This window comes from Ovis aries, chromosome 12 (genome assembly GCF_016772045.2).
Source record: "Ovis aries strain OAR_USU_Benz2616 breed Rambouillet chromosome 12, ARS-UI_Ramb_v3.0, whole genome shotgun sequence".
Taxonomy (NCBI): domain Eukaryota; kingdom Metazoa; phylum Chordata; class Mammalia; order Artiodactyla; family Bovidae; genus Ovis; species Ovis aries.
Window position 1 is genome coordinate 54,007,017 of NC_056065.1, and position 60,948 is coordinate 54,067,964.

The 60,948-nt window shown below is 43.4% G+C and overlaps 1 protein-coding gene and 1 long non-coding RNA gene across 3 annotated transcripts in view; both read right to left on the minus strand.

Moving 5' to 3' along the window:
• Window positions 1-2,549, minus strand: part of LOC121820799 (uncharacterized) — a 9,721-nt gene extending 7,172 nt beyond the window's left edge. Inside the window, exon 1 of the long non-coding RNA XR_006061504.2 lies at window positions 2,443-2,549. This is a non-coding gene — a long non-coding RNA (uncharacterized LOC121820799). The remainder of the gene's footprint in view (window positions 1-2,442) is intronic.
• A 26,156-nt stretch (window positions 2,550-28,705) lies between these two features.
• Window positions 28,706-60,230, minus strand: CFAP107 (cilia and flagella associated protein 107). Of its 2 annotated transcripts, XM_027975881.3 has the most exons (4): window positions 59,896-60,230; window positions 39,535-39,648; window positions 30,660-30,837; window positions 28,706-29,121 (listed from the first exon to the last, which is right to left on the minus strand). In XM_027975881.3, the coding sequence occupies exons 1-4, from the start codon at window positions 60,007-60,009 to the stop codon at window positions 28,937-28,939; spliced, it is 591 nt and encodes a 196-aa protein (XP_027831682.1). In that variant the 5' UTR covers window positions 60,010-60,230; the 3' UTR covers window positions 28,706-28,936. The 2 variants fall into 2 exon arrangements, with proteins under 2 accessions (XP_027831682.1, XP_027831683.1); XM_027975882.3 differs by lacking the exon at window positions 39,535-39,648.
• Between the last annotated feature and the right edge of the window lie 718 nt (window positions 60,231-60,948).

A 60,948-nucleotide genomic window follows, 5' to 3' on the forward strand; every position in this document is an offset into this window, starting at 1 on the left:
CCTCTTACTTGATGCCCATACAATTCTTTTATACCACTAGTAACAAAGGTGAAGACTCTTTGAAAGGGCCTCTCACTTGGTCACTTTGCAGACGATCTCTTTCACCACATTCCTCCCATGGGTATAAGTGGCCTTTACATGAAGTAGCCTTGAACTTGATTTTATTTGATAGACATTTTAAATCCTAGGTCATCAATCCCTTTCATTAATGACCTTCAATAGGGTTATACTGGCAATAATGTTAATCATAAACATCTCTGTTTTTTGAAGACAAACTGGGTGAGCAATGGTATAGGCACTTTTTATTCTCTACTAAAATGTAAATATCACTACTCTTTCTCCCATTCTTAGGCTGGTGAACCAAGGTCTTTGCCAAGTAAAGGAATCTGCCCACTTCCGAGTAGTGAAAAATGAGCTGAAGGGATGAGAAATACCCCTCCAATTGTCAGGCATCCTAAATGTTGGAAAGGGCTGATTGTGAGACTTCACCTGACATTAGTGGAAGTGTGAAAACTTCAGAATCTAAGCTGGGGATGTTCCTATGGGATCACAGTTACCATGAGATCAAAAAGAATATTGCTTTAAAGTGGCAAGTTGAAACTAATTTTCTGAAAGAAAGAAAGAAAAAAAAAAAAAACCTCAAGGGCCAATATGGAAGCTACAAAAGTGGCCAGACTCCAGGTGAGCCATTCTTGGAATTTCAGAATCTGGGAGATACATGGAAGAACACTTCTTGCCTGAGCAGTAATCAGCTGAAGGTGTTTTGTCCAAGGAAAATCAGAGATAGACACAGGTGTAAGAGATGACATCAAATATTACTTAGGACGATGACAATAGAGACAAGGATACCCTAGCACTTCGTGTCATCAAAATTCAACAGATACAGGTGGTAGGGACTCACCGTTAAGAAGCAGTGTATTTCCAGGCTGGTAAATTCCTAAGAGGAGACATCAGGTCTGCAAAGGATATTGGCTGAACCAACCTAATAGATGTTTTGCTGAGGTCAGCCCATCTGGACCAGATATTAATAGTGGGCAGTGAGGAATTTTGATCAGATTCTTAGAGTGATCAGATATCAAGAGTGGGATTTCTTGCTGAACTGAGAGTTCTTGTTCCAACTGATTTTTACAAGGAAGCTCTCAGATAATTGTAGAAGAAGGTCCATGAGCCTGAAAAAATTGTGATCAAACAAAGAATGTTTTCCCTGCTTCACTTCCGTAACCCAGTGAACAGGTTCATCTAGAGGGGACTCAATAGACATTCTCTCTCAGTTTCACTTGTGGTCTTCTCCTAAGCTTTTCCTTGTGGACAAATATTTCAGTTGCCATTTCAGTAAACAAAGGCTGTTGCAGCCAAAAGGCCATTATCTACTGCAGCCACCCTCCCCCCTAGATAGTATGCTCTGAGGGAAATTCAAGGAGGAGAAAAGCAGATGGTGTCCTGTGGAGGTTAAGATGCATATCATATGGATGACTTCAATAAGCCCAGACTCTTGCCTCTTTCCATACATAAAAAAGCATGAAAAGGAACTTCCCCAGTGGTCCAGTGGCTAAGAATCCACCTGCCAATGCAAGGGACATAGGTTGAATCCCTGGTCTGGAAAGATCCCACATGCTGTGGAGGAACTAAACACATGACCCACAACTACTGAGCACTCAGCTAGAGCCTGGGAGCCCTGACTACTGAAGCCCACATGCCCTGGAGCCCATGTTCTGCATTGAGAGAAGTGATCAAAATAAAGCCAGTGCACTCCAACTAGAGAGAAGCACCTGCTTGCCAGAACAAGAGAAAGGCTGTGCTCGGCAAGGAAGAAAAAATAAGTAAGTACAGTATCAGTACAGACAAAATAAGTAAGAAAATAAAAGTAGAAAAATGAAAAAATAACTTTAAAATGTGTGAAAATCATTAATTTGAGATGTATTATTTCAATCATAGGCAGTAATCTTTTGATGTTTTCTGAATGTTTTTTCAGCAAATGATCTTAGGTACTCCGGCTCCCTCTTAAATTTCTGAACAGTTCTAATTGTTAGGGACCAAACGACGGTCTCTAGGACCTGAGTCATGTTTACCAGAAAGAGACAGGATATGCGCTCATCCTGCCTGGCCAATCATGTAACGCCAGCTACTCCTGTAACTGAGACAAAGAACTGCCTGTATATAAGCCGCCATACTCCTTTGTTCGTGGCTCTTGTCGGATTCCCTTGTGTGGGATGAGACTTGAGCCCTAGCGCGCTAGAGATAAACTCCCTTCTTGTTTTTGCATTACTGTGGTGGACTTGCTCTCTCGGTCGGTTCGGAGATACGGGCTCGGAGCATAACACTAATCTTCTGTAAAGTAACCAAATAAAACATATTTCTTATGTCTGAGGTTGTGCATTTTTTGTCATATGACATGCTCTTCCAAGACCTTTTCGCAACCCACAGCATCCTGTTCCCACTCACCTGAGTTCTAGGAATTAGATGGAAACTGTCAACTAAAACATTAGTGGTGGGAATACTTATGACCCAAGCCTGGGCTTCCATGGTGGCTCAGACGGTAAAGAATCCGCCTGCAATGAGGGAGAACTGAGTTTGATCCCTGGGTTAGGAAGATACCCCGGAGAAGAACATGGCAACCCACTCCAGTATTCTTGCCTAGAGAATTAAAAGGACAAAGGAACCTGGAGGGCTACAGTCCATGGGTAAAATAAGAAGCCTGGGTAAAATTGGCTCAGACGGTAAAGCGTCTGCCTGCAATATGGGAGACCCGGGTTCGATTCCTGGGTCAGGAAGATCCCCTGGAGAAGGAAATGGCAATCCACTCTAGCACTCTTGCCAGGAAAATCCCATGGATGGAGGAGCCTGATAGGCTACAGTTCATGGGGTCACAAAGAGTCGGACACGACTGAGCGATTTCACTTTCCAGAACCCAAGCACCACACCCAGAGAGCTGGAGAACTTAGGTTCTCCAGAAGAGTTAACACTTATAGCTCTGAGCCCTGATCAAAGGGGTTACAAAGTTTTTATAGGCAGTGCATGGCATCAGACTTTAGTGGGCAGTTGCTGCTGCTGCTGCTAAGTCGCTTCAGTCGTGTCCAACTCTGAGCGACCCCATAGACAGCAGCCCACCAGGCTTCCCCGTCCCTGGGATTCTCCAGGCAAGAACACTGGAGTGGGTTGCCGTTTCCTTCTCCAATGCATGAAAGCGAAAGTGAAGTCGTTCAGTCGTGTCCTACTCTTAGGGGGCAGTGCTGATTGTTAATAGGCTAAACTAGGGGTTTCCCACTGGCACCCCACTCCTGTACTCTTGCCTGGAAAATCCCATGGATGGAGGAGCCTGGTAGGCTGCAGTCCATGAGGTCGCTGAGAGTCAGACACAACTGAGTTCACTTTCATACATTGGAGAGGAAATGACAACCCACTCCAGTATTCTTGTCTATAGAATCCCAGGGACGGAGGAGCCTGGTGGGCTGCCGTCGATGGGGGTCGCACAGAGTCGGACACAACTGAAGAGACTTAGCAGCAGCAGCAGGGGTTTCCCACGTGCCAGGAACAGCCGTTAGGACACAGAAGGAATGGGGGCGGGGGGTGCCTGACCTTTACACAAACAAACATCGTTTCAGTAGCTCTGAGAAACTCTTGGGGGAGGGTGGGGCGTGGGCGGGGGGTGGGGTGCGGGGGGAGGCTATATACAAGTTTGTAACAGAGAGAGCAGGCAGTCTGAACATCAAAGATTATTGTGAGGTTAAAAAAACAAAAATCAGGTTTCAAGTTGTTGCAGAAGTAGGACCTTCCAGAACCCAAGCACCATACCGAGAGCTGGAGAACTCGGGTTTATTATGCTGGGGGGCCCAGAGGAGTTAACACTTCCAGCTCTGAGCCCTGAACAAAGGGGTTACAAAGTTTTCATAGGCAGTGCGTGACATCAGACTTTAGTGAGCAGCGCTGACTGTTAATAGGCTAAACTAGGGGTTTCCCACAAGCGGGAACAGCCGTTAGGACACAGCGGGGAATGGGAGGGCGGGGGGTAGGGAGGCGGTGGCTGACCTTCACACAAACAAGCGTTAGGCAGGATTTATAGGGGCAGGGTAATTGCAAAAGTAGGACAAAGGGGAGTGAGGTAAATTTCAGCTCCTAGCATTGTTGTAAATTTCTATTCCCCATGGGGTGGTTGGGCGGGCCAGAAACTATGTAACTTAAATGACTGCAAGGAGCAAGCTGAGTTACAGAAGCAGAATAGGCATGAGGTTATTTCTAGCTGGATGTTAAGTTTTAAATTTTCCTCTTCAAAGTTAAGGAATTTAGCATTGTATGTATGGGAAGATGGAAGCCTCTGGGCTCACCATAAGCACCTAAGCTTTCTGGGGCCGAATCCTGTTTCCTGCTTCACCTTCAGTTCAGTTCAGTTCAGTTCAGTCGCTCAGTCGTGTCCGACTCTTTGCGACCCCATGAATCGCAGCACGCCCGGCCTTCCTGTCCATCATCAATTCCCGGAGTTCCTTCACCTTAAGGGGTGGCAGATATGGCAGATGGCTGCTGCTTGCATTCCTCCAGCTCCTCAGCAATCACCCTGGGGAGTGGCTACATCTGCTGGATTTGAGGTTTGGGAGCCCTCATTCACATTTGGGCCAGAAATCATTGGTGGCTGCAACATTTCTTCTTTATTGAAATGGCAGGAGATCTTTTCATTTCACAAAACTTTCTGTACATTCTATTCAATATTATTGTAAACCTAAAAGTGCTCTAAAATATAATAATATATTTTAAAAATATACTTGGAAGACTTCTGGCTCAAAACTTTATTGGCATACATATTTTTTTAAAGAAGCAAATCTTGTTCATTTACAGTCAAAATCAGTTTTAAAATCTCATTTGTCTTTTTGTGGCTTCAAAGCAGTAAAACGTTTTTAAATTACTCACATGCATTCTTAAAAATACTACATTACCTCAATAACCTTTAGAGAAATTGTGTATATAAATCTCTGTGCAAGGATTTACACACAAATGGCATTTACAGGACAGTAAAAATTTTTAACATGTATTTATTTAATTATTTGGCTGTGCCTGGTCTTCGTTGCCCTCTTGGGATCTTGTGACCCTGTGTATGTGTGCGTGTGTGCTCAGTCATGTCCGACTCTTTGCACCCCATGAACTATAGCGTACCAGGCTCCTTTGTCCATGGAATTTTCCAGGTAAGAATACTGGAATGGGTTGCCATTTCCTTCTCCAAGGGTTCTTACCAACCCAGGAATCAAACTCACTTCTGGGTCTCCTGCGTTGGCAAGCGGATTCTTGGCCACTGTGCCACCTGAGAAGTGTGAAGATCTTTTAGTTGTGGCATACAAACACTTAGTTGCAGGACTTGGGATCTAGTTCCCTGACCAGGGATTGAGTCTGTGCCCCCTGCTTTGGCAGCATGGAGTCATACCCCCTGGACCACACGAAAAGATCTAGGAAAGCAAGACTTAATGAAAGTTCTAAAGTATAATGTCCTGATTACAAAATTGAATTCTATGCTCTGGGTCTGATCTACCAGCAGGAGGCCTAGGAGACCTGAGGCTCAGAATGTTTATCACTGAAGATGAATCCAGTCTCTATGCTCTCCCACCCCCAGACCCCCTGCACTGGCTACTGGAACAACTTGGGTGAATCCTGATTCATTGGTGATGGCATGAACTATGTGAGGCCAGTTTCAGTCCCTGCGGTTTGGTTTCCTCACTGTTGTCAGCAATAGAGGGTAAGTTCAAGGGATGAAGAGTAATGCTGTTCATTATAAGGAAGAAGATTTAAAAAAAAACAAAACCTTATTAAGTTCTTACATAATAAGGGGCTGTCGCTCAACAACTTCAGGGTCAAGCCCTCAACAAGCAATATCACTGGATCTTACTAAAAGTCCCATAAACAATGTGTGCCTCATTATATTCATTGTAGGGGGAAATCAAAGCTCTGCCTAAGGCTATAATCCCAGCCCCATATCCCCTTCTGCCCCAGAATAAGCAATCGTAGCCTCTGAATCCTTGGCAGGGAAATGTTATTTGGTTGCATTTTGTTTAGACATACCGTGAGGATTAAATTTATGTGTCAACTTCACTATAAGATGAGATGCCTGGTTCTCGGGTCAATCATTCATTCTGGGGGAATCTGCAAGGGAATTCCTGGAGGAGATTAGCATTGGAATTAGTAGAGTGAGTCAAGAGATCAGCCCTCACCACTGTGGGAGGGCATCGTCTTATCCTGTGGGCGCCTGATGGAACAAGGGCTACTGCTCCCCCTTTCTCCTTGGCCATGAATACTGGAGCTTCTGGTTCCTGAATCTTGAAACTCTAGGACATACACAAGTGGTGCCTTTGTTCTCAGGCCTTTAGCCTTGACCATCACTTCCACTGCTTTTCAAACTTAAGATAAGGTCTGAATTAAACTGTAGTTTTTTTCTAGTTCTCTAGGCAACAGACAGCAGACAGTGATACTGTTAAGCCTCTGTAAATCATATCAGCCTCTCTGCACCTGTCTATATAACAGGTGAATCTTGAACAACATGTGGTTGAACTGCTCAGATTCACTTCTACGAGGATTTTTTTAACAGTGATTGAATTTGGTCTACATCATATGTAGTTGGTTGAATCTGAGGATGATGAACTGAGGATAGGGAGAGCCAACTCTGAGTTACATGTAATACATAACATTCTTGTTATACTTTTGAACATTCTGATAACCAGAAGAGCTGTCCTTGACTTTTTCTGATAGGGAGGGACTGGGATTGTAATGGGAATTATCAGCTAATTCTTATGTGACCAACTACCCAAAATGATATAATTCTGGAATGCAGTATGGAAATAATAAATCCATGTTAAATGTTTTTGCTTTTCTAGCATTTTACTAAAAGAAATTTGGAAGTCTGCCCACCACTCAATTATATCTATAAGGAATACTATCCACCCATGGCAGGCATGAAAGGGTGAAACCGGTTTCAACCTTGTTGGCAGTGGGGAATATATCTTGCAGAAATGAGGACTTTGCCTTTGAAATGAAGCACACACAAAGGCAAGCTACTGTGACTTATGCTTTGATTGGTAGAAGCATAAAAGAAACCCACACCCAAGGTCATGGCCTGTGCCAGCAGTGAGAGCCCTCCAAGAGCTCGTCATTCCAATAGTTCACTGTATACTGAGTTTGTTCCCCTTTGTGTGTGTTGACCCCACTGAACAGTCACAGAAGTACTAAAGGAGGTAAGAGCTGCCCCGGGAGGGGGCGGGGGCTGGGTTCCTACATGGTGGTTCAGACAGTAAAGAATCAGCCTGCAATGCAGGAGACCAAGGTTTGATCCTTGGGTCAGGAAGATCCCCTGGAGAAGGAAATGGCAACCCACTCCAGTGTTCTTGCCTGGAGAATTCCATGGACAGAGGAGCTTGGCTGTCTACAGTCCATGGGGTTGCATAGAGTCAGACACGACTGACTGACTAAGCAAACACACACACACACACACACACACACACTCACATGGGAGATGCCCCCAGAAAGAATAAAGAAATTACAGGAATGGTAAGGTTTTGAATTATGGACAACACTGTGCCTTTGTTTTTTTATCAGTAACTGGAGAAAGTTGAGGCAATAACTGAACACAGAATAATATACCATGGAGGATAGCAGTTGGTTTTCTATGAGTGTCTATTTATTTCTTTTAATTAATTTTTACTGGAGTAGATTTGCTTTATAATGTCCTATTATTTTCTTGCTATACAACAAAATAAATGTCATATATCTATACATTTATCCATTCTCATTTTAGATGTCCTTCCTATTTATGTCAGCTGGAGGATCTCTTTATTCCTGATAATTTCTCATTAAAAAAAATTTTTTTAATTTTATTTTTGTTTTTTTAACACCAAAAACATTTTTATTGGAGTACAGCCAATTAAGTGTTGTGATAGTTTTGGTGAACAGCAAAGGGACTCAGCCATACATGTACATGTATCCCTTCTCCCCTGGTAGCTCAGACAGTAAAGAGTCTACCTGCAGTGCAGTAGACCCAGGTTTGATCCCTGGATTGGAAAGATCCCCTGGAGAAGGAAATGGCAACCCACTCCAGTATTCTTGCCTGGAAAATCCTATGAATGGAGGAACCTGGGAGCTACAGTCCATGGGGTTTCAAAGAGTCAGACTTGACTGAGCAACTTCACTCACTTATTCTCCCCTAAATCCCCCTCCCATCCAGTCTGGCACATAACATTGAGCAGAGTTCCATGTGCTAACCGATAGGTTCCCATTGGTTATCCACTCTAAATATAGCTCTGTGTGCATGACTTTCCTAAAGTCCCCAACCACCCCATCCCCCCAGCAACCATGAGTTCGTGTTCTAAGTCTGTGAGTCTCTTTCTGTTTTGCCAGTAAGCTCATTTGTATCATTTCTTTTTAGATTCCACATATAAGGGATGTCATATGATATTTCCTGACAATTTCTTCACAACTATCTTCCCAGGGATAACTCTAACACGTGGGTCTCCAACGTGTATCCACTCAGGTTCATATCAGATTCTAGAAGCACATGTCCATGAAAGTCCCATCCTCTCCCAGAGTCTACAAATCCCCCTCCAATCCTGCACCACCCCCACTATCATCTTTCCTTTTCCCGTTCACATTGAGCAGATATCTGGAACCCTAGGTCTGTGTTCCCTTCATGATATCCCCAAGTTCTAGATTTCCGTTGCAAGGTGCACAGAAGAAAGCTTCTGATAGAGGCAACGCCCTAGGCAGGGACAGGACAGCTGTATACAATGGGCTCCATGTGATGGCATAAATCCTCACCACAGCAAGAACAGGGGCTGGGGCTAATCCAGATGATCCTGGAATGTCCCAAGTCTCTCAGAATCTCCAACAGCTGAGCCCAAAGCTGGGCAAGTCTCGCTTCCAGGAGAACACCCCGAGGTCTGTAACTCTCCTGAGGGGCAGGATAACGCTTTCACCTTAAACAGGGCAGCACAATGGTGTTTTGCAGCAGCTTCTCCATGCCGGCCGTGGACAGGAGGTTCCCACACAGGCTGACGGACCTGAGCTGGGAGCAGCGGCTCAGGGCAGGCAGGAAGGCCTCCAACTGAGAGTCCGTGATCCCACACACATATAAGCCCAGCTCCTGGAGGGTGGCTGCGACTTTCTGCAGCACAACTTGGAGGAGCTCAGGCCAAAAGTCAGTCATGGTGACACCACTCAGATCCAGGCTGACTGATGTCTGGGCTCTGACACAGGGAAGTCAAGTGTGCCTCTGTAAGCCAGCAACTGGTTCTTGACAGGCTGTCTAAGGGGAACTTAAGGCACCTGGGGAGAAACCAAATAATTAGTTCTTGGGAACCGGGTGCCAGATTGTGTATAGGTGATAGACAAATGGTTTCTACAGGGCTAAGTTTCGTCTGATCATCTATTGAGGGTCAATATGCTGATTTGCCCAGTCTCATTCTAAGTCTGAGGGCTATCAACCTCACTGTGGTACTGAGTCACTTTACGGTAACTGAAACACACTCTCCCCTCATATATCAAGCAGAGTACAAAACACTCCACTTCCTTCTGAGGATGAATGAAGTTCATGGAATCACAAGAACATGCCATGAGGAGATCCAGAGAGAGTCTCCATCAAGTGTGGACATCATTGAATATTATAGTGTTGGGAGACGAGATTTAAAAATGGTTTCAGGTATGGCTTCATTGAGTCCAACCTTGAGCTACAGATCCTGTATCTCTGGCCAGGCAAGGCTGTAGGGAAGCATGCAGAAGGAACAACTTTCACAAGATCCCACAACATGAAATGTGATGCCAGTCTAAAAGGGCTCACATTTTTGCATCATCTGCAATCTTTCTATCACTTTTTATAATCCTTTTCTCTCAGATTGATTAACATCATCTGCAGAACTATGCTTCTCCCATATATCAATTAACTTACCAAGAGCACAAAACACCCTTCTATACACAGGGAATTTAGAACAGGTTCATTGCGGGCACTAAGCTTGGGAGCATAGAGCTTCCCTTCAGGAATGCTCTGATCTGATCTGATATAGTTTCCCCACTTCAATGTCCTTTTTACTTAACCTATTTTTATCACTTCAATATAGACACCTCCAAAGAAGAAGGAAATTACCAACTCTGGGGTGCAAACATCCCAGTCACTAATCTGTATCTTTCTAGCAGGGTGTCTCACAAGAGCTGCTAGACCAGTGTAACCCTCTACCTTGACTTGTGTGGTTGTGGAACACCACATTCTAGGAGAGAGCAACAAAGGAGACAATGTTTTTGACATTCTAATGTTCAGTGTTACCCAGTCAGTGGTGCACACTCACCTGAGCATCTGGTCCAGGCATCCTTCAAGGAAGGAGGGAGACTCCAGATGGAGATCTTGGAGGTGGCCCAGCCTCAGGAACTGGGAGGTAATTTGCACTGGGAGGTAATCCTGCTCCTGCTTCTTAAAGGCAGACACGTGGATGGGGAAGAAACGGATTCTCTGCAAATTACTTATCTCACCCAGGAAAGGAGCAAACGTGGCCAGGGTGGACAGATTCCAGGTGCAGCTCACTTGCACCTCCTGGATACAGTCCAGCTGCACCATGCTCAGGACCATCACGATATTGTTCATTGGCACTGAAACAATCATCAGCTTCTTAACAACACAGGTGGGTGGAAGACTTTCTCTGCTCCACCCACCGAAGGAAGTAGGTGAGGAAGTTGTCCAGGGTCTTTTTGTTCAGGCAAAGGTCCATAAAAATCTTCAGTGGAGCCAAGTGCTGCTTTGTCATTGACCTGGGCTCAGCCACTGCTGCCATTTGTGAGCTTGAGCACCCATAACTGCTGGCTCTAGACCACATGCTCCAGAAGCTCTGGCCAGTATATTTTGTAAATCTAGCACCCGCAGTTTCACCTCCTAGGAGGGGAGAAGGAGATTGATTAGGATGTATTAAAAGGTACACAGAGTAAAGAAAAAAAAAAAAAGCCTCGCAATGTGACAACAGACTGTCCACCTGTGCTGTAACTTAACATTCCTGATGTCACCAGCTGCCTTGCCTTCTTCCCTCTCTGCCTCACTTTTCTCTTTGCCCTCTTATCCTTACTGATTCTCTACTTCTAGTAACTCTAAGCACGACAGAGAGGGGTTGGGGAATATTCTTTCAGGCTACCCTTCATTAAAGGCACTATTATACTTCCGAAAGGTAGTTCCCACAGCAAGCCAAGGCTTCATCATTGCCATCTTAGAACTCTGATCCATCCCTTTTCACTCGTATTCCCTCAACCCAGATGTCTCCCTGGGACTCCCAGGAGTCTACCAGGTTACCTGAGTCTGGATCGGATCTTCTGGGCAAGCAGGACATCGAGTGCTTCAAGCTTGTAGGGGCCCCACATGAGGCAGGTCAATCAGGGCCCCCAGAGGCAAGCGGCCAAAGGGCCAGGTTTGCACCATGGCTTTCAGGATCTCAACACATCTTCCATAGAAGGCTTCCAGGAAAAGGGTGGAAAGAGCTCTGTGGGCAGACTCTCCAGAGTAGAAAAGGCCAAGTCATCATCCCTCAGCAGGTGCATTCCCACCAGGTCAAGGAGTCTGGGTGGGGTCTGGATACTCATCCTGACAATGCTCCAAAACGACTCCTGTTGAAACTGCCAGGGAACAAGTGGTCCATTGTAGGCAATTCAGGAACATACCTTAGGGAGTCTCCCTACCCTTCCAAGGAATCCACTCAGGGCCAAGGTCACTGCTCTAGCTAGAATGCAAGTGAGGCACTTAGCCATATTACACTAGGCAGGGGTCGGGGGGACAAGGTGTTAACTCTTTCTTTACTCTGAATATGAACTAGCAAGATTGCTAGTACTAAGGAGGCAAAAGGCAACCACTAGCCCATTCAGGTCCATCTACTGCTTTGCTTAATTCATGTCCCACCTAGAAATGCATACTGAAGTGCATGAAAGCTGACTATCTTTATTTGGGGAAAATATTCTGACCATCAGTTAGAGCTCTAACTCTATGGGAAGAGGAGAGTCATGTGGGTCCATACAGCCTCCATTGTCAGTTATTCCTAAGATGAATGCCATTTGTGAACTAAATATGTATCTTAAATTTCAAGAAATAAAATTCCAAACTTATGTGCTTCATTAAAAATATCTGCTTGGTAAAGACATTTAAAATGATACCAGTTAAATCACAAATCAAAATGTTTGAGATTCAGACAAAACTACACTGAGAGGAAAAATAAAAACCTGAAATGTGTTCTTGGGAGAGAAATGATTTTTTTCTGAAAACTCTGCTTGCCATCCACAGATACACACTACCCTTCAACATTAGCTAACCATAAGTAAGAAAAGGACGTCCTTGTCTGAGGATGATAACTTAGTGCTCTGCTATGACTAGCAAGGCACTCAGACCTCAGATTCTAAAGAACCCAGCTGGTTGGTGTTTCCAGAGCCAGAAAACTCTGCACCTCTTCTCCAGTTCTTGAGGCTTTTATAGTCCTTTGTATTCCCATCATCCCTCTGTCCCACTACTAACCCAGTCAAAAAGGGATACCTGATTTGATTATAGAGTGCCCATTGGATAAATCCTGATTGGATCTTCATTTTTCTCTAGATTAGTTCATTGAATCTTATATACATTCAGGAAGGAGAGAATGGTCAGGTAGCTGAGTAATCAAGGACCTATTCCCTGATTCACTTCCAAAACATTGACTGAATTCAACCGATATGGACAGTTATACTATTGAGGGTCAGACAGGAAAGGATTACTGGTTCATAACATTGAATTTTTTAAAAAGTTGAAAGTATCATTATTGGGGGAATTTTGATGAAGTCAAAATTAGCAAAATGACCCTGAATTAAAATAGCTTCATGAAAGCAGTGATGTTGCTCCCAAAGAAAACAAAATACACTCATCCTGGTATCAGCTTGTCACTCAGATGTTAAGTAGGAAACACAGGAGGTTGTGAACCTATTCAGACATGAAGGGAAGAGCTGTCCAAGATGTGGTCACGTTTTAAGCCACATCTTCTCTGAAGGTGGACAGGTCAGGACACTTGTCAGTGAGAAGTAAGAATGGGTCTGGACAGGTTGGAGCTGGGCATTCCTAAAGGGACAATGGGAATGACACCAACAATGTAAAATAAAGGTTTCTTTTCATTTTTATAGTTTCGGAAACAAGGAAACTTAAAGACGTTATTTGAGGTGCTATTGAGGTAGTAAAGAAGGTTTCCCTAGTGACTCAGAGGTAAACAATCCCCCTGCAGATGCAGGAGACACTGGCTTGATCTTTGATCCAGGAGGATGCCACATGCTCCAGGGCAACTAAGCCCAGGAGTCACAACTACTGAGCCTGCACTCTACAACAAGAGAAGCCGCAATAAGAAGCCTGGGCACCACAAGGAAGAGTAGCTGCCTCTCACCACAACTAGAGAAAGACCTGCACAGCAATGAAGAATCAGGCAAACAAAAATCAGGAAAACAAAGTTAAAAAAAAAACAAAAACATAGCAAAGGAGAGTGGCTCAGGGGAGTCACTCTCAATTTAGATGGCAACTAAGATGGCAACTTCCTCCAGGAAGTTGTGATCAAGATAACAAATGGCATGAAAAGACTAAACCTAAGAATGTGAGAAGAGGTCTGACATTTCCTTGGATCAGACATTTTCAAGACTGAGAGGCAATGAGGGTGGTCACTGTAGACTCCTTGGGACTTGGAGCCAGGGAAGAAAAAAATCTGGTTAAGTCCCAAATATCCCTGCCATCCAGAGGCAGTTGCTACCAGAAGAGGTTTCCTTTAAATTCCCCCTCCCACCCCCTCACCCCCACCTTTGGCCACCTGAGGACTGGAAGACCTGACTTGTTGGAAAAGACCCTGATGCTGGGAAAGACTGAAGGCAGGAGAAGGGATTAACAGAGGATGAGATGGTTGGATGGCATCACTGAATCAATGGACATGGGTTTGAGCAAACTCTGGGAGATGGTGAAGGACAGAGAAGCCTGGTGTGCTGCAGTCCATGGATTCTCAAAGAGTCAGACATGACTTGAGGGACTGAACAACAACAACTCTGCATAGAAGGTAAATAAGCAGGGTGAAAATATAAAATCTTGTCTTAATTCTTTCCCAATTTGGAACCAGTCAATTTTTCCATTTCTGGTTCTAATAGTGCTTCTTGACCCCTATACAGGTTTCTCAGGAGACAGAGTGTCTGGTACTTCCACCCCTTTAAGACTTTTCTACAGTTTGTTGTGATCTACACAAAGGCTTTAGTGTAGTCAAGAAGCAGAAGAAGATGTTTTTTGGGAACTCCCTTGATTTCTCCTTGATCCAAGGAATGCTGGCAATTTGATTTCTGGTTCCTCTGCCTCTTTGAAACCCAGTTTCTACATCTGGAAGTTCTTGGTTCATGTACTGCTGAAGGCTAGATTGAAAGGTTTTGAGAATAATGGTGCTAACCTGTGAAATGAGTGCAGTGGTGTGGTAGTTTGAACATTCTTTGGCTTTGCTCTTCTTTAGGATAGGAATGAAAACTGACCTTTTCCAGCCCCATGGTCACTGCTGAGTTTTTCAAATTTTCTAACATATGAGTGAAACACTTCAGCAGCATCATACTTTCAGACTTTAAACAGGTCGGTTGGAACTATTTAAAATCTGCTCACCACACCCCCACTAGCTTCGTCCATACAAATGCTTTCTAAGGCCCACTTGACTTCATACTCCAGGGTGTCTGGCTCTAGGTGAGCCACCATACCATTGTCTTTATCTAGGTCATTAAGATCTTTTTTGTATATTTCTTTCATGTATTCTCACCTTCTCTTTTTAATCTCTTATGCTTCTGTTAGGTCCTTACCATTTCTGTTGTTTATTGTGGCCATCTTTGAATGAAATGTTTTTTTTATATCTCCAATTTTCTTAAAGAGATATCTATTCTCTCCCATTGTGTTGTTTTCTCTATTTCTTTGCATTTCCTTTTAAGAAAGTCTTATCTCTCCTTGCTCTTCTCTTAACTCTGCATTCAGTTGAGTATATCTTTCCCTTTCTCCCTTGTGTTTCACTTCTCGTCTTTCTTCAGCTATTTGTAAAGCCTCCACAGACAATCACTTTGTCTTGCATTTCTTTTTCTTGAGGATGGTTTTAGTCGCTGGCTCCTATACAGTGTTATGGAACTCTGTCCATAGTTCTTCAAGCACTCTACCAGATCTAATCCCTTGATTCTTTTGTCACCTCCACTGTAGTGATTTGATTTAGGTCATACCTGAATGGTCTAGTGGCTTTTCCTACTATATTCAATTTAAGGCTGAATTTTGCAATAGGGAGCTCATGAGCTGAGCCACAGTCAGCTCCAGGTCTTGTTTTTACTGTCTGTATAGAGCTACTCCATCTATGACTGCAAATAACACAATCAGTCTGATTTTGGTATTGATCATCTGGTGATGTCCATGTGTAGAATCCTCTCTTGGGATGCTGGAAAAGAGTGTTTGCTATGACCAGCTTTTTCTCTTAAGAAAGCTCTGTTAGCCTTTGTCTTGTTTCACTTTGTACTCCAAGGTCAAACTTGCCTATTGTTTCGGGTATCTCTTGACTTCCTACTTTTGCATTCCAATCCCCTGTGATGAAAAGGACAACTTTCTTGGTATTAGTTCTAGAAAATGTTGTATATCTTCATAGAACTGGTCAACATCAGCTTCTTCAGCTCCATGGTTGGGGCACAGACTTGGATTACTGTGTTACTGAATGGTTTGCCTTGGAATCAAACCAAAGATTAAGTTCTGTTGTTTTTGAGATTATATACAAGTACTGCATTTCAGACTTTTTTGTTGACTGTGATGGCATCACCGACTCGATGGACATGAGTTTGAGCAAGCTCCGGGAGTTGATGATGGACACGGAAGCCTGGCATGCTGCAGGCCATGGGGTAGCAAACAGTTGGACACAACTGAGCAGCTGAACTGGATGAGGGCTACTCCATTTCTTTTAAGCGATTCTTGCCCACAGTAGTAGATACAATGCTCATATGAATTACATTCACCCATTCCCATCCATTTCAGTTCACTGATTCCTAAAATGTCCAGGTTCATTCTTACCATCTCCTGCTTGACCACATCCAATTTACCTTGATTCATGGACCTAACATTCAAGGATGCTATGCAATATTGGGTTTTTTTTTTTGTTTGCTTGTTTGTTTTTAGCATCAGACTTTACTTTCACACCCAAACTTATCTACGGCTGAGCATCATTTCCACTTTGGCCCTGCCACTTCATTCTTTCTGGACTTATAAGTAATGGTTGCCCACTCTTAACCAGCAGCATATTGGACACCTTCTGACCTAGGGGGGGCTCCTCTTACAGTGTCATGTCTTTTTTGCCTTTTCTTACTGTCCATGGTGTTCTCTAGGCAAGAATACTGGAGTGGTTTACCATTTCCTTCTCCAGTGGACCATGTTTTGTCAGAACTCTTCATTATGACCCATCTGTCTTGGGTGGTCCTGCAGGGAATGGTTCCTATCTTCACTGAGTTACCCAAGCCCCTTTGCCATGACAGGGCTATGATCTATAAAGGATCAGGGAAGTAAGATCCCACAGACCCTGCAGCATAGCCCCCCAAAAGACTTTTATTACTTATAGCACAGTAAACAGAATGAACCTCATTTTAGCAATGATTCTCCCCAGGAAACTACAGAAACCCCCCAGGTAATGTGCTTTTGCCAGGTTTGTATCATAGTTTAGGAACCCCTGACCTTAGGGAACTCAAATCTTTTATAAGGAAGCATACTTGCCTGGCCTTTTCCCATTATTTTTTTTATTAGTAAGCTTTATTTTCTAGAGGAGCTTTGACTTTAAAATGTTATCAACTAAGAAACAAATCAAAATGTTTCAGATTCAGGCAAAACTACACTGAGAGGCAAAACCAAAATCTAAAATATATTCATTGGAAAGAAACAATCTTTTGAAAACCCTCCCTACCATCCAGAGATACATGCCTCCCTTCAAGATTAACTAACCGTAAGAAAAAGGGTGTCCTTATCTGAGAGTGGTCACTTACTGCTCAGATGTAGCTGGCAGGATGCTCAAACCTCAGACTCTGTGGAGACCCCATCTGGTGTGTCCAGAGACAGAAAACTGCTCTTCTCCAGTGCTTGAGACTATTATGGGCCTTTCTACTCCCCTCATCCCTCTGTCCTACTGCCAAGCCAATCAGAAACAGTCACCTGATTAGATTATAGAGCTCGCATTGGACTGATCTTGATTGGATCTCCATTTTCTCTAGGTTAGTTGATTGGATCAGATATACATTCAGGCAGCAGAGAATGATCGGGTGGCCAGGTAATCAAGGATCTATTCACAGATTCACTTCACAAATACTGACTGAATTCTACTATAGACAGTTATTTTTTCTTTTACGGCACTGAGTTGTCTATAATCCAAATCCTTACCACTCCCACCAGGTCTTTATTCTCTCTGGAGCATCTCTGACCTCCTTGCTTACTTCTGGGGCTGTTCAGTGGGTTAATACACAGAGAGGAACATACTCAGTGTGCAATGAGCCACCTGAGTGAAAAGCCTGTCAGGACTCTTCCTGCTGAGTCAGGCCATGACTCTGGACATGAGCATTCCTTGTGGTTGTCCTGGTTCCTCCATAAGTTTCCGTTCTTGACCTTTCTTTGTGGGAGGAAAAGGTTTAACTTCAAAAGGCATGGCTCCCAATTCTAGAAGGGGTTGTCCATGCTGCAGATAAGCTGAACTTCTGGGCCTTGCCAACTCATTACCCAGATGGATAATGGTCCTTCTTAATGAATCTACTGGGCTAGGGAAATAATATAAATATCTTTTAGAAAAGTACTACAATCATAGAGGCATATAACATGGTTTTAGTGTTTCTACACCTCATTAAAATTATATCCCTTCCCTGGTGGTGCAGAGGTTAAAGCGTCTGCCTGCAATGTGGGAGACCTGGGTTTGATCCCTCGGTCAGGAAGATCCCCTGGAGAAGGAAATGGCAACCCACTCCAGTATTCTTGCCTGGAGAATCCCATGGACGGAGGAGGTTGGTGGGCTACAGTCCACGGGTCGCAAAGAGTCAAACACGACTGAACGACTTCGCTTTCACTTTCACATTATATTAATGAGAAATTATCTTTATTCCCTTAAAATCTCCTGTCTTTCTCCATTACAGAAGGCTAAAATGGCATGTTTTGACATCAGATGTCAGGTTGTATAACAAAACACCTGTGGGTGTATGTGACCCCCTTGCCTGTGGTAAGATACTGCATTCGTCAGGGTTCTGCTGAGTAACCGCTAGGATATGGCTGATTGTTGAGCAATGTGTCAGTTAGGGGCACTACCCTTTTTTCAGTTGAAAATCCCCATATCACTTATAGTCTACCCTCCTTTTCTCCGTTTCCACATCCTTGGCTTCCACCAACTAGATCCCAAGCGCTATATTTGCTCTTAAAAAACATCTGTAAGTGAATCTGGGCATTTCAAACCAGTATTTTCCAGAATCATCTATATATGTATTAGAGGAGATGTACTATGGGAAAGGGCTTGCCTGCTCATAGAGGCTGAGAACCAGGTAAGCTGGCAGACTTACTCTAAGTCTGGGGGCCAGTGAACTGAGAGCCAAGGGTCCACTGGTTTAAATTTCATAGTGTGAAGGCTTGAGCTCCAGAAACTTTGACGTTCCTGGGTAAGAAGTTACTGTTGTTCAGCTGCTCAGTTGTGTCCGAATCTTTGCAACCCCGTGGACTGAAGTACACCAGGCTTCCCTGTCCCTCACCATCTCCCGGTGCTTCCCTTAAACGAAAAAAAAAAAAAAATTAATGTCTGGAGATTCCCGTGGTATGAACTGAAAAATCAGGAAAAATACATCATGGATGACAACAGTATGTTTACAGTGAGGGTCTCTATTTCTGACCATTTCTTTACAACCATCTACCCAGGGACCACGTAACGGTGGCTCAGACGGTAAAGCATCTGCCTGCAGTGCGGGAGACCCGGGTTCGATCCCTGGGTTGGGAAGATCCCCTGAAATGGAAACCCACTCCAGTACTCTTGCCTGGAAAATTCCATGGACTGAGGAGCCTGGTAGGCTACAGTCCATGGGGTCGCAAAGAGTTGGAAACAACTGAGCAACTTCACTTTCACCCAGGGATAGAAAGCTGAGCACTGAGGAATTTATGCTTTTGAACTGTGGTGTTGGAGAAGACTCTTGAGAGTTCCTTGGACTGCAAGGAGATCCAACCAGTCAATCCTAAACGAAATCAGTCCTGAATATTCATTGGAAGGACTGATGCTGAAGCTGAAACTCCATTACTTTGGCCACCTGATGCGAAGAACCTACTCTTTGGAAAATACCCTGAAGCTGAGAAAGACTGAAGGTGGGAGGAGAAGGGGACAACAGAGGATGAGATGGTTGGATGGCATCATCGATTCAATGGACATGAGTTTGAGTAAGCTCTGGGAGTTGGTGATGGACAGGGAAGCCTGGCGTGCTGCAGTCCATGGGGTTGCAAAGAGTTGGACATGACTGAGCAACTGAACTGAACTGAACCCCGGGATGACTCCAACCTGTGAGTCTCAAGCTCCAATCCACCTAGAGAAATTTAGGTTCCTAGTCCTGACTCAACAGGACGCATGTCCATAAGCACTCTATTACCATGGAGATTACATCTCCCCCTGCAGTCCTGGCTCCCCTGCAGGATCACCTTTCCTTTTCACATTCACACTGAGCAGATGTCCAAAACCATGGGTCTATTTTCACTTCATGATGTATCTTGTCGTAGATTTCAGTTTCCATGTGTTCAGAAGAAAGCTTTTCACTGATGCACCCAACCAGGCAGTGGTGTTACTGCCATGTATGATGGGCTCAGGATGATAGAATTAGTCAGCTAAAGGCCCTGGATCTGAGTGAGGTCACCATGACCTACTCCAGTCCTGAGCTCCTCCCAGCTCTGCTGGAGAAAGTGCAGCCACCCTCCAGGGGTTGTACTTAGAGCAATGTGGAATCAGGGACTCCCACCTCAAAGCCATTCTGCCTGCCCTGGGCTGCTGCTTCCAGTTCATGTCCTTCAGTCTGTGTGGGAACCTTCTCTCCATGACCATCATGAAGAAGCTGCTGGACAGACCTTCAGGTTGCCCAGCTGAAGTGAGAGTTCCAGCTCTCAGGGAATACTCCATCTGGGGAGACTTGCCCAGTGTCGAGCTGAACTGCTTGAGATTCTGAAGGACTTGGGACGTCCCAGGACCTCCTGGAATAGCTTCAACTCCTGAACAGCTATCTCCACACTGTGGAGATAATTAATCATGGGTAAGAAAAGGGTGTCCTTACCTGAAGGTGGTAACTCACGAGGCTTATGTGTCTGGCGGGGTGCTCAGACCCCACATGCTGTGAAGAACTCAACTGGTGTCTCCAGAGCAGGAAGATCCTGCATCTCTTCTCCAGTGCTCCAGACTGCTATAAGCCTTTCTATTTCCATCATCCTTCTGTCCCACTACTAACCCAGCCAGAAAGGGACACCTGATTAAAGAATCCGTTGGATTGACCCTGATTGGATTTTCATTTTTCTCTAGATTAATTGATTGAATCAGATATACATTCAGGAAGCAGAGAATGATGGAGTGGCTGGTTAATCAAGAATCCATTCACTGATTCACAAAGATGCTTTTCTTTGGTAGTAAAAGAGGGCTGCCCTGTGGCTCAGTGGTACAGAATCTTCCTGTCAATGCAGGGACACTGGTTTGATCCCTGCTCAGCGAAGACGCCCTCTAGAGCCCATGCTCCTCAACAGGCAGAGGCACTGCAGTGAGAAGCCTGTGTAACAACAGTAGAGAGGCGCCCCCCAGTGGCCTCAACTAGAGAAAAGCATGTTGCTGCTACGGCTGCTAAGTTGCTTCAGTCGTGTCAGACTCTGTGCGACCCCGTAGACGGCAGCCCACCAGGCTCCCCCGTCCCTGGGATTCTCCAGGCAAGAACACTGGAGTGGGTTGCCATTTCCTTCTCCAATGTATGAAAGTGAAAGTGAAGTCGCTCAGTCATATCCGACCCTTCGCGGCCCCGTGGACTGCAGCCTACCAGGCTCCTCCGTCCACGGGATTTTCCAGGCAAGAGTACTGGAGTGGGGTGCCATTGGCTTCTCCGAGAGAAAAGCATGCTCAGCAACAAAGACCCAGCTTGACCAAAAATTAAATAATTTCTTTTTAAAAAAAAAAGCATAGTAAAAAGAGAGTGGCTCAGAGGAGACAGTGTCACCTTAGTTTTTTTCTCAGACAGTTGGGAGCAGCACAGCAAACTTCATGAAAAGATGAAAACTAAGATGTGAGAAAAGAAAACACTGTGAATCCTGTGATCAAGACTTTTCCCCCAAGACTGTGAGGTACTGAAGGTGGATACTGTGGGCTCTTGGGAGCTTGGAGTCAGAGAAGAAATAAACCTGGGTCATTCCCAGATAACCCTGCCATCCAGAGACAGCTGCTACCAGGAGAGGGTTTTTAAATTTATTTATGTATTATTCTCACTGAGTAATTATTCTCATTTTCCATTTGGAAAATGTCCCCAGTCATTTTTCAGGGGTCTTATAAGACAAACTCTAATTTTATTGTCCCCTTTCCGATTATAATCAGCTCATTACTGTTTCCTCAGACTTATCTAAGTTCAACACAGACTCTGATCAAGGTGAAGCCATTAGGCACAGAAATAAATAAAATATTCTGTTTTTATCTTCTTAAATAACAACACCTTTTCTGCACAAAATACAGAAGCTCTTATTGGTGTTTAACATTCTACCACACTCAGGGATGACTCTCACTTGGGATGCATCACACAAAGATTCCTTTATGTATTGTCGTACATAAAAGGAGATCCTTTCTCCATCTTCAAGAATTGTCCATGCCTCTCTTCCATCCCACTTATTTGATAATCATACTATTCTTGTATACCTCTGGCCACCAAAATGAAGACTCTCTGAAGGGTGTTCTCCCTCTCGATAACTTTGGGGAAGACTCCTTTCACCATATTCTCCCATGGATATAAATAAGCTTTGCATGCATGCGTGCTTGGTCATGTCCGACTCTTTGCAACCCCATGTACTGCAGCCCACTAGGCTTCTCTGTTCATGGGGTTGGAATGGGTTGTCATTTTTTCCTGCAGGGGATCTTCCCAACCCAGGGATTAAACCCTTGTCTCTTGACTCTTCTGTATTCGCAGGAAGATGCTTTACCACTGTGCCACCTGGAAGCAATGCGTTTGTGTAAAGAGGGTTAAACTGGATTCTACTCAAAAGACACTTTAAACCCCATATCATCAACCCTTTTATAATTACCTGTAATATGTTTGTACATTTGGAAACCTCAGCAGTGGCCACTGGAAAATATCAGTTTTCATTCCAATCCCAAAGAAGGGCAATGCCAAAGAACGTTCAAACTACTATATAATTGTACTCATTTTACATGCTTTTGAACTGTGATGTTGGAGAAGACTCTTGAGAGTCCCTTGGACTGGAAGGAGATCCAACCAGTCAATCCTAAAGGAAATCAGACCTGAATATTCATTGGAGGGACTGATGCTGAAGCTGAAGCTCCAATATTTTGGCCACCTGATGCGAAGAACTGATTCACTGGAAAAGACCCTAATGCTGGGAAAGATTGAAGGTAGGAGGAGAAGGGGACAACAAAGGATGAGATGGTTGGATGGCATCACCAACTCAATGGACATGAGTTTGAGCAAGCTCCAGGAGATGGTGAAGGACAGGGAAGTCTGGCGTGCTGCAGTTCTTGGGGCTGCAAAGAATCTGACTTGACAGAGTGACTGAACAGCAACAACAATACATGCTAGTCCACAGAGGTGGACTGACACGGGAGGCACCACATTGTTAGCTGTTTGCAAGAGGCTTGGGTGTGGGTGTGGAGGAAATAAAGAGGAGGGCGGCCATTAGAAAGTTGGTTGGTCCACCAGGGCCTTGTCTTCTCTTTATGGTGATGGATTATTATGAACTGAATGCTTGTTCCCGATCCATCACTTCACCTGCCATACACACACCCCAACACACACCCCACAAATACATATATGGAAGCTTTAATCTGTAGTAGGATGAGATTTGAGTTACCATAGGAGGTAACTAGATTTGCATGAGGTAATGGAAATAGAGTCCCATTTTAGCTTTAGTGCCCTTAGAAGGGAATGAAGAGTCCTGCGTTCCCCCTCCCCCCAAAATGTGAAGAAAGTAGGAAACTGGCTCCCTCCACAACCAGACCACGGTGCCTCTGTGATCTCAGGCTTCCCGCCTCCAGAATCATAATATGTAATCTTTTCTGTTTAAGTCATTCGCTCTTCGGTATTCTGTTATAATAGCCTGATTTGACTAAAACAAGTGTGAATTGGGATTGAAGGAACGTATGGGAAGGTGTAAGGTCTTCGTGGCCACATGATTTTTTCCTTTGGCCAAATCACCCAAAACACAGTAAGTAGATGGTACTGTCCAGAGTAGGCTAAAGGAAAATTCAGTGCAAGTGATTGTCTTTATAATGTGATCTATTTTCCATTTTCCACTGGGGCTGTCTGGCTGCAGGGTGCAGGGTATGCAGTGGGAACAAAACCAAGAATCTACACTGGTCTGCTTGCTGATGGACCTGGCCACGCGCTCAGGCCAGCTCTGCGTGTGAAATCAAGTTAAAAGCCCGGTGCCCCAGGGCCCCACGGAAGACGTGGGCTGCCTCACTTTTCTGAGTCTAAAACTGGAATGACGACCTAGGGCTTGAGTGTGTGGCTCTAAAGCACACGTTGCAGCTTTCTTGTGTGTTTAGCTTAGGTTTGTGAGTGCATTGCTATTTACCCCATGAAATCACGTGTACAACACTCTGCTTTGTAACTGGACTTGTATTATCTCTTTTTTCTGTTACCACCCATTTCATATTAGCTGCATGGTTAGTCAGCTTATAATGAAATTAACCGTGAATCATTTTAGCAGCTTGTGAAGCAGCCTGTGAAGTAACTAGTCCATTTTGTGGTCTTCTGCCACACTGTTTTTATAATTTGCATCATTGGCTAATTAGTTGATATTTAAAATTCTTTGACGATTTCTCTGTGGTTTCATGCTTGATTTCTTTCGGAATATTTGTAAAAGAACAGTTCTGTGTGTTTTCCTTGCTGTTGGAGTCCTCTGATGATGTGTCTGCTTTCATCATTGGTTTTGATTTCCTGTCTCATCCTATTGTCTGCTTAGTTGTCGCCAATCCAGGACCCCCCCCCCCCCCGCCCCCGAGGCTGTAGTTTACCCATCCATCTCCCCTCCCCCGTCCCCCCACTTGCTCTGGGGGACCACAGCGTGTGGTCCACAGCGTGTGTCCCCTTAGTCGGGTTTGTGCTTTGTCTTCATGTCTCATTAAATGGTGTTTTTCCCCCATAGCAGTAAGTTGAATTGGTGTATCACTATGCAGTTACAGGAGAAGGCAATGGCAACCCACTCCAGTACTCTTGCCTGGAAAATCCCATGGATGGAGGAGCCTGGTAGGCTGCAGTCCATGGGGTTGCACAGAGTCGGACACAACTGAAGCGACTTAGCAGCAGCAGCATTCTTGTATAACATTCTCTGTGAATATAACAATCATTCTTTCATTCATTATTTCAGGTCATTTCTTACAAAGATTTATTATATTCTTGGGATTCCACTAGGCCTAAATGAGTTTTGGAAGTGAAAGTTACATGGATCCAATATTTACTGAAATGAAACCCACCACATAGGTTTAACAGAAGCTTATAAGTAATAGAAATTCTCGAGTTTGTGTCACAGAACAGCAGATAAAGGAACAACTTGTTTAAAACCATCTTCTTGTAAGCTGTCTTCACCTGTTCAGCTGGCCTTCTTTGTTCTGAAAAATTGCATACCCTAAGAACTTCCCATAGCTTCAGTTCAGTTCCATTGCTCAGTCATTTCAGACTCTTTGCAACCCCATGGACTGCAGCATGTCAGGCTTCCCTGTCCATCACCAACTCCCAGAGCTTACTCAAACTCATGTCCATTGAGTCAGTGATGCCATCCAGCAATCTCATCCTCTGTCATCCCCTGCTCCTCCAACCTTCAATCTTTCCCAGCATCAGGGTCTTTCCCAATGAGTCAGTTCTTTGTATCAGGTGGCCAAAGTAATGGAGTTTTAGCTTCAGCATCAGTCCTTCAAATGATTCAGGACTGATTTCCTTCAGGATGGATTGGTTGGATCTCCTTGCTGTCCAAGTGACTCTCAAGAGTCTTCTCCAATACCACAGTTCAAAAGTATCAATTCTTCGGTGCTCAGCTTTCTTTATAGTCTAACTCTCACATCCTTCGTGACTACTGGAAAAACCATAGGTTTGACTAGACGGACCTTTGTTGGCAAAGTAATGTCTCTGCTTTTTAATATGCTGTCTAGGTTGGTCATAACTTTTCTTCCAAGGAACAAGCGTCTTTTAATTTCATAGCTGCAATCACCATCTGCAGTGATTTTGGAGCCCCCAAAATTAAGTCTCTCACCATTTCCACTGTTTCCCCATCCTTTCGCCATGAAGTGTTGGGACCTGATGCCATGATCTTAGTTTTCTGAATATTGAGTTTTAAGCCAAATTTTTCACTAAAAAAAATCTTGCCTGCCAATACAGAAGACATAAGAGACAAGGGTTCGATTCCTGGGTCGCGAAGATCTCTTGGAGGAGGGCATGGTAACCTACTCCAGGATCCTTGACTGGAGAACCCCATGGACAGAGGAGCCTGGTGGGCTACATCCATAGGGTTGAAAAGAGTCAGACATGACTGAAGTGACAGCGCAGCACAGAGAAACCCTGACCCTGAAGCCATAGCCAGTTGTAAGTAATTGTCAAATTCGCCACCAGAGGGCAGGCTTGTCCCAGCCAGTAGGCTAAACTCTAGAAAGTGGGTCGTGGGGGGCAGCCAGGGTTTTCTTTTAAGATGCTGGCTTCCACAGTCAAAGCATCACATCTTGGCAGAGGAAATGGCTAGCACGTGGGTCTCTGCCTCAGATTCTGGTTGTCGCTGTGGCCTTGGTTGTTGCAAAGGCCTGTGGTCTTCCAGTGTCAAACAATAGCCCTGACGTTTATGGAGGGTTTATTCTGCACCAAGCTCTGGGCTCAGTGGTTTTATCTGAGTTAGAGATCCTATGGCACCCATTCAGTACAGCAGAGATAGATTCAGAGAAGGGTAGTGACTTCCTCCAAGGCACACAGCCTGCAAGTGGTGGAAATGGAAGTTCTGTTCGTCAGTGCTCTTGAATACTGCACTGTGCTGTCCCAGTGCCCAACAGTGTGGTGCGCCTTTTGAGCTTTCTAATAAAATACTGGAGTCATAGGCTCCTGTCTTATAGGAGGAAACATGAAAGAGCATGAGGTTCAGATGTTTTCCTTGTTTTCTCTGAAGAATCTGTTATTCCAGAAACTGCCCAGATGAAATAAAAATGGAGTAGTTCCACCTTCTGCAGTAGTTCCCAATGTCTGGTCCCCCAACCAGCAGCATCAGTATCGCTTGGGAACTTGTTCTAAACGTGATTCTTCACCCTCTGCAGACCTGTCGATCCAGAAACTCAGAGGGCGGGACCAACCGTGGAATTTTAGGAAGTAGCTCCTCCAACCTCCACATCTGCCAGAGATGCTGAGGCTTGTTTTTTTTGAGAGTCCAAGTAAAGCAAGGATGTAGGAAAAAGATCTTCTCTGGATCAATTCCTCCCTTCTTTACACTCCGTCAGAGAAGGTCAGGAAATCCTCCACCAAATAGACCACTGCTATAGGTGGGTGAGCCTAATTGTTAATCTGATAGCACTGTTTTAATCTGACTTTTGAATGCTCAGTGATCCAGCTCAGGTACTTCTGGTCACTGCAGTGTTAACAGCCATTTTTCAGAGTGTGCACGCGTGTGTGTGTGTAAAGTCATGGAACACTGACCACATCGGGCAGCCATAGACTCTGGAATCCACTCAGTCCCACCTCCATCCCCAACCATTGTCCCTCCACCTTCTCAAATGCCTGGAAAGGACTAGCTACATGATTGAGGTCTAAGGGATGCAACATGTACTGAGCCCAGAGAACTCCTGCCTGGTGTCCAGGCTGCAGATGAAAAAATCCCCACCCTTAGAATGACCACATCCTCATTCCTGGACTATGTGAATAAAATTGTTTATATTCAAGAGGAACTTGGCAGCTGTGATGAAGGATTTTGAGATGTGCAGATGACACTGATTCTCCAGTGGGCCTGATGCATTCACAGGGTCCTTAGTGAGGGAGACAGACAGGAATGAAGATGCTACGCCGCAGTCTCTGGATGTGGAGGAAGAGGCCAGGAGTCAAAGAATGCAGGTGCCCCTGGAAGCTGGAAAAGGCAAGGAAATAACTCACCCCTAGAGCCCCCCAGAGTCTCCTGTGGACTTTTCATTTTTAGAGCTGTAGTTAAAGCTCTGTTGTTGTTTTTTTTTTTTCCAGTAGTCATGTATGGATGTGAGAATTGGACCATAAAGAAAGCTGAGCACCAAAGAATGGATGCTTTTGGGCTGTGGTATTGGAGTGGACTCTTGAGAGTCTCTTGGATAGTAAGGAGATCAAACCAGTCAATCCTAAAGGAAATCAGTCCTGATCATTCACTGGAAGGACTGATGCTGAAGCTGAAACTCCATTACTTTGGCCACCTGATGGGAAGAACTGACTCTTTGAAAAATACCCTGATGCTGGGAAAGATTGAAGGCAGGAGGAGAAGGGGACAACAGAGGATGAGATGGTTGGATGGCATCACCAACTCAATGGACAAGAGTTTGAGTAAGCTTTAGGAGTTGGTGATGGACAGGGAAGCCTGGCATGCTGAAATCCATGGGGTCACAAAGAGTTGGACATTACTGAGTGCCTGAACTGAACCAAACTGAAGGGACTAAATCTGTGTTGCTTTAAGACACTGAGTTCATGGTATTTGTTTCAGCAGCAATAAGGACTTTCTGGGCCTTTACCTAACCTGCGACGCTCCTTCCCAACTTGGAGCCTCACACAAGCCATCCTGCAGCCTGAGCCACCCTGGCTGCCCTCTCTACGTGTCCCTGCACCTGGTCGGTCCCTCTCAGCCTTCTAGTCTCAGCCTAAATGTCTCCTCTGCAGGGAAGCCCTCCCTGACCAGGCCATGTCCTCATGGCCCCAGGACTGCTGTCATAGACCCCTTTACTTCAGCATACCTCAGGGAGCTCCCTTAGGACCCCACTGGCCCCCTGATTCCCCACCTCGGTGAGCCTACCCCCCTGATATCACCCTTTCACATCAGTATTTGTGTAACATCCCTTTCCTGCTGTACTGAAGGCTCTGAGGCCAGAGGCTGGCTTGACCATGGTTCAGGGGAGGTTTGCGGGATGAATGGAAGGTGGAGGGGGTATGAGGAGGCCACCTGGCTCCAGCTCAGCTGTCCCTTGTGTCTTCACCACAACCTTCCTCTATTCTCCCATCAGTCATTCATTCAACAAACTTTACTCCTGGAGGGAAAGTAGCAAGTTGTGAGAATTTGGTATCATGTTACTTCTCCGGGCCTCAGTTTTCCCTTATGTGAAATGAGGGAACTTGGAGAAGGAAATGGCAACCCACTCCAGTGTTCTTGCCTAGAGAATCCCAGGCACGGGGGAGCCTTTTGGGCTGCCGTCTATGGGGCTGCACAGAGTCGGACACGACTGAAGTGACTTAGCAGCAACAGCAGCAGGGGTCCTTCCATTTCTCCTGACATACAAGTGTTTCTTTTGCACACATGTGATACCTTGTGTCAAAGGATTTATTTGTGAGATGAAAAAGAAAGGAACCTGTAGGTTTAGAGGAAGGACTGGAACCATAAAACACAGATCATGATTTCAAATTCCCCTCGGGTGAGCCTGATTTAAAACTCTGGGTGTATCTGCAGCTGCCTGCTGTCTGGCAGGTGGTCTCCAGGTGGTCTCCAGGTGGGTCTCCAGGTGGCCCCACCTATGCTGTGGTGGGGCGACAGATCTCAGAAGTGTGGGACAGGCTGCAGGCGAGGGGGAGGCACCGGAATCGCATGCTCCCTCTGGGACATGGCACCTGCTGGTGGTCTGGGGTAGGAGGAAGTGTAAATGCTCTCTCTGAGGGTGACCTCTGGTGGTGGGAGCCATTTCTGCTTCATCTGTTCGTAGAGTCCGTAGTTTGTAGGGGGACCTGCAAGACAAACCAGAATCCGGGTGAACAAGGCTTAGAGGAGGAGGCCAGCATCCTCGGGACAGGAGAATGAACGGCTGGACTCTGGAGGTTCCCCAGGCTGCTGGACCAGGCACCTGGATTGTCAGTGCACCCGAGGGGAGAGAGAGTAGTAGTAGATGTGTTCTCATTCATGCCCAACTCTTTGCAACCCCATGGACTGTAGCCCACCAGGCTCCTCTGTTCACAGAATTTCCCAGGCAAGAATACTATAGGGAGTTGCCATTTGCTTCTCCCAGGGATCATCCCAACCCAAGGATCGAACTCAGGTCAGAGGTTTACAAGAAAGTGCTGGCCCTGCCAATCCCTGAAGTTCTCAGTGTGTGGCTTGCCTCCTTTTACTCAGGAGGACCAGACATTGCCGGAGACCTTGGACAATTCAGCTCGATGACTTGACTGAGCATGACCCCATCACCTTCTGGGTACTCACTGACCTGGCCCAGTTGGGAAGAGTATGCACTTGGGAGAGTGATCTGCAGGAGAAACTCTTACAGAGAAATGCACTGTAACAAGCAGCTCGCCCTCTACCCAACATCCCTTCATGTCCAAGGGTATGATAGAAAGATAAGAGCAAAGTGTGGTGGAAGCTTGCAATGGATGTTAGATCAAGTCACTCTCCCGGCAAATCTGAGCAAAGTCTTATTTCTGCAGGAAGGACACAGCCACACTCTGGTGAGCCGCTACCTGGACCTCCTCTACCCCTGATGTGAATCTTTCTTGCTTGCTATGCCCTCCCTCCCCGGGAACACTCTTCCTCCCAGTTCCTGCATAGCTCCCTCCTTCTCAACTCAGATCTCCTCCACAAAGACCGTCCCATGTCATCCCACCCAAATGAGAATCAACATACCTGCCTCACTTTCTCCCCATTACCCGCTGGTTTTCTTTTCTATGTACCACATATCCTAGTCCAATATGACAGCGTTTACTAGATCTTAGGTTGTCTTATTCATCGATAATATCGTCTTTTTAAAATTAATTTATTTTAATTGGAGGCTAATTACTTTACAATATTGTAGTGGTTTTTGCCATACATTCGCAAGAATCAGCCATGTGTACATGTGTCCCCCTCAATAAAATCTTCTATGTCTCTTCACTGGGGTATAAATTCCCTGAGGGCAGGAACTCCTCCCTATTTGTCACTGCTGTGTCCCCAGGTGCTTCAGTAAGGCAGGCATCTGGGCACTACTCAGTCGGAGTTGATGAAGTAGATGATGAATCTGAGTGTGCCGCGATGCTGCTCTCTATCACCTGTGCTCCAGATAAACATGCTGCTGCAGGTGGGGGCTTCATCACAGAGCAACGTCATCCAGCATCACAGGGAGAGGGTGGGTGACCTGGGGGGTAAATAGGACTCTTCCCTTCCCTTCTCATTCAAATGCTCTGCTGGAGTCAGGGTCACCTGCTTGGGTCCTCCCACTAAGGTGGGCACACCTCAGCCCTATGTGCTTATGAACCCCTTAGAGCCCAGTAAAGGGGATGATCCTGAAAGATAAAAATACCGAGTAGAGGGAAGTCGGCTTTCTCTGGGAGCCACAGCAGCTTATGTCTGTTCCATGTGCGGAGCTCCGGCAAGCCTGGGTGATAGTTATGCCGGTTGTAATGGTCGTCGTAGGTGCTGATCAGATAGCGCTGTGAGGGCTCCTGGTGGTGGGTGATCAGGTGTTTGTATGGGAGCCCCTGGAAAGACACAGTGCACGTGTTACCAGTCGGAGCAATGCATCCATCTGGCTGTGGCTGGAGGCAGAAGCTGCCCGCTATGCAGTCTGTGGTGCTGATGGAGAGGGTCCCCACTACAGAGATGTGTCTGCCTGAGGCCTAGGGAGCACAAGTGGGAGACACATTTGTCTGCCCTACCCCGACACAGCTCACCTTCAAAGACACACCCCAGTTTGGCAGCAGTCAGGTCTCTGTATGAGGGGCCCCCAGCTAAGTCAACTCACCCTGAAAATGACTAAGGGGACACATTGAAATAAAAGTCAAGACACCCAGCTGAACAGGAAGAGCCTGTGCTATCTTCTTGCACGCCCCTGTGATCTGAAATTGCCCCCTTTGATTTGTCTTGAGTCTCATCCATCCAAGTGTCTATTTCCAAGGCAAGTGAAGGATGCTATACAGTAAGTCTGACATCTGTACCTTCTATTTCCATCAGTTACTATGGGAAGAGTCAGAGAATGCTCCATAAATTGCCTTGTCCTGCAAAGGATTTAAGTCTCCCTCAGCTGGAAACTCAGTGAGTGATTTCTTCGGTGGGGAGAAATTACAAGGAGAAGAAAGCCTTGTTCTCCTGACACTGGGACATTTGCCTGAATCACTGCTTTTCTTAAGAAAATCGTCTTGGGCCTAAAAGGGAATCCTAGGGGCCTGGTCTGATTTACAGGGGAGTATAACGTGGATTCCCAGGCTCCTCCTCTTGTCTGGAGCAGATGGGGAGGTCCATGTCTGCTATGGCCTAAATACAGTGGCTGCACCCAGTATTTCAAATGGTGGCTCCATAAACCAGTCAGATCACAATGCCAGAGGAAGTCAAGGGGGATGGGCACAGACATTAAGCTGGAGTTCCTAAGATCCACATCACCAGATCTGGATGTCTGGAGTATATTTCCAAGGTCAGGAAAGGCAAGTTCCCATCAACGAAGTGTTCCCATCAACCAAGGGAATTTCTGAAGAGGCAACACAGCGGGGGAAGAAGAGAAGCCAGGAGGGATTTTCTTACCGTTTCTCTTGGTTTGGGGCACAGTCCTGCCTTCTTGATCATATAGACAAGATTTTTGTTTCAGTCAGAAAAAGTTGGCTTAAAAATCAACATTCAGAAAATGAAGATTATGGCATCTGGTCCCATCACTTCAAGGCAAATAGATGAAAGAAAAGTGGAAGCATTGACAGATTTTATTTTCATGGGCTCCAAAATCACTGTGGATAATGACAGCAGCCATGAAATTTAAAGATACTTGCTCACTGGAAGGAAAGCTAGACAGAATATTAGAAAGCAGAGACATCACTTTGCTGACAAAGGTCCATATAGTCAAAGCTGTGGGTTTTCCAGTAGTCATGTATGGATGTGAAACTTGGACCATACAGAAGGCTGAGTGCTGAAGAACTGATGCTTTCGAATTGTGGTACTGGAGAAGACTCTTGAGAGCAAGGATATCAAACCAGTCAATCCTTAAGGAAATCAACCCAGAATACACATTGGAAGGACTGATGATGAAGCTGAAGCTCCAATACTTTGGCCACCTAATGCGAAGAGCCCACTCATTGGAAAAGACCCTGATTTGGGGAAAGACTGAAGGCAAAAGGAGAAGAGGGTGTCAGAGGCTGAGACAGTTAGATAGCATCACTGACTCAATGGACATGAATCTAAGCAAACTCCTGGAGATAGTGAAGGCCAGGGAAGCCTGGCATGCTGCAGTCTATGGGGTCACAAAGAGGTGGACATATTTTAGCAACTGAGCAACAATAACAACTGTAAGCTAACAGAGAGGACTGCCTTTGTGTTTTGTCTGTTTGTTTCTTATTGCTCTAGGTCTTCATTGCTGTGCATAGGCTTCCTCTCCCTGCAGCGAGAAAGGGCTACTCTTCGTTGCAGTGCACAGGCTTCTCTTTGCAGCGGCTTCCTCTGTTGCAGAACATGGGCTCTAGAGCACATTGGCCTCAATAGTGACAGCATGAGGGCTCAGGAGTTGTGACACAAAGGCTTAAGAGCCCGATGGCATGTGGAACTTCTCGCATTCCAAGGATCTAATCTGTGTTCCCTGCATTGGCAGGCGGATTCTTATCCATTGTACCACCAGGGAAGTCTAACTAACTGCCTTTGAAAGAAGAGATTATCACTTACAATTCCTAAGAGAAGGGGTATGTCACATCTCACAGGGCCACATGGGAAGCACCAGGGTGAGTCAGGAGACAGAAGGAGTGAAGAGAGCATGGTCCAGAGTCTTCGTTCTGGTTTCCGTGAAATAAAAATATCTCCTGCCATATTAATTAACAGGAGATACACAGCCATCGATTTCTGCCTTCCAAATGTAAATAAGGGCTCTCAAAACTGATCCAGCAGATATGGCCACCACCACCTCCTCTCCCCACCATGGTGATTCCAGAGGAGTTCAGGGGAATGCAAGAAACAAGGGAAACAAGAAAACAGGCTTGGCCCCAGATAGCTGAGGTACATGTGAAAGGAATGGATTCAGTGAGCCAAGGGGCTTGCATCTTCCCATACACAGAATGCTAAATTCCTTAACTTGATACTTGATCTCTGATGCTCAGACGGCCTGCTCCCTTTGTTGCAAATGTGAATATAGCCTTACTTCCCTCCTGCTTGCTTGGAGCAGCAGTTTTCCCAGAGCTATTGAGATGCTGTCTCCCGGGCTCAGAGTCCTAAACATTTGCACCAAATAAAATAACTCTTTACTTTCAGGTTGTGAGTATATTTTTTAGTCGACACTTCCAACAGAGTATGGGCAAGGCAGGGTGGGCAAGTTTGAGAGGTGTAGGATTGCAAAATTCTAATAATTCCAGGGTGTCCCTGGTTGTCAGTGCCTGGCTCTGGAGGAGGGGACGTTGGCCTGGCATGTGAGCCTTAGATAAAGGAGGTGGTTGGAGGGATGGGCTGTGAATTGGTTAGTTTGCATCTGAAAGGCAGGCAAGTTGTGTGTTATCCCAAGAATTAGTCCTGGGAGGGAGAGCCTTGCCAGGATTAGCTAAATCCCTAAAATATCAAAGTATCATTAAATACAGAAAATTTTAAAACATGATTAATACATCTGCCAAGGGGATAAAATAAACAGGGTGACAATATATATCCTTGACGTGCTCCTTTCTCGATTTGGAACCAGTCTGCAGTTTCATGCCCAGTTCTAACTGTTGCTTCCTGACCTGCATACAGATTTCTCAAGAGGCAGTTTAGGTGGTCTGGTATCCCATCTCTTGAAGAATTTTCCATAGTTTGTTGTGATCCACACAATCAAAGGCTTTGGCATAGTCAATAAAGCAGAAATAGATGTTTTTCTGGAACTCTCTTGCTTTTTCCATGATCCAGCGGATGTTGGCAATTTGATCTCTGGTTCCTCTGTCTTTTCTAAAACCAGCCTGAACATCTGGAAGTTCACGATTCACGTACTGTTGAAGCCTGGCTTGGAGAATTTTGAGCATTGCTTTACTGGCGTGTGAAATGAGTGTAACTGTGTGGTAGTTTGAGCATTCTTTGGCATTGCTTTTCTTTGGAATTGGAATGAAAACTGACCTTTTCCCGTCCTGTGGCCACTGCTGAGTTTTCCAAATTTGCTGGCATATTGAGTGCAGCACTTTCACAGCATCATCTTTCAGGATTTATCACCTCCACTAGCTTTGTTCGTAGTGATGCTTCCTAAGGCCCACTTGACTTCACATTCCAGGATGACTGGTTCTAGGTAAGTGACCACACCATCCTGATTATCAGGTCATGAAGATCTTTTTTGTACACTTCTTCTGTGTATTCTTGCCACCTTTTCTTAATATCTTCTACTTCTGTTAACTCCATACCATTTCTGTCCTTTATTGAGCCCATCTTTGCATGAAACATTTCCTTGGTTTCTCTAACTTGCTTGAAGAGATCTCTAGTCTTTCCCACTCTATTGTTTTCCTCTATTTCTTTGCACTGATCCCTGAGGAAGGCTTTCTTATCTCTCCTTGCTATTCTTTGGAACACTGCATTCAAATGGGTATATCTTTCCTTTTCTTCTTTGCTTTTCACTTCTCTTCTTTTCACAGGTATTTGTAAGGCCTCCTCAAACAGCTATTTTGCTTTTTTGCATTTCTTTTTCTTGGGGATGGTCTTGATCCCTGTCTCCTGTACAATGTCACGAGTCTCTGTCCATAGTTCATCAGGCACTCTGTCTATCAGATCTAATCCCTTGAATCTATTTCTCACTTCCACTGTATAATTCTAAGGGATTTGATTTAGGTTATACCTGAATGGTTTAGTGGTTTTCCCTACTTTCTTCAATTTAAGTCTGAATTTGGCAATAAGAAGTTCATGATTTGAGTCACAGTCAGCTCCCAGTCTTATTTTTGCTGACTGTATAGAGCTTCTCCATCTTTGGCTGCAAAGAACTGGACATGGAAAAACAGACTGGTTCCAAATAGCAAAAGAAATACGTCAAGTCTGTATATTGTCACCCTGCTTATTTAACTTATATGCAGAGTACATCATGAGAAACACTGGGCTGGAAGAAGCACAAGCTGCAATCAAGACTGCCAGGAGAAATATCAATAACCTCAGATATGCAGATGATGCCACCTTTATGGCAGAAAGTGAAGAAGAACTAAACATCCTCTTGATCAAAGTGAAAGAGGAGAGTGAAAAAGTTGGCTTAAAGCTCAACATTCAGAAAACGAAGATCATGGCGTCTGGCCCCATGACAAATAGATGGAGAAACTGTGGAAACAGTGACAGATTTTACTTTTTAGGTTCCAAAATCACTGCAGATGGTGACTGCAGCCATGAAATTAAAAGACACTTTCTCCTTGGAAGTAAAGTTATGACCAACCTAGACAGCATATTAAAAAGCATAGATATTACTTTGCCAACCATGGTCCATCTAGTCAAGGCTCTGGTTTTTCCACTGCTCATGTATGGATATGAGAGTTGGACTAAAAAGAAAGCTGAGTGCCGAAGAATTGATGCTTTTGAACTGTGCCATTGGAGAAGACTCTTAAGAATCCCTTGAACTGCAAGGAGATCCAACCAGTCCATCCTAAAGGAAATCAGTTCTGGATATTCATTGGAAGGCCTGATGCTGAAGCTGAAATTCCAATACTTTGGCCACCTGATGCAAAGAGTTGACTCATTGGAAAAGACTCTGATGCTGGGAGGGATTGAAGGCGGGAGAAGAAGGGGATGACAGAAGATGAGATGGTTGGATGGCATTACCGACTCAATGGACATGAGTTTGAGTAAACTCTGGGAGTTGGTGATGGACAGAGAGGGCTGGCATGCTGCCATCCATGGGATCACAAAGAGTTGTACATGACTGAGCGACTGGACTGACTGACTGAAGGGAATAAAAATCCCATTGATTCATAGTCACTTTGAAGAGCTGAAGGGAGAAGAGTTAAGTGGGATGGAGATGGAAATGGAGGCTGTGGCAGTGGGGGAACACAGGATGAAGGACCCGGAAGAGCTGATAGAACTGAAGTAACCATGTGAAAATGACGCTGTGTCCAGGCACACAAGCAGACTATTTGAACAGAGTCCCTAGGAATGAATGTCACATTGCTTGGCTCTATTTTGTGTGTGTGTTGGAGGAGATATCTTAATTTTCACCAGATTATATATGTGTGATTGATTATCCCTTACAGCAGGGTTTGTGATGGGGAAGCAAAGGTCTTTAAAAAAGGGCCCCTGATGTGTATTGAGATCTAGGCCACATACCTCATGTAAATTGATGGTTAGGGACAGGGAGCCTCAGATTGTGTGTTCTCGTTTTGACTTCTTTGTATTAAAATGCAATTAGGAATAAATCTGCCATATGACCCAGCAATCCCACTACTGGGCATAAACCCTGAGAAAACCACAATTCTAAAAGACACATGTACCACCAATGTTCATTGCAGCACTATTTGCAATAGCCAAGACATGGAAGCAGCCTAGTTGTCCATCAAAGATGGATGGATGAAGAAGATGTGGTAAATATACAATGAAATGTTACACTGCCATAAAAAAGAATGAATTCGAGTCAGTTCCAGTGAGGTGGATAAAACTAGAGCCTACTTTATGGAGTAAAGTCAGAAATAGAAAAACAAATATAGCATATTAACATGTATATACAGAATCTAGAATATATATAACACATACACACATATGTAACACATATATAACACATATATAGCACATGGGAATATATATAACACATGTATAGCATATTAACACATGTTTATGGGAGGGAAGGTCCCACTCCATTACTCTTGCCTGGAAAAATCTCATGGACAGAAGAGCCTGGTAGGCTGCAGTCCATGAGGTCGCTAAGAGTCAGACATGACTGAGCGACTTCACTTTCACTTTTTCACTTTCATGCATTGGACAAGGAAATGGCAACCCACTCCAGTGTTCTTGCCTGGAGAATCCCAGGGACGGGGGAGCTGGTGGGCTGCCGTCTATGGGGTCACACAGAGTTGGACATGACTGAAGCGACTTAGCAGCAGCAGCAGCAGGCATACCTATGGCTGATTCATGTTGAGGTTTGACAGAAAACAACAAAATTCTGTAAAGCGATTATCCTTCAATTAACAAATGGATAAAAATTTTTAAAAATAAAGCAGAAAGCAAATATAACATTAACACAAATATATGAAATCTAGAAAAATTGTATTAATGAGCCTATTTGCAGAGAATGAAGGAGACACGGATATAGAGAATGGACTTGTGGACACAGTGAGGGAAGGAGAGGGTGGGAGAAATAGAGGAAGTAGCATTGACATATGTACACTATCATGTGTTTTAAAATAGACAGCTGGTGGGAAGTTGCTATGTAACACAGGGAGCCCAGTCTGGCACTCTGTGATGACCTGGAAAGGTAGGATGAGGGGATGGGAGGGAGGCTCAAGAGGAAAGGGATATATGTATGATTATGGCTGATTCATGTTGTTGTATGGCATAAACCAACACAACACTGTAAATAAATAAATAAAGGAACTACAAAAATAAAATAAAATTGTATTTGTGTCTTCGGTGCAAACTAATGCTAGTGGTTGGCAGCCCCATGCACCAGTATGGTCCAGGAATGCCAGTGGGCCAGGGATGCTAACACAGACCTGAGGATCTGACACTGTTTATCCTAACATGAATTTGCAGATGCAGAAGTTGTCATTGCTGTTGTTCAGTCACTAGGTTGTGGCCAACTCTTTGCTACCCCACGCACTGCAGCACACCAGGCTTCCCTGTCCTTCACTATCTCCTGGAGTTTGCTCAAACTCATGTCCATTGAGTCAGTGATTCTATCCAGCCATCTCATCCTCTGCCACTCTCGTCTCCTTTTTCCTTCAATCTTTCCCAGCATCAGGGTCTTTTCCAGTGAGTCGGCTCTTCTCATCAGGTGGTCAAAGTATTAGAGATCCAGCATCGGTCCTTACTGTGAATAGTCAGGGTGGACTTCCTTTAGAATTGCCTCATTTGATCTCCTTGCAGTACAAGGTAGATGAACAGTCAGCTCTGGCAGATGATAAAACAAGATCTGAGGAGCCTCCTTGCTTGTCTATTTGATTTGCTGACCAGCCCCTGCTCAGTGCCTTACCGACAAGCTACAGGTTTTAGATGAGACACTCACCACCCTTGGGTACATTTTATCTGAAAATGAAGGTGTTGAGCTGGACAATCCCTTGGGTCTCTTCCAGTTCTGAAATGCTCCATCCTGGTAAATATCCACTCCTCACCCAGAATTTAAGCAGAGGTAGGGTTATGTGGGAGCCTGGCAGGCTACAGATCATGCGGTTGCATAAGAGTCGGACACAACTTAGTGACTAAACAACAGCAACAACGATAGGGTTATGTGGCGTAGAAGTGAGGGGACAGACATCACCTCTATAAGCAGCAGACTGGCAGAAGAAGGACTTGGGGTGGCACCCAGATTGTAGTGAGAAAAGGGCATACTTGTGCACCCTGTGGGTGAACACTTACAGGCTTATTCTCCCCAGGCTGAGCCTAGTGGGTGGCATCCACAAGGGTTGATATAAGAGGAGGCTTTCTCACCTGTTTCTGTAAGGGCCAGGATTTCTGAGCTTCCAACACTCTCTCACCTAATTTAATAAATGTCTCAAATGTGTGGTCTCGCACCTGGGAGGCAGGTTCTGAGGCTGCAGTGCCCTGCTCCCTGCTCTGGAGGCCTGGAACTCAACCACACTCACAAGTAGGCACTCAACGAGTGAGAGCAAACTGAATGGCCCTTGACTTTTCATATGAAAGAACAGAATGCTTGGCCATCAGTGATATTATACAAACACTGTCTATGCAAACATCATCACTACTCACTTTTGGAGTGCCTTGTGTGATTCCTGACTACACTCACCCTAACTCAACATCTACCTTTGTTTGTTTCACACATCCATTGCCTACCTCCTGTTGGAAGGGTATGGAAGGATGAGGGAAATGGCCCAGAAAAAGTGCTGGGATATCCAGCGAGGGAAATGCCACCTGCTTGAGATCAGGTGGACATCTGCCCACCCAGTGAATATGGGTAAATGATATCAGCAGCCTCCCTGCACCACATGTGGCTGGGGAGGGTATTAATGAGACCACTCCTGTGTCCCCAAGAGAGAATTGAGCCTAGAAAGAGTCTGGTTGTTTAGTGTCTCCTGAGCACTGGGAGGGGGCCAGGCAGAGTGTGGGGCCCTGAGCCCTCTTACCTCAACTCTCCTCTTGCTGTACCACCTGGAGATCTGGTCAGGTCTGTGGCCTGGGAAGGGGATGTACTCTTTTCTGTAAATGGTCTGGGGGGTTTTCTCAGTGGCTTTTGTGAACTGGAAAAAAAAAAAGTTTTTTTCAGGACAGTTTCTGTGATGCCCCTTCTCAAACTTCCGCTATATCCTCTCAGTTCCCAACCACTGGAAGCTGGGCAGAGAAAGGGTAAATAGGCATCCTGTACAATGTGGACTTTGACTGTACCCCCTCCCTCTCAGTACTTGAAAAGGAGTGCATTCAGGGACTTGGCACTCCCGCTCAAGACCCCTTGGGAAAGCTGTTTGGTGTCACCTGGTTGCTCACAGTCTACACCTGTTCCCTGTCTCTCTTCTCACTCCCTGCCCCTCCTCCTTCCTGCTTGACTCTTCCCTTTCTTTTTCTTCTTTGTTTCTCGCTCTTCCCAACTCTATGCTTTCTTTCCCCTGAAAATGAAAGTGTTAGAAGATCAGTTGTGTCCAACTCCTTGCAGCCCCATGGACTGTAGCCCACCAGGCTCCTCTCTCCATGGAATTCTCCAGGCAACAATACTGGAGTGGCCAGGGCCACCATGCCTTCCATGGTGTCCAGGGCTTTACCTAACTCATCCTGGGATGGCACTGGCCCATCTCAGTAGAGTGAGAACAGCCTCTACACTGGTTTTGTGTCTACAAAAGACACTGGGCACCCTCAAGCTTCTCCTTGGACTCACAGAAGAGGTGGCCCAAGTCCTCTGGAGCCCCATCATCGCAGTTGAAATAGAAGCCCAGAGAGAGAGTTTCTGTTGATCAGTGGGCTCAGAAGCTGACTGCAAGTAACACCAGAGAGGCACTCATGAGCCCTTTGAATTCCAACCACCAGTAGCACCCTGTGCAGGATGCCTCATCTAAACAACAAACAAAACAAAAATACAAACCCAGTCATCAGCAGACAGGATTACCATTTTACTCAGCCTTGCCCATCAGAGGAAAAACAAACAAAGAAACAAAAACTCAGCACAAATCTCACCCTATAGGAAGCTTACACAAACCACTGGACCAATCTTAGGAGGGCAGAAACCAAAAGAAAGATAGAATTCAACCTTGAAGCCTGGGAAAAGGAGAACCCAAACACAATAAGTTAAAAAAACAAATAATGAAAATGCAGAGAAATACTAAACAAATGAAGTAACAAATTAGAAACACAGAAGTCCAAATAAATGAAAAGGAAATAAGTAAACAATCTGAAAAAGAATTCAGAACAATGATAGTGAAGATGATCCAAAACCTCAAAAACAAAATGGAGAAAATGAAAGAATCAACTAACAACATCTAGAAGAATTAAAGAATAAACATACAGAGAAACAACACAATTACTGAAATTAAAACTAATCTGGAAGGAATCAATAGCAGAATATCTGAAGCAGAAGAACGAATTGGTGAGCTGAAAGATAAAATGGTGGAAATAACTTCTGAAGAGCAGAATAAAGTAAAAAGAATGAAAAGAACTGAGGATAGTCTCAGAGACCTCTGGGACAGTATCAAACATACCAACATTTGATTGATAGGGGTCCCAAAAGAAGAAGAGAAAAAGAAAGGGTATGAGACAATTTTTTAAGAGATTATAGTTGAAAATTTCCCCAACATGGAAAGGAAATAGTCAATCAAGTCCAAGAGGCTCAAGGAGTCCCATACAGAATAAACCCAAGGACAAACACTCCAAGACACATACTAATCAAACTAACAAGGACTAAACACAAAGAAAGAATATTAAAAGCAGCAAAGGAAAAACAACAAGTAACACACAAGGGAAACCCCATATGTTTAACAGCTGGTCATTCAGCAGAAATTCTGCAGGCCAGAAGGGAATGGCAGGATATATTTAAAGTACTGAAAGGGAAAAATCTACCACCAAGATTACTGTACCCAGCAAGAGTATCATTCAGAATTGATGGAGAAATAAAAAGCTTTTCAGACAAGCAAAAGTTAAGAGAATTCAGTACTACCAAAACAGCTTTACAACAAATATTAAAGGGATTTATATAGTAAAGAAATACAAGAGAAGGAAAAATACCTACAAAATCAACCCTAAAACAATTAAGAAAATGGGAATAGGAACATATATATCAATAATTACTTTAAATGTAAATGGATTAAATGTTTCAACCAAAAGACACAGACTGGTTGAATGAAAACCAAATAAGACCCATATTTATGCTGTCTATAAGAAACACACTTCAGACCTAAAGACATATATAGAGTGAAAGTGAGAGGATGGAAAAATATATTCCAAGCAAATGGGAAGCAAAAGAAAGCTTGAGTAGCAATCCTCACATCAGACAAAATAGACCTTAAAATAAAGAAGATTACAAGAGATAAGGAGGGACACTACATAATGATCAAGGGATCAATCCAAGAAGAGGACATAACAATTGTAAATATCTATACACCCAACATAGGAGCACCTCAATACATAAGACAAACACTAACAGAAATAAAAGGAGAAATTCACAGTAACACATTAATAGTAGGAGACTTTAACATCCCAGTTACCAATGGACAGATCATCAATACAGAAAATTAATAAGCAAACACAAGTCGTAAATGATACATTAGACGAGATGGATCTCATTGATATCGTCAGAACATTCCATCCAAATGCAGAAGAATACACATTCTTCTCAAGTGCACATGGAACATTCTCCAGGATATACCACATCTCAGGTCACAAATCAAACCTCAGTAAATTTAAGAAAACGGAAATCATATCAAGCATCTTCTCCAACCACAAAACTATGAGACTAAGTATCAATTACAGAAGAAAACTGTAAGAAACACAAACACATGGAGATTAAACAATACGTTTCTAAATAACCAACAGGTTACTGAAGAAATCAAAAGGGAAATTAAAATTTTTCTAGAAACAAATGATGATGAAAATATGACAACTCAAAACCTATGGGGTGCAGCAAAAGCAGTTCTAAGAGGGAAGTTTATACTAATAACAATCCTACCTCAAGAAACAAGAAAAACATCAAACAGACAACCTAACTTTACACCTAAAACAACTGGAAAAGAAGAACAAAAAAAATTAGTAGAAGAAAAGAAATCATAAAGATATGAGCAGAAATATATGAAAAAGAAATGAAAGAAACAACTGTAAAGATTAATAAAACTAAAAGCTGGTTCTTTAAGAAGATAAATAAAATTGACAAACTTTTAGCCAGACTCATCAAGCAAAAAAGGAGAAGAATCAAATCAACAAAATTAGAAATGAAAAAGAAGTTACAACAGACAGTGCAGAAATACAAAGGATTATAAGAGACTATTATGCACAACTGTAAAGGAGATACCCCTCATCCAAGGTAAGGAGCAGCAGCTGTGCTTTGCTGGAGCAGCTGTGAAGAGATACCCCACGCCCAGGGTAAGAGAAACCCAAGTAAGATGGTAGGTGTTGCAAGAGGGCATCAGAGGGCAGACACACTGAAACCATACTCACAGAAAACTAGTCAATCTAATCACACTAGGACCACAGCCTTGTCTAACTCAGTGAAACCAAGCCATGCCTGCAGGGCAACCCAAGACGGGTGGGTCGTGGTGGAGAGGTCTGACAGAATGTGGTCCACTGGAGAAGGAAATGGCAAGCCACTTCAGTATTCTTGCCTTGAGAATCCCATGAACAGTATGAAAGGCAAAATGATAGATTACTGAAAGAGGAACTCCCCAGGTCATTAGGTGCCCAATATGCTACTGGAGATCAGTGGAGAAATTACTCCAGAAAGAATGAAGGGATGGGGCCAAAGAAAAAACAATACCCAGTTGTGGATGTGACTGGTGATAGAAGCAAGATCCGATGCTGTAAAGAGCAATATTGCATAGGAACCTGGAATGTTAGGTCCATGAATCAAGGCAAATTGAAAGTGGACAAACAAGAGATGGCAAGGGTGAATGTCGACATTCTAGGAATCAGCGAACTAAAATGGACTGGAACGGGTGAATTTAACTCAGATGACCATTATATCTACTACTGTGGGCACGAATCCCTTAGAAGAAATGGAGTGGCCATCATGGTCAACAAAAGAGTTCGAAATGCAGTACTTGGATGCAATCTCAAAAACGGCAGAATGATCTCTGTTCATCTCCAAGGCAAACCATTCAATATCACATTTACCCAAGTCTATGCCCCAACCAGTAATGCTGAAGACACTGAAGTTGAACGGTTTTATGAAGACCTACAAGACCTTTTAGAACTAACACCCCAAAAAGATGTCCTTTTCATTATAGGGGACTGGAATGCAGAAGTAGGAAGCCAAGAAACACCTGGAGTAACAGGCAAATTTGGCCTTGGAATGCGGAATGAAGCAGGGCAAAGACTAATAGAGTTTTGCCAATAAAATGCACTGGTCATAGCAAACACCCTCTTCCAACAACACAAGAGAAGACTCTACACATGGACATCACCAGCTGGTCAACACTGAAATCAGATTGATTATATTCTTTGCAGCCAAAGATGGAGAAGCTCTATACAGTCAACAAAAACAAGACCAGGAGCTGACTGTGGCTCTGATCATGAACTCCTTATTACCAAATTCAGACTCAAATTGAAGAAAATAGGGAAAACCACTAAACCATTCAGGTATGGCCTAAATCAAATCCCTTATGATTAAACAGTGGAAGTGAGAAATAGATTTAAGGGCCTAGATCTGATAGATAGAGTGCCTGATGAACTATGGAATAAGGTTTGTGACATTGTACAAGAGACAGGGATCAAGACCATCCCCATGGAAAAGAAATGCAAAAAAGCAAAATGGCTGTCTGGGGAGGCCTTACAAATAGCTGTGAAAAGAAGTGAAAAGCAAAGGAGAAAAGGAAAGATATAAGCATCTGAATGCAGAGTTCCAAAGAATAGCAAGAAGAGATAAGAAAGCCTTCTTCAGTGATCAATGCAAAGAAACAGAGGAAAACAACAGAATGAGAAAGACTAGAGATCTCTTCAAGAAAATTAGAGATATCAAGGGAACATTTCATGCAAAGATGGGCTCGATAAAGGACAGAAATGGTATGGACCTAACAGAAGCAGAAGATATTAAGAAGAGGTGGCAACAATACATGGAAGAACTGTACAAAAAAGATCTTCACGACCCAGATAATCATGATGATGTGATCACTAATCTAGAGCCAGACATCCTGGAATGTGAAGTCAAGTGCGCCTTAGAAAGCATCACTACGAACAAAGCTAGTGGAGGTGATGAATTCCAGCTGAGCTGTTTCAAATCCTGAAAGATGATGCTATGAAAGTGCTGCACTCAATATGCCAGCAAATTTGGAAAACTCAGCAGTGGCCACAGGACTGGAAAAGGTCAGTTTTCATTCCAATTCCAAAGAAAGGCAATGCCAAAAAATGCTCAAACTACCGAACAATTGCGCTCATCTCACATGCTGGTAAAGTAATGCTCAAAATTCTCCAAGCCAGGCTTCAGCAATATGTGAACCGTGAACTTCCTGATGTTCAAGCTGGTTTTAGAAAAGGCAGAGGAACCAGAGATCAAATTGCCAACATCTGCTGGATCATGGAAAAAGCAAGAGAGTTCCAGAAAAACATCTATTTCTGCTTTATTGACTATGCCAAAGCCTTTGACTGTGTGGATCAAAATAAACTGTGGAAAATTCTTCAAGACATGGGGATACCAGACCACCTAACCTGCCTCTTGAGAAATCTGTATGCAGGTCAGGAAGCAGCAGTTAGAACTGGACATGGAACAACAGACTGGTTCCAAATAGGAAAAGGAGTACGTCAAGGCTGTATATTGTCACCCTGCTTATTGAACTTCTATGCAGAATACATCATGAGAAACGCTGGACTGGAAGAAACACAGGCTGGAATCAAGATTGCCGGGAGAAATATCAATCACTTCAGATATGCAGATGACACCACCCTTATGGCAGAAAGTGAAGAGGAGCTAAAAATCCTCTTAATGAAAGTGAAAGAGGAGAGTGAAAAAGTTGGCTTAAAGCTCAACATTCAGAAAACGAAGATCATGGCATCCGGTCCCATCACTTCATGTGAAATAGATGGGGAAACAGTGGAAACAGTGTCAGACTTTATCTTTTTGGGCTCCAAAATCACTGCAGATGGTGACTGCAGCCATGAAATTCAAGGACGCTTACTCCTTGGAAGAAAAGTTATGACGAACCTAGATAGCATATTCAAAAGCAGAGACATTACTTTGCTGACTAAGGTCCGTCTAGTCAAGGCTATGGTTTTTCCTGTGGTCATGTATGGATGTGAGAGTTGGACTGTGAAGAAGACTGAGCGCCAAAGAATTGATGGTTTTGAACTGTGGTGTTGGAGAAGATTCTTGAGAGTCCCTTGGACTGCAAGGAGATCCGACCAGTCCATTCTGAAGGAGATCAACCCTGGGATTTCTTTGGAAGGAATGATGCTAAAGCTGAAGCTTCTGTACTTTGGCCACCTCATGCGAAGGGTTGACTCATTGGAAAAGACTCTGATGCTGGGAGGGATTGGGGACGGGAGGAGAAGGGGATGACTGAGGATGAGATGGCTGGATGGCATCACTGACTCGATGGAGGTGAGTCTGAGTGAACCCCGGGAGATGGTGATGGACAAGGAGGCCTGGTGTGCTGCGATTCATGGGGTCGCAAAGAGTCGGACACGACTGAGTGACTGAACTGAACTGATATGGCAATAAAATGGATAACCTGGAAGAAATGGACAGATTCTTAGAAAAGTTCAATCTTGCAAGACTGAACCAGGAAGAAATAGAAATTAGGGACAACCCAATTACAAGCACTGAAATGGAAACTGTGATCAAAAATCTCTCAAAAAAAAAAAAAGCCCTGGACCAGATGGCTTCACAGGAGAATTCTATCAAGCATTTAGAGAAGAGCTAATGCCTATCCTTCTAAAACACTTTCATAAAGTTGCAGAGGGAGGAATACTTCCAAACTCACTCTGGGAGGCCACCATAACCCTGATACCAAAACCAGACAAAGATAACACATAAAAAAGAAAACTACAGGCCAATATCAGTGATGAACATAGATGCAAAAATTCTCAACAAAATTTTAGCAAACAGACTTCAGCAATGCATCAAAAAGCTTATACACCATGATCAAGTTGGGTTTATTCCAGGGATGCAAGGATTCTTCAACATATGCAAATCAATCAATGTGATACACCATATTAACAAATTGAAAGATAAAAACCATATGATAATCTCAATAATGCAGAAAAAGGCTTTGACAAAATTCAGCACCCATTTAGGATGGAAACTCTTCAAAAAATGGGCATAGAAGGAACCTACCTCAACATAGTAAAGGCCATATATGATAAGCCTACAGCAAACATTAATCTCAATGGTGAAAAACTGAAAGTATTCCCCTTAAAATCAGGAACAAGATGAGCATGTCTACTTTCACCACTATTATTTAACATAGTTCTGGAAGTCCTAGCTACAGCAATCAGAGAAGCAAAATAAATAAAAGGAATCCAGATCAGAAAAGAAGAAGTAAAGCTCTTTGCAGGTGACATGATACTGTACATAAAAACCCTAAATAATGAAAAAATTACTAGAGCTAACCAGTGAATTCAGCAAAGTTGCAGGATACAAAACCAATACACAGAAATCACTTGCATTTCTATATACTAACGATGAAACATCAGAAAGAGAAATTAAGGAATCAATCCCATTCACCATTGCAACTAAAAGAATTAAATATCTAGGAATAAACTTACCTAAGGAGACAAAAAACTGTACACAGAAAATTATGAAAGAAATCAAAGATGACATAAATGGAGAGATACTCCATGTTCCTGGGTAGGAAGAATCAATATTGTGAAAATGACTATACTACCAAATGCAATCTACAGATTCAGTGCAATCCCTAGCAAATTACCAATAATATTTTTCACAGGATTAGAACAAAAAATTTCACAATTCATATGGAAACAAAAAACACCCTGCATAGCCAAAGCAGTCTTGAGAATAAAGAATGGAGCTGAAGGAATCAACCTTCCTGACCAGATTATACTACCAAGCTACAGTCATGAAGACAGTATGGTACTGGCATAAAAACAGAAATATAGACCAATGGAAAAAGATAAAAAACCCAGATATAAACACATGCACCTATGGATACCTTATTTTTTTTTTTTTTTTACAAAGAAGGCAAGAATACACAATGGGGCAAAGACAGCCTCTTCAACAAGTGGTACTGGGAAAACTGGACAGTGACATGCAGAGGAATGAAATTAGAACACTTTCTAACACCATACACAAAGATAAACTCAAAATGGATTAAAGACCTAAATGTAAGATCAGAAACTATAAAACTCTTAGAGAAAAATATAGGCAGAACACTCAATGACATAATTCAAAGCAAGATCCTCTATGAACACCTCCTAGAGGAATGGAAATAAAAACCAAACTAAACAAGTGGGACCTGATTAAACTTAAAAGCTTTCACACAAAAAAGAAAACTATAAGCAAGGTGAAAAGACAACGTGCAGAATGGGAGAAAATAATAGCAAATGAAACAACTGACAAAGGATTAATTTCCAAAATACACAAAATACACATATAGCTCACTACCAGAAAAACAACCCCCAAAACTGGAAATAGAACTGCCATATGACCCAACAATCCCACTGCTCGGCATACACACCGATGAAACCAGAATTGAAAGAGACACATGTACCCCAATGTTCATCACAGCACTGTTTATAATAGCCAGGACATGGAAGCAATCTAGATGCCCATTAGTAGACGAATGGATAAGAAAGCTGTGGTATATATACACAATGGACTATTACTCAGCCATTAAAAAGAATACATTTGAATCAATTCTAATGAGGTGGATGAAAATGGAACCTATTATACAGAGTGAAGTAAGCCAAAAAGAAAAATACCAATACACTATACTAAGACATATATATGGAATTTAGAAAGATGGTAATGACAACCCTATATGCAAGACAGCAAAACAGACACAGATGTATAGAACAGTCTTTTGGACTCTGTGGGAGAGGATGAGGGTGGGATGAGTTGGGAGAATGGCGTTGAAACATGTATATTATCATATGTGAAACGAATCACCAGTCCAGATTCAATGCGTGATACAGGGTTCTCGGGGTTGCTGCACTGGGATGACCCAGAGGGATGGGATGGGGAGGGAGGTGGGAGGGGGGTTCAGGATGGGGAACGCATGTACACCCATGGCAGATGCATATCGATGTATGGCGAAACCAATACAATATTGTAAAGTAAAAATAAATAAATAAATAAACCCATAGGTCTGCTTAAAAAAAAAAAATCAAAAAGTGGGAAAAAGACCTAAATAGACATTTCTCTATTTGGACATGCAGATGGCTAACAAACACTTGAAAAGATGTTCAACATTGCTCATTATTCAGTTCAGATCAGTTCAGTCACTCAGTCATGTCCGACTCTGCGACCCCATGAATCGTAGCACACCAGGCCTCCCTGTCCATCACCAACTCCCAGAATTCACTCAAACTCATGTCCATCAAGTCAGTGATGCCATCCAGCCATCTTATCCTCTATCATCCCCTTCTCCTCCTGCCCTCAATCCCTCCTAGCATCAGAGTCTTTTCCAATGAGGCAACTCTTCGCATGAGGTGGCCAAAGTACTGGAGTTTCAGCTTTAGCATCAGTTCTTCCAATGGTCATCCAGGACTGATCTCCTTTAGGATGGACTGGTTGGATCTCCTTGCAGTCCAAGGGACTCTCAAGAGTCTTCTCCAACACCATAGTTCAAAAGCATCAATTCTTTGGCCCTCAGCTTTCTTCACAGTCCAACTCTCACATCCATACATGACTACTGAAAAAACCATAGCCTTGCTCATTGTTAGAGAAATGCACATCAAAACTACAATGAGTTATCACCTCACACCAGTCAGAATCAGTTCAGTTCAGTTCAGTCGCTCAGTCGTGTCTGACTCTTTGCGATCCCATGAATCACAGCACACCAGGCCTCCCTGTCCATCACCAACTCCCGGAGTTCACTCAGACTCGCCTCCATCGAGTCAGTGATGCCATCCAGCCATCTCATCCTCGGTCATCCCCTTCTTCTCCTGCCCCCAATCCCTCCCAGCATCAAAGTCTTTTCCAATGAGTCAACTCTTTGCATGAGGTGGCCGAAGTACTGGAGTTTCAGCTTTAGCATCATTCCTTCCAAAGAAATCCCAGGGTTGATCTCCTTCAGAATGGACTGGTTGGATCTCCTTGCAGTCCAAGGGACTCTCAAGAATCTTCTCCAACACCACAGTTCAAAACCATCAATTCTTTGGTGCTCAGTCTTCTTCACAGTCCAACTCTCACATCCATACATGACCACTGGGAAAACCATAGCCTTGACTAGCCAGACCTTAGTCGGCAAACTAAGGTCTCCGCTTTTGAATATACTATCTAGGTTGCTCATAACCTTTCTTCCAAGGAGTAAGCGTCCTTGAATTTCATGGCTGCAGTCACCATCTGCAGTGATTTTGGAGCCCAAAAAGATAAAGTCTGACACTGTTTCCACTGTTTCCCCATCTATCTCCCATGAAGTGGTGGGGCTGTATGCCAGTCAGAATGGCCATCATCAAAAAGTCTACAAACAGTAAATGATGGAAAGGGTGTGGAGAAAAGGGAATGCTCTTGCACTGTTTGTGGGAATGCAAATTGATACAGCCACTGTGGAAGATGGTATGAAAGTGAAGTGAAAGTGAAGGTACCTCAGTCGTGTCCAGTTGTATCCATGGACTGTACAGTCCATGAAATTCTCCAGGCCAGAATACTGGAGTGGGTAGCTTTTCCCTTCTCCAGGGGATCTTCCCCATCCAGGGATCAAAACCAGGTCCCCCACATTGCAGGCCGATTCTTTAGCAGCAGAGCCACAAAGGAAGACAGTATGGAGACTCCTTAAAAAACTAGGAATAAAACCACCGTATGACCCAGCAATCCCACTCCTAGGCACATACCCTGAGGAAACCAAAATTTTAAAAGACACATGTATCCCATTATTCACTGCAACACTATTTACAATAGCTAAAATATGGAAGCAACCTAGATGTCCATCGAGAGATAAATGGATAAGGAAGTTGTAGAACATATACACAATGAAATATTACTCAGCTGTAAAAAGGAATGCCTTTGAGTCAGTTCTAATGAGGTGGATGAATCTAGAATCTATTGTACAGAGTGAAGTAAGTCAGAAAGAGAAAGATAAATATCATATTCTAACACATATATATATGGAATCTATTTTTTTTAATTTTTACTTTATTTTACAATACTGTATTGGTTTTGCCATACATTGACATGAATCCTCCATGGGTGTACATGCGTTCCCAAACATGAACCCCCTCCCACCTCCCTCCCCACAACATCCCTCTGGGTCATCCCGGTGCACCAGCCCCAAGCATGCTATATGGAATCTAGAAAAATGGTACTGAAGAATTTACTTCCAGGACAGCAGTGGAGAAACAGACATAGAGAATAGACTTGTGGACATGGGGAGAGGGGAGGAGAGGGTGAGATGCATGGAGAGAGTGACATGGAAACTCACATTACCATATGTAAAATAGATAGCCAACGGGAATTTGCTGTATGGCTAAGGAAACTCAAATAGGGGCTCTGTCTCAACCTAGAGGGGTAGGATGGGGAGGGAGATGGGAGGGAAGTTCAAAAGGGAGGGGATATATGTATATCTATGGCTGATTCATGTTGAGGTTTGACAGAAAACAACAAAATTCTGTAAAGCAGTTATCCTTCAATAAAAATAAATACGTTTTAAAATAAATGAATACTAGAGTGGGTAGCTGTTCACTTATCCAGGGGATCTTTCCCATCCAGGGATTGAACCCAGGTCTCCTGCATTTTTTAACCATCTGAGCCACCAGAAAAGCCCTATTATATCACAATTTTTCATTGTTTTTTGAAATTCATTGTAATAAAAGATGAATAATAAAATTTACCATTTTGACTATTTTTATTTTATTTGGCTGCAGTGCATATTAGTTGTAGCACAAAGGATTTTTAGTCTTGGCATGTGTAATCTATTTAGTTGTAGCATATGGAATCTAGTTCCGTGTGTGTGTGTGTGTGTGTGTGTGTGAGTGCGTGCGTGCGTGCGTGCGTGCACTCAGTCGCTAAGTCATGTCCAACTCTTTTGTGACCCTATGGCCTGTAGGCTGCCAAGCTCCTCTGTCCATGGAATTTCCCAGGCAAGAATACTGAAGCAGGTTGCCATTTCCTTCTTCAGGTGATCTTCTGAACCCAGGGATCAAACCCTCATCTTTTGGTTCTCCTGCTTTGGCAGGCAAGTTCTTTAGTACTGAACGACTTGATTAGCTGCATCCCTAATTAGGGATCAAAACCCAGGTCCCCTGGGAGTTTGCAGTGTTAGCCATTGGACCACCAGGGAAGTCCCATTTTTAACTACATTTAACTGTGCAGCTCAGTGGCATTAACTACATTCCCACTGATGAGCAATAACCACCTCCATCCACTTGCAGGACTTTTTCATCATCTCAAACTGAAACTCTGTCCCCTTTAAGCAACAGCTCTCCGTTCTTCCCTTGCTCAGCCCCTGGCAACCACCATTGTACTTTCTATTTCTATGAATTTGACTACACTGCTGTACCTCAGATCTTCCCAGGTGGCGCTAGTGGTAATTCTGCCTGGAAGTGCAAGAGATATAAGAGACGTGGATTTCATCCCTGGGTCAGGAAGATCCCCTGGATGAGGGTATGGCAACCCACACCAGTATTCTTGCCTGGAGAATCCCATGGACAGAGGAGCCTGGGGGAGGTCTACGGGGTCAAAAAGAGTTGGACACGACTAAAGCGACTGAGCACGGCACGCACTGTATAAGAGGCAGTACGCAGTATTTGTCTTTGGTGACTAACATTGCACTAGGGACAGAGGTTCATGACATTGTACAGAAGACAGGGATCAAGACCATCCCCAAGAAAAAGAAATGCAAAAAAGCAAAACAGCTGTCTGAGGAGGCTTTACAAATAGCTGTGAAAAGAAGAGAAGTGAAAAGCAAAGGAGAAAAGGAAAGATATACCCATTTGAATACAGAGTTCCAAAGAATAGCAAGGAGATATAAAAAGGCCTTCCTCAGTGATCAATGCAAAGTAATAGAGGAAAACAATAGAATGGGGAAGACTAGAGATCTCCTCAAGAAAGTTAGAGATACCAAGGAAATGTTTCATGCAAAGATGGGCTCAATAAAGGACAAAAATGGTATGGACCTAACAGAAGCATAATATATTAAGAGGAGGTGGCACGAATACACAGAAGAACTGTACAAAAAAGATCTTCATGACCCAGATAATCACGATGGTGTGATCACTCACCTAGAGCCAGACATCCTGGAATGTGAAGTCAAGTGGGCCTTAGGAAGAATCACTACCAACAAGGCTAGTGGAGGTGATGGAATTCCAGTTGAGCTATTTAAAATCCTAAAAGATGATGCTGTGAAAGTGCTTCACTCATTATGTCAGCAAATTTGGAAAACTCAGCAGTGGCCACAGGACTGGAAAAGGTCAGTTTTCATTTCAATCCCAAAGAAAGGCAATGCTAAAGAATGTTCAAACTACCACACAGTTGCACTCATCTCACACACTAGTCAAGTAATGCTCAAAATTCTCCAAGCTGTGTTTCAACAGTACGTGAATTGTGAACTTCCAGATGTTCAAGCTGGTTCTAGAAAAGGCAGAGGAACCAGAGATCAAATTGCCAACATCCACTGGATCATCAAAAAGCAAGAGAATTCCAGAAAAATATGTATTTCTGCTTTTTGACTCTGCCAAAGCCTTTGTGTGGATCACAATAAACTGCGGAAAATTCAGAAAGAGACGGAAATACCAGACCACCTGACCTGCCTCTTGAGAAACCTGTTATGCAGGTCAGGAAGCAACAGTTAGAACTGGATATGAACAACAGACTGGTTCCAAACAGGAAAAGGAGGACATCAAGGCTGTATATTGTCATCCTGCTTCTTTAACTTATAGGCAGAGAACATCATGAAAAATGCTGGGCTGGATGAAGCACAAGCTGGAATCAAGATTGCCAGAGGAAATATCAATAACCTCAGATATGCAGATGACACCACCCTTATGGCAGAAAGTGAAGAGGAGCTAAAAACCCTCTTGATGAAAGTGAAAGTGGAGAGTGAAAAAGTTGACTTAAAGCTCAACATTCAGGAAACTGAGATCATGGCATCTGGTCTCATCACTTCATGGCAAATAGATGGGGAAACAGTCAAAACAGTAAGAGACTATTTTGGGGGGGCTCCAAAATTGCTGAAGATGGTGACTGCAGCCATGAAATTAAAAGACACTTGCTCCTTGGAATAAAAGTTATGACCAACCTAGACAGCATATTAAAAAGCAGAGACATTGCTTTGCCAACAAAGGTCCGTCTAGTCAAGGCTATGGTTTAACATCCAGTGGTCATGAATGGATGTGAGAGTTGGACTGTGAAGAAAGCTGAGCACCAAAGAATTGATGCTTTTGAACTGTGGTGTTGGAGAAGACTCTTGAGAGTCCATTGGACTGCAAGGAGATCCAACCTGTCCATCCTATGGGAAATCAATCTTGAATATTCATTGGAAGGACTGATGCTGAAGCTGAAACTCCAATACTTTGGCCACTTGATGCAAAGAGCTGACTCATTTGAAAAGACCCTGATGCTGGGAAAGATTGAAGGCAGAAGGAGATGGGGACAACAGAGGATGAGGTTTTTGGATGGCATCAGCGCCTCAATGGACGTAAGTTTGAGTAAATTCCAGGAGTTGGTGATGGACAGGGAGGCCTGGTGTTCTGCAGTTGCAGAGTCAGACATGATTGAGCAACTGAACTGAACTGAACATTGCACTTAACTTAGTGTCTTCAAGGTTTATCTACACGGCAGCATGTTTCATAATTTCCTTTCTCTTAAAGATTGAGTAATATTCTATCGTATGTATATGCTCTATTTTGCTTTTCCATTCCTCACTGAATTACTTCTACCTTTCAGTTCCTGTGAATAATGCTGTTAAGAATATAAATAGGCAAATATGTCTCTGCAAGAGCCTGCTTTCACTCTTGATAATAAATTCTTTCATACATAAAGTTTTTAATTTTGGTGAAGTCCAGTTTATCTATTTTTTCTCTTGTTCCCTATATTAAGGGTGTCATATCCAAGAAATCAGTGCCAAATTTAATGTCATGTAGCTTTTCTCCTGTTTTCTTCTAAGAGTTTTATAATTTTAGGTCTTACATATAGACCTAAAGACCTTACATATAGGTCTTTGATTCATTTTGAATTAATTTTTGAATATGGTGTGAGGTAGGTGTCCAACTTCATTCCTTTGCATGGGTATGATTGTTGCTGGGCTTTTCATATACGGTCTTTATTATGTTAAGGTGAAGTGGAAGTCACTCAGTTGTGTCCAACTCTTTGTGACCCCATGGACTATACAGTCCATGGAATTCTCCAGGCCAGAATACTGGAGTGGGTAGCTGTTTCCTTCTCCAGAGGATCTTCCCAACCCAGGGATCAAACCCAGGTCTCCCACATTGCAGATGGATTCTTTACCAGCTGAGCCACCAGAGAAGCCCAAGAATACTGGAGTGGGTAGCCTATCCCTTCTCCAGTAGATCTTTCTGACCCAGAAATGGAACCAGGGTCTCCTGCACTGCAGGCAGAGCTTGGTCTCTGAGCTACCAGGGAAGCCCTCTGGTAAAGTAGTTAAAAGCTAAGTAGAATTCACCAGTGAAGGCACCTAGTCCTGGGCTTTTATTTTGGGGAGCTCTTTGATTACTGATTAAATTTTCTTACTAGTTATATGTCTATTCATACTTTCTATTTCTTCTTGATCCTTTCTTTTATATACCCTGCCCTTCTTTGGCTCTTGTAACATTTTTTCACTTAGACTTCATTTTCTATGAAATTAATACAGTGCCACCTCACTCTCTTTGAGTTGATATTTGCAGGGAGTATCCTTTTGTAGTCTTTCATTTTCAACTTTTGCATGTCCTTAGATCTAAACACAGTCTCATAGATGGTGGATGAAAAAAAATCTTGTTTTTTTTCCCCCATTCTGCAAATCTCTTTTGATAAGCATTTAATCTATTTACATTTAAAGTAATTACTAAAAAAAAAAAAAGAAAGTAATTACTGTTATTAACTTTTACCGTTTTGTTATTTGTTTTCTTTTTTGTCTTATAGGGCTTTTTGTCCCTCCTTTTCACCATTACTACTTTTCTTTGTGTTTATTTAATTTTTAGTAGTGACCTATTTTTCTTTCTCATTTCCTCTTGTGTATATTTTAGAGAGATTTTCTTCATAGTTATCATGGGAATTATACATAACATCTTAAATTAATAGTGATCTATCTTATTTTTTAATTAATTTTTTAGCTTTTTATTTTATACTGGAGTATAGCTGATTAATATTGTGATAGTTTCAGGTGGACAGCAAAGGGTCTCAACCATCCATACACATGTATCCATTCTCCCCCAAACTCCCCTCCAATCCAGGCTGCCACATAACCTGGAGCAGAGTTCCCTGTGCTATATAGTAGGTCCTTGTTGGTTACTCATTTTAAATATAGCAGTGTGTACACGTTTATCCCACACTCCCTAATTATCCATTCTCCCCTCCCTTCCCCCACAGGGAACCATAAATTCATTCTCTAAGTCTGTGAGTCTGTTTCTGCTTTGTAAGTAAGTTCATTTGTATCATTACTTTTTAGACTCTGTATATAAGGGATGTCATATATTATTTCTCTATGTGACTTATCACTCAGTGTGATAATCTCTATGTCCATCCAAATTGCATAACAATCTATTTTAAATTCATACTATCTTGCCTTAACTCATTAATAAAAACCTACTCTGATATAGCTTTGCCCTCCCTCGTTTTGTGTTATTGATGTCACAAATTACATGTTGATATACTGTGTACTCATTAACATGAATTTATAATATTTTATGCTTTTGTGTTTTTTAATTGTGTAGAAAATAATGGAATTACAAACCAAAATTACAATAATGATGGTGTCTATACTTGTGCATTTATCTTTACCAGGGGTCTTTATATTTTCATATAACTTCAAGTTACTGTTTAGCATTTCTCCATACTAACTTCAAGGACTCCCATTAGCACTTCCTGTAGGGAAGATGTAGCAGTAATGAACTCCCTCAGCTTCTGTTTATCTGGGAAAGTTTTTATTTCTCCATTTTTGAAGGAAAGTTTTGTTGGCTGAGCTATTCTCAGTCAGTAGTGGGATGGGGCTTTGGGAGGGTGGGGTTTGGTTTTATTTAGGTTTTGCTTTGCGGGGACTGAGCCCTTTAAAGATATCACCCCACTGTTTTCTGACCTCCAAAGTTTCTGCTGAAAAATCTAATGATAATCTTATTAGGGCTCCCTTGTATGCGATGAGTCATTTTTCTCTTGCTGTTTTGAAGATTCTCTCTTTTTCTTTGACTTTCAACAGATTGGTTATAATTGTCTCTGTGTATCTGAGGATTTAACTTATTTGGTCTCCACCGAGCTTCTGGGATTTGTAGATCCATATCTAGTCTGGGAAGTTTTCAGTCATTATTTCTTCAGATAATCTCTCTACCCTTTTCTCTTTTAATTTATCCCATAGTCAGCATATTGGTCAACTTGAGGGTGTCCCACAAGTCTTTGGCCTTTGCTCATGTTTCTTCATTCATTCCTCTTTTTGCTACCTAGGCTCAATAATTTCAAATAATCTATCTTCAAGTTTTCTGATTCTTACTACTGTCTGTTCAAACCCACTTTTGAATGTCTCTAGTGAATTTTTTTCATAAATGTTACTGTATATTTCAATTCCATTTTTTTATTTGGGCTTCCCAGGTGGCTCAGGGATAAAGAATCTGCCTGCATATGCAGGAGACATGGCTTTGATCCCTGGGTCAGGAATATCCCCTGGTAGAGGAAATGGCAACCCACTCCAGTATTCTTGCCTGGAGAATTCCATGGACAGAGGAGCCTGGTGGGTTACAATCTATGAGGTCACAAAGAGTCAGACACGACTGAGTATACACACACACATTTCTGTTTGATTCCTTTTTAGAATTTCTATCTTTCATTAATATTCTCATTTTGCTTATATATTATTTTCCTGATTTCCTTCAATTCTTTGTCCACATTTCCTTTTAGCTTTTTAAGTATATTTAAGACAAGTTTTTGTTGTTGTTGTTTTATTTTTTAGTTTTTCTCTGGTACTACTGCTGCCTGTGTTTCTTCAGGGACTGTTTCTGCCACTTAATTTTTTTCGAGTGGACCATATTTTCTTGTTTCTTTTTAAGTCTTATGTTTGTTTGTTTGTTTTTTGAGCACTTGAGAGAAAAACAGCCATCTCTCCTGGTCTTTGCAGACTGGCTCCACACAAGGAAAGATCTCTACTAAGTAGTGGGCATGTTCTGAGTCTTGGAGTCAGTCAGATATAAAGGTTTTAATTATTCTTCCAACTTTTCTGAACATGAGCATGCATCCTGCCTATGACTCTGTGTCTGTGTGTATCTGTGCTTTTTATTTCTCCTTGTATACACAGCTGCTTTAAAATTCCTTTATTTTTCCAAGAAGCCTCTCTCTGGTTTCTTTTCAGAGTCTTAGATGTTCTGTTGCATTTCTCTACCCATAATTTCTTATCCCCAGACCTTTGCAAGTTTGTAGTCCCCTGTCAGCTTTCACTAACTGTTGACCACTGCTGCTTTCCAAGCTCTTCCTAGCCTGAAATATGAACTACCCACTTTTTCCTGTTTGAGCTCTGAGTTAGCAAAACAGAGACCAATCCCTCCGGCAGCCTCCAGACAAGTTACAGTGTTGCTCCACTCCCTCTGTGTTCCAGGGAGGGAACTGGGAGCTGGGAACTGGTGCTTCTCCCACGCTGCCCCGTGCTGTGCTCGGGCAGGAATGAGGGGAGGGCAGGTAAAAACACCATGGAGTTTCCTACCATTTTGAATGTGACTTTTTCTAAAATGGGCATTTGATTTTTTTTGCTATAGACCTTTGTTTTCCAGAGCTCCCATATATTTCTTTCAATTAGGCTAATAGTTGCTTTTTAAGTGTTTCCATGGGAAAAGAAGGGACCTGGAACTTCTTAGTGTGCCATCTTTCTGAAATTGCTCCAACTCTGCTTTCTTTATGCAATCTCCTCTCAGTCAGTGTAGGATCAGCCCATAATCTCCCCGGGTACTGCTCTGCATACAGGAGCTCAATGGGATTGCTTAACCAGTCTTTCTTGCTCTTGGATTACACACACACACACACTTACTCCACAGACAAAGACAAGTGCAGTCAGAGCTAAAAATGGCCAAAAGCCATGTCTGACCAGAAGAGTGACAAATGCTAAAGTTCCCACATGAAAAGAGCCTTTTCTAGTTCTCAGAAGTCACTATTAACCTTTCCCACACTTACAGCAAACCTGACAATTCTGTCTCACCCTCTTTCCCTTGACTATTTTCCAAGAAGATATGAAGATATCTAGATGTCTGCAGAAACTTAGGTGGGCCAGTCTTGATTGCCACAAATGAAGATACACAATTTTATGCAGGTCAATTTAGGCAAAGTATTTTGAGATGGTCTTTAAGATACATAGGAACACCAAGAGCACACCTGTTCTGGTTTGAAAGTGAAATGTGAAATGCACAGGCAGGGCAAAGTTGTGGAACAGGTGCCAGAGAGCAGAAGTTCATCCCTGGACATCAAGACAAGGAGTGTCAAGCCTGCCTTGGCAGGTAATACATCTGGAAGGACCAACCCAGGGAGAGCAGATGTTCTTCAAATCAAGATGCGGCTGAATTAGGAACAAAGAACATTGGATGCCTAGAAACACTCCACTGACTATAGAACTTCAAGGCACAACCTTATTGACACCTGTACTATGATGTTTTCAAGATATAAATGGGGACTTTGACGACTGCTTGAATGTAACTCCTCTGTGTTAGGGAGTCTCTCTGCACAGAGTTCCTAATGCTACCTTCTTAAGATCTAAGTATTTGTGGCCCTTGATTTAGAAATAATAATACCCTCGGGTGGTACAGTGGTAAAGACTCTGCCTGCTAATGCAGGAGACAAGGGATCAATCTCTGAATCGGGAAGATCCCTTGGAGTAGGAAATGGCAACCCGCTCGATTCTTACCTGGAAAATTCCATGGACAAAGGAACCTGGCGAGCTACAGTTCGTGGGGTGGCAGAGAGTTGGACATGACTGAGTGACTGAGCACATACGCACACAATGCCTTCACTCATCCTCCCTGCCAGGTCTCCTTCTGAGCCCTCTGTCCACCTTCTTTTTTCTTACCTTCCTCCTCTCTTCTGTCCAGTTTCCAGTGAGCACTCTTGTTGAATACTTGGTCTCAATCTTCCAACTTGGCGTGGAGGATGACTGTGGACTTACGGCAGTAAGAAACTGCATTTGTCCCAAGCTTCTTTGCCTTGACACAGTTTAAGTTTTCGGGGTGGGAGATGTTATGAAGCTGCTGAGTTTGGGGTGCCTTTTTTTCTTTTTAGCAGTCAGAATGTAGATGACACCCAGCTAAATTTGCAGGATTAAAGGGCCCTGAGAGTCCACTTTCAGCCTCCAGAAAGAGGTGATGTGATCTTGGATTCCCTACTGTTGACAATCTCCATGGTGATAGACTGTGAGTATAAATACTCTCCTTAAGGGGGCAGCTGATTCCTCAGAAGCAAAATTGATGTTAAAAAGGCAAATCAAACCAACAGCAGTCACCACAAAAGCAGGAGCCAGAAGGACCTGGTTTCCATGTCATGTAACTTCCTGGTTACCAAGAGGTATCATGCATGTTGCATTTTTATACCTAGATGAGCTGAGATGATCACATTCTACCATTTAATGAACGCTGACGTGCTAGGCCCATGCTGAGACCTTTACATGTACTCACTTGTTTAACCCTCAAAGAGTCCTATGAAGCAGGTGCCATAACTGTACCCATTTTATGGATGAGGGCACTGAAGTAAAGAGGGACTAAGTAGCTACCTCAAGTCACACATGTGGAGATCTGAGATTTAAATCCACTCTGATTCAGTTCTTTTACCACTGGGCTCTACTCAATGCCTGTCTGCCCCTTTGCCTAAGGGGCTTCCAGGAAGAATGCTAATAAATATGATTCATTCAGGTCATCTTCATTCATTCATTCCACAGTCATTCTATCAAGCATATGCTACATTCAGAGCACTGACCTGGAATTATTAGTACAATGCATCAGTGGCTAGACCAGGGCTCCTTCCCAACAGAGCTCAGTCCAATGGGATAAAGACAATGACTTTGCTTATTCATTAAGCCAAAAAATCAAGAACCAACCATCTAGATATCTACCAATGGAGGGCTGGCTCA

Excerpts from the sequence above, each read along its gene's own strand:
- CFAP107 (XM_027975881.3), bottom strand. The coding sequence starts at position 60,009 with ATGCAGTTTCTTACTGCCGTAAGTCCACAGTCATCCTCCACGCCAAGT. Across the intron at positions 39,649-59,895 it reads GGACAGAAGAGAGGAGGAAG|TTCACAAAAGCCACTGAGAA; the intron begins GTAAGAAAAAAG and ends TTTTTTTTCCAG. Across the intron at positions 30,838-39,534 it reads ACAGCAAGAGGAGAGTTGAG|GGGCTCCCATACAAACACCT; the intron begins GTAAGAGGGCTC and ends GTGTCTTTCCAG.